The following is a 72089-nucleotide window of genomic DNA, read 5'->3' on the forward strand; positions in this document are numbered from 1 at the left end:
AAATGACTGGTGGTCCTTTGCATTATTGCAGAAGATTTTTGCCAGTATCCAAAACCTGTTTTTTCATTTCAGAAAAAATGTCCTGTGACACCGGCAGCAGCGGAGGTTGTCTGCCCGCATCGTACAGACCTCCACCGGCTGCTGGAGAGGAGGATCCAGGTCCCCTGCAGCGCTGCGGGGGATCTGGATCTTAGTCTTGTAGTCAGACCTCTATTTGAGGTCTGATTAGAAGACAACCTCGAATATAACACGATATATCAATATGATAAATATATATATACACACACACACACACACACACACCTTAACAGTGCCAACTTTGTCCATGGTCACACACTTTCATACATGCTCACATGCAAACACTTATACACTAACGTACATACAGTCATACATGCATACTCCTTCCCCTCGCACGCCTTCCCTCAATCACCCCTGGTAAGAAATTATTACCTTCTTACCAGTTTATTCTTTAGGGAAAGCACAAGTGACAAGTGTATAGAAAAAGGTATATTGATATTGAATTAGGTCACTGTTACAGGTTATAAGACATATATCATACACCAAACATGAATCAATACAAACCACAAGGAATTAAGCATTAAAATGATGATGCAGCTATTTTAATTTCTCCTTCATCCTTGGGAAGCCTCTTTCTGCTGACAGCATTCTCCTGGACACCACCTTGCGCAGCTTCGTTCTGAGTCTACTGACCCAAAACACTTCTGTTCACGGCCCTCTCCTTTCCCTGACTGACTCTTACAGCCCCTAATTAGTTATCCCAGAATCTTTTGTAGCTCCCAAGAGAGTTCCTGTGGAAGCCTCAATAAAACACACACTGATCTATGTGAAAATACAGCACCTTTTGCTTCAGGCGTCTGACCCTTCCTGTGAGAGGCACTCGGGGCAGACTGCCCCCCTCAAGTTCATCAATGTTCCCAGTGTTCCCAATGTTCCCAGTGCATTTCCCAAAAGGGCAGGGCTTCCAGGCACACCTTCTGCCCCTGATTTGAGGAACAGGGGAAAAGCTGTCCCCATGAACTGCACCAAATGGCCAGTAATGCAGATAGATTCATGGAGAAAGATGCAGAAACACTTCTTTTTCCACAAATCTATCTGGAATGAAACCCCAGGACCCATATAAGGGCCAGGTCTGGGTTGTGTGGCTTTTTATACTGCCCCCTGTGAAGTGCCATCCTAGCACTGGGCCAAGATTTAGCTCTGATACACACTATATGGACAAGTATTGGGACACCTGACCATTACACCAACTTTGATGACATTGACATTTAGATATATTTTCTCCCCCCCTTTGCAGTTTTAACAACTTCCTCTTTTCTGGGATGGCTTTCCACAAGAGTTTGGAGTGTTTCTTTGGGAAATTTGCCCATTCATCTAGTAGAGCATTTTTTTAGGTCATGCACTGATGTTGACCGACAAGGCCTGGCCCGCAATATCCGTTCCAGTTCATCCCAAAGGTGTTCCACGGGGTTAGGGTCAGGGTATGGGTTGGTATGTTGAAGCATTTAGATTCCCCTTCACTGGAAGTAATGGGCCTAGTCCAACCCATGAAAAGCAGCCCCATACCATTATCCCTCCTCCACCAAACTTTACAGTTGGCACAATACAGTCAAAGCAGTCCTGATCTCCTCCAAACCCAGACTCACCCATCAGACTGCAAAACAGAGAAGCGTGATTCATCACTTTACAGAACATGCTCATGGGCGTAGGAACCAGGGGGGGTGGGGGGAGGCAATAATAAAGAAATCCCCCCCAGGGCCGTAGGAATCCCCCAATCGAAACGCCAAGTGCCAAGCTGTCGCTCATGCAAGAGTTTTTGGCAACTGTTCGGCGCCCCTCTGTCTCCTCTGCTCCAGCCGCCACCTGCCTCAGCGCTGCCCTGACTGCAGTGGTGGGAGAACGAAGCATCTGTCTCGGTGCCGGCGCTTCACGCTGAGCGCCGGAATATGACGTCATATGCCTGCGCTCAGCAGTGAAGCTGCGAGCATCGCGGCAGAGTAGCGAGACAGAGGCATAGCCCTCCCACCACATGACTTCAGCGCGGTAAGTGAACTACAAAGGGGGGTTGGGAGAGGGTAGATAGTGTTAGAAGGGTGGAAGAAAGGGTAGATAGTGTGAGAAGGGGGGAGAGGGGGTAGGTGGTGTGGGAAGGGGGGAGAGGGGGTAGGTGGTGTGGGAAGGGGGGAGAGAGGGTAGATAGTGTGAGAAGGGGGGAGAGGGGGTAGGTAGTGTTGGAAGGGGGGAGAGAGAGGATAGATAATGTGAGAAGGGGGGAGGCGGTGTGAGAAGGGGTAGGTAGTGTGAGAAGGGGGAGAAGGGGTAGGTAGTGAGAAAGGGGGGATAGAAAGTAAGAAAGTGGGGTAGTAAGAATATTAAAATAAAGAGTGTGAATTAGAGAGAATGAATACATTAATATGTGGATGAATTGTGTGAATGAGTAAGAGAATTAATTAATTTATGTGTGGATGAATTATGTGAATGAGTGAGAGAATTAATTAACATGTGGATAAATTGCTTGAATGATTTGTGAGAATGCATTAATGGATATGTGTATTATGGATGTGGTTTAGGGAAAGGCAAAGATGACTCAAGCAGGGTGTTTGAGCCTTGGGGACCAAGATGGCACAGACAGTGTGTTATGAGACAAAGATGGCAGAGGGCGGGCTGTTTGGTGAAAAAAATTGTCTCACTCTGGGTTCTGGTCAGGTTCTGTGTGGGGAATGTGGACGCCAGGGCTGGCCTTTGGGGTGTGCGACCTTTAATCTATGCCTGTAATTTATGGGGGCTTTATCTATACCTTTAATGCTGAGTTTTTATGTGCAAAGCTGGTGATTGCATTCTAGGGAGTGTGGCCCAAGGAAATGCCTAGGGTCCAATTTTTCAATATTTAAAAAAATGTTTTTGTTATACATATATATATATATATATATATATATATATATATATTATTGTACGTGTTTGCAAAAAAAGAGATGAGGAGAAAGTGGGGTAGGGGATAGTGAGGAAAGAGGTATCTGATTTTTAGGGGTTCCTACGCCCATGAACAGAGCCGGCCTTAGGTGTTCTGGCGCCCCCCATCCCCAAAAAGGAAAAAAAATCTTGTCACAAAACTCCCCTTTCTCACTATCTATCCCCTCTCCCCTTTTTATCACTATCTACCACCTCTGCCCCTTCTCACTGCCTTCCCCCACTCTGCCCCTTCTCACTATCTACCACCTCTGCCTCTTCTCACTGCCCCCCCCCTCTGCCCCTTCTCACGCCCCCCCTCCCCCCCCTCCCCCTACTTCTCATTATCCTCACTTACCTTCTTGAGTCCTGCAGTGGGAGCGGGAGGCGTCCGTCTTCCCGCTCTGCCGCGGTGCACGCTTCACAGCTGAGAGCCGGAATATGACAGTGTTCAGCATGAACCGCTCGGCGCCCCTGCCCGGTACTTAAGTTAAAACATTGATTTTTTTTTGTTTTAACTTTATTTAACATCCTCCATGTTAAATAAAGTTAAAAAAAACCTTTATTTAACATGGAGGATGTTAAATAAAAAGTTAAAAAAAAACAACAAAAAAACCCCGATGTTTTAATTTAAGTCCCAGGCAGGCGCCCCTGTTGCCATGGCGCCCTGCGCCGCACAGGTCGCACACCCCTAAGGCCGGCCCTGCCCATGAACGTGCTTCCATTGCTTCAGAGTCCAGTGGTGGCATGGTTTATACCACCCGATCCAACGCTTGCCATTGTACTTGGTGATGTGAGGCTTACTTGGTGATGTGAGGCTTACTTGGTGATGTGAGGCTTGTATGCAGCTGCTCTGCCATGAAAACCCATTCCATGAAGCTCCTGCTGAACAACTGTTGAACAACTCAGTGACCTCACTCTGTGACTTTACATGGTCTTCAGCTTCGTGGCTGCCGTTCCTAAACACTTTGACTTTCCAATAATACCACTTACAGTTCACCGTGGGATATCTAGCAGGGATGAAATTTCACAAACTGATTTATTGCAAAGGTGGGATCCTATCACAGAACCACTCTTCAAATCGCTGACATCTTCAGAACAACCAATTTTTTTCACAAATGTTTGTAAACAAAGATTGCATTGCTAGGTGCTTGATTTTATACACCTGTGGCAATGAGTCTGCTTAAAACACCTGAAATCAATAATTAAGAGGTGTGTCCCAATACTTTTGTCCATAGAGTGTGTGTGTCTATCTATCTACTGTTGTTCTGTAAGTCAGATTATTATTGTAAATACGCCTTGTTATATCCTGTCTACCCATTGTACAGCACTGCAGACTATGATGGCGCTATAAAAGAAAAGATCTATGAGTGCACTCATTTTGTGGATATATAATATATATATATAAACGTGTGCATACAAGTGTGTGTATGTTTATATATATATATATATATATATATATATATACATATACAAGCTGATGTGTATGCGTGTATTCATCACAATTGTATAGAAAGACGTTTAAGAAATGAGTATGCCTCAATATTTCTGAACAGTAAGCATTCTAGTATCAGAATGATGTACAGCCTGCCAACAGCTGAGACAGGCAGACGCAAACAGTTAATGGCATGAAAAGGGGCATCAGCACAATAATATTAGGCTTATGAGCCAATAGCAAAAGCTTTTACTTTGACAGGGCCAGCTAAAGCTAACCAATTACAGTCTAGTTTACATCTAACCTGTGAAACTAGCTTATATTAGAGAGGGGGTGAAATCTGCCTCATTAGTCTGAATCCCAGCATACAAAAGCACTTTAAAGCATGTTTGCTCATCTGTAATCTACCGAGATACCGATTTGCCATTTTTTTTCTTAGATTTTTTTTTCTGGCTAACATTGCTTTTTCTACACACACAGCAAAGACGTGTTTTTTTAAATTGAGGAGACAGATAAAGCATCTGTGTGGGGGAGCTGGCAGCTGGCTAGATTTTTTAACCATAACTCTGTGTTTTGTAATCATGAATGTAGGTGATTATGCATCACGGGATTAAATTGTCTATTTGGAATATAAATGAAAGATTTTTTATTTTTTTTATGAAGTCCACAAAATGATTCAATTTTTTTCTTTCTTTAATGAGGCATGAATTCCGTTTTTGCAGAGGCAATAAAATGTAAGGTAGGTGATTTTTTATAATTTAATTGGAGGGAATAAACTGAAATTTTTATTTAATTATTTTTTTTTTCCATTTCTTTTTTACATTCTATTTCAGTGTTTTTGCCCAGGAGTCATAAATCAGATGCGTTCGCTAAGGACTTGTCCATGGTGCTGAAAATAATTATCTGTACATCTCGATATTGCAGTTTAAGGCAAGAATGGAGTCAAAGGATAACAGTTATCAGTGCAGCATTCTAGATCTAGGGAGTGCTTTGATTCCCTCTTTTTAATATTTATTTGTGTTATTCTTACAGAGTCTTAGAACTGTTTAATTGATCGGACTGCCTTTAACATAATGAATGTTTTTTTTTTCTCTCATTCATTTACACACACTCTTTAGTTCTTACTGAAAGGAGCCTTTACTTTTGTGGTATGATGTAATGTTTACAGGAAAGAGTTAACTGTAAACTGTGGAAAGGTATATTATTATTAGATTATTAGATAGTAAATAAATATTAATAATAGTTAAAATACATCTTTGATTGTGGCCTTAATTCACAGATTTCATTTCGAACGTTGCTTGGGAAAAAAAAAATAGAATCATTTTTGCATTTTAGCAAACCGTAAGTATTTACTACATATAGCTATTGATCCAGAAATGGAATATGTGGTAATTGTATGACTCTGGGGAGAAAATGTCCATGCCAAATCCAGTAAATCACAGTTGGTTCCTTCCCTTTCGGTCAATATTCTCTCTGGCTGTGATTGATCTTGATGAATCCGACGTGTTCCTGGACCAATAAACTGCTAGTCTTTGTTTACCTGATCAATTAGAATGTTCCCAGTATTAGGAAATTGACCACACTTCTATGTACAACAATCCTTTGTAAAGATAACAGGTCTGCCATTACAGTCCAATGCTGATGAATTCTCCAGCATTACCTACCTTGAGGTAGAGGATTTTTTTTTCTTGCTAAACCCTGCAGTCAACTAAAACCACTACTGACCAAATATGCTTGAATTTAATTATTTAGTCGCTCAGTATAATTTATTATATTATTTAGGGTGAACAGAAAGACTTCTTTATAAAGACTTCCTTCCAGAAATCACAATTTTAAAAGTAACCCCACATTTTGTCCACAATTGTCTCATTATGTTAGAATTTCTTCACGGATGTGTTGCACATGAATTATATAAATAACTTTTGATGGGCAATCTCATGTTTCACAATGGGTCCTCAGACAGAACCTTACAATTATTGTGGTCTGTTATATCAGATATCATCGGCACAAAGCAGACTGGAAACTGACACACACAGTCCAAATGAGGTTCAATAAAACGAACCATTCATCAGCAATTGGGATGTGTGAATGATCGTAATAATGTAATGAGTTGTTGTTCCATTCCTGTATGAGGTTTAACAAATGTCAATATTGTTGATGGAAGCTCAGGCTCATCTGAATGGCTGCACAACCTAGGATGAGCAGAATGAATTAGATTGCTTTCTATAAAAGCAGGTAGAGTTGCATTGCATCAAGATCTCAGATGTCTGTTTCGCAGAAGTGGTGATAGCTGTGCTACTTTTCTATTTACGTGAGCTTAGCTCCACAAAACAGGAAAAAATTTGAACAGCACAAACTTATTTTCCATGCATTTGATACGACTGACCCCTCATGCTCAATCATTCTGTAATGTGTAACCCAACATCACACCCAACAGTAATAATATGCAGTGCTTGGAATTGGAAAAGCAGAAATGACACACTATATTAAAAATTAACACTGTCGTATTTATAGTCTAAACCATAGACAGAAAGAAGTACATATTTCAAAGGAACAATTTTGGAGCAATTAGTTAAATGTGGAGCAATCATAAGAAATCGTTCTGTTGGTTGCCATGGTGACTGCTCTTATTTTGGCACTATGTCTTTCTATTAATATGACTCCTACAGTCATGAAGCACTAACAGACCAGATTCCAGCGCGACTCCTGTCTTAGCACAGGTGATCATTAAATAAAATGACTTTAGTGAGACGATCAAGAGCTGCTTGTCCTAGTTAGCCTAGTGCTTTTTTTCCACCTAGACACCATTTGATCTTTCTCTCAAAATATTCAAGATGTATCCATAGACTTCTCATAAGCCTTTACACCTCCTCCCCCCAGCCTTTCACATTGATCTGCATTCTGCTCTTCCTCAATTTTCCAGTTAATATAACCCAAGCCAGTGTAAAGACAGGCCAAGAACTACATTTATCTCACGGTTACAAAACAGATGATGTTTTGGGATCAGTGTAGGATGTTTAAGCATGACACATTGATGCAGTTGACAGTAATCCTGCATTACAGTGTGTTTTGCAGTCATGCAGAATTACAACATCTCTGTTTCTCTTTCGTAGTCTGTCTTGTTGTGTGGCATTTTATTACATGGCTCAAGGAACACAATCCTGTGTATGAGTATATTATAAAATCAAACATCAGAATTTGTGCCGTAAAATATTTCAGAAACCATTCCTCCTAGGAGCAAATCATCTTGGCAATAATATGTTTGAGTGGCTCCTTTGCTCTTACAATTAAAACAAGTGACAGAGACGTGTTTAATGGGTTAGTGCATCACATGATGCCAATGGTATGTTTAATGGTGCCTGGTACAGCTAAAATCTACTAATCACAGAGCTAATGGAGCAGTACATAATAATGACTGTAACATATTGAATATGTCAGGCCCTCCCATCACCAAAGTGTACAAATGACAGTTCCAAGGTTCCTGCTATGATCAAAGCGACAATTCATTGTTCAATGGGTCATTGTCTTCTAAGTGCACCATCTAATTTTTAATGAGCTTTGATATCTGGAATAGATATATATTATTATATCCTATTAAAAAATAATCATTTAGTATGATTCATAGAACTAAATGCATAGGCTAAATACAACTTTTTTTATTTTGTTGTTTTCTTTGTTTAATCATGTCTTTAAATATACAAAAATCACATTCCTATTCTATTTTGTAGTTCTAAGAGTTCATCACATTATTTAACATAAAGGAAAGAACTAAATTAATCTGATATTACAAAATAATACTGCTGGAGGATATCAGCTATATTTTATTTAATTTTTAAAAAATCTGATACTTTTTTTTTTATGTTATTGATTATATTAAACAATTGATATAATAACCAATAGAATATTAGGCTACTGGAATATTTAAAATTGTACCAATATAGGCCATTATTCTGCCAGTAATTAATCTATATGGTTTTCTTGATTAATGGGGAAGACTGCCTATAAATACAAACAAAATTTTTTTTAAATAAAAAATACACTTATCTTTATACTAGAAATACAGTTTGCTATACTTCTTAGAAGGCATTAACTATAATTGAAATGGTCTTTTGGTTAACGCTGAGACCTTTTTTTTAAGGCAACATACAAAAAGATTTGGTGCAGTCTTCCAGTGATTTCTTCCTATTACTATCTGTTAATATAAAATTAATATAACATTTCCTTTTTGTGTCTTACAGCTGGACAACCATAAAGGAAGGCTTTATTGAAAACAGAAGCTACATTTCTATGCAATGGAAACGCATTTCTTAATTAATAAACTCATCAGATTTCAATTGAATCACTAAAATCAACCTAAAAATAATGTTTCTAAGGAAAATATCTGGGATATTCCCAGCTGGCTTTGGACTTCGACTTTCTCAAAAATTTATATTTCTTTTGTTTTTATCTGGCTTCATTACGCTTTGCTTTGGGACTTTGTTCCTCTTACCAGATACATCAAAATTTAGGAGGATATTTTTATCTAGTACGCAGAACCAGAATGTAGAAAAATTACATAGTTACGCTGGGAAGAAAATAAACAAGAAAACAGTGGAAGACCAAAAGTCTGTACTAAAGAGTACAAACCATGGAAAATCCAAAGATAAATTTGAAGCAGGGGAGAAACCCCTTGGATTTATAGCCAATCGTGATAAACTGGGTGAAAACCAAGATGTTTTCCTGAACAATGAGCATGTGGTGATTAATGTAAAAAGCAAAGAAAGTGTGATTCCTACAGATCAAAGGAAACCATCTCAATTTCAGTTTGATTATAAAGCTTTTCAAAAAACTCTTAAATATCCACCACTGGGTTACAGGCGTGAACCAGATGGTTCTGAAATACAGGAAAAAAGGAACAAGGTCAAAGAGGTAAATTTTTTACATTTACTACTGTCGTATTTGTATAGTATAGTTCATTAAAAGTTGTCGATTGGCTGGCTTTGATTGACTCTACATAAGACTTTTATGTCTCCAGCTGTTTTTAGATGCACTTCTGTTCAGCTTGCTAGCATTGTAGTCTGACAGTAGTACTGATGTGAAGCCCTGATTTAGAAATATATGGTTGATGTACGGAACATGTTCCAACTTAATTCTACATTGTATTCAGAGTGGGAAGAGACCAGAGTAATGGGAGGAAGAATTGCCAAAAATTGCCAAAGGGATGGGATCAGTCAGAGATATACCCTGTGCAACCTGTTAAGAGAAACACTCAGTTCCCACCAGGAGTTTGGCAGCAAACAATGCACAGAAAGTTTCTGGGCTAGGCCTGAAAGAAAATAATTTGAATGAAAGGAAAGCATGACTGTGGGCAGGAATGGGCATACTTCCCATGATTCCCGTGGGCCATGATTATCTCTTCGGAGGAGTTTTGTGATGGGAGGGTTGGCTGAGGCCAGAAGGAACACTTTCTCTTCTGAAGTTGCTCCCTGGATCATGAGCTCAGGTAGGGTATTTGGCACCCAGGACGGATCCTATATCCCTACTATACTCCCACACTTTAAAATGCAAAAACACTCTCACTCACTCTTACACTTTCTCACTCGTTCTCACTCTCACATTGTAACTCACTGTGCCAGATGGAGGATGCTAGTGGGAGCAGCAAAACACTTATACCATTTTTCGGAGGAATCATTTGAAAGTGAGTTAATTGTAAGCTTTGTTAGCAGTTTTGAAATGTTGTTTAATTATGCTAATATGTCACAGTGTGCAGAAATAAGAGACATCATAGAGTGGCCATTTAGTAACCACATCAAATGTAAACTGAAGTTTTAAATTTATATAGGATCAGTGTCTTTATTTCCTAACCAAAGGATGCAAAGGATTGAGAGTACCACAGTCAAGTTCCTAGGTATGAGGTAATTACCTGCCTTGTTTTAGTTAATTAGAAATCATGATGACCTTTCCATATGGAAATCTGTAAAAATCATTAAGAGATATGCTGTTTTGTAGAACGTGTTAATGTGCAGGCAGTAAAAAATGTAAATTTGGATTTTAGATGTTGTAGATTTCTGGAACTCATGACAACATGACTTCAGCCAGGCAGAAATTGGCAGAGGGCATCACAAAGGCTCTACTCTTAGCAGTATCTATGCTGACATTTGCTGACGGGCCACTTCTGCTAAGCACATAGCCTATATGTGAGCGCTGGCTTCAGTTGGCAGTATAGGATTTTACATAGAATACAACCAAGTAAGGTTTAAGTTCTTAATGACTAGATGAGCCAAATAGCTCTATTGCACTGCCAGATTATGTGTTTCATTATTTAAAATGTAGTAGCTGTACATTTCTACAAAGATAGATTCTCCAATTGGTAAACTGCAGAAATGTTCATCTTATATAGGTAAAATTCCATAAACAAATATTTGTAGATACCAGTTTACTTAAATTCCAATTATAAAACCTCCAACAATACTCCATGTTACTAGTCCTGTTCCATAAACTCTAATGCAAATACAAACAGATAAGATTATTTGTTACCATCCAACAATTATTCTTTTTAGCAAATTATAGTATGCTGAATTTAACAGACTATATATATAATGATTATCCTTTTTTAGTGTTGAACATAAGTATGTACTTAGATACATTCATGCACGTTTAAATCATCATATGGTTCAGTATAAGCAGTGAGAAGCAGACATCATACATCAAGCATACCAGGGGCATACCTACAGTAGAGTATTAGGGACCCAGGACGGATCCTATATCCCTACTTTAAAATGCAAAAACACTCTCACTCACTCTTACACTTTCTCACTCGCTCTTACACTTTCTCACTCTCACATTGTAACTCACTCTCTCACCCACTCTCCCACGCTCTCTCTCTCTCTCCCACCCTCTCTCTCTCTCAATGTCTTATTTTCCACAACTCTGCTTCTCTTATTTCTGCAAAAGGGCTAAACTTCCGGCCACACCCTCTCCTCCGATTGGTGGAATGGATGATAGGTTGTCTTCGTGGCTCCTCCCTTTAGCAGAAGTACTCCAAGAGGCCAGAATAATAAAGGCAAATTGGCAGAATAAGAGAAGCGTTTCTGTACCTTTCTTTCCTTGTAAATCTGTTTGCATTACTCTGGCCTCTAAACTCAAACCTTAGAAAGACCTTTTTCTCTTCTCAGATATAGCATAACCATATCCTTATCCCTCAATATGTATGCCTCTACGAATCCTGCTGGGAGGCTGTTCAACTTATCTACCACCCTCTGAATAAAGTAAATATTCCTTACGTTACATCTAAGCCTCTAGTTTTAGATTATAGCCTCTTGTTCTAACAATGTTTCTTCTCCTTTGGAAAAATCCTTTATTTATCAATGTATTTAGCTGTAAGGGTATCTGACTTATTTGGCTGATCAACAGTAATTTCATGTGTAGGTTAAATTGTCATTTCAGTGCCAATTTGATGGTGCAAAAAGCAGCTGAATAGGCATTAATGATTATCCAAATTGCAAATGGCTGATCTGGCAGGCAGAATTTAATATATACTTTTATAGTTATAGCATATGCCCAGGGGCGTAACTAGAAGCCTCAGGGCCCCGGTGCGAGAATCTGTTAAGAGCCCCCCCACCCCCAACCCATCTACCCCCTTCTCAGGCTATCTACCCTCTCCCTACCCCCCCTTCTCACTATCTACCCTCTCCCTACCCCCCCCTTCTCATTATCTACCCTCTCCCTACACCCCTTTGTAGGTCACTTACCGGCCTCTGTCTCGCAGCTCTGCCGCGGTGTGCACGGCTTCACTGCTGAGCGCCAGCATATGACGTCATATGCCGGCGCTCAGCGTGAAGCGCCGGCACCCGAGACAGACGCCTCACACTCCCACCACTGAAGTCAGGGGAGGGCTGGCAGCCTAAGGCCTGGGGGGCAAGTCTAGTCAAGTGGCCCGTTGCGCCACCGAATCAGCACACCATCCATGCCCATCTTTTCCTGATTTTCTAACGCATATTGATGTAATGTGATGGGACTGGGAGTAAAAAAAAAATATGTTTAATACATTAAAAACAGCTAATCTTTGTAAAAAAATTAAAATTTAAATATGGAAAAATTGGACCCTAGGCATTTCCTTGGGCCCCTGCCTGTAATCATCCCTAGAGTCCCTTTGTCCCTCATTCACTAAGCCACACCTCTGTTTTACTTACTCCCTGTAGTTCAGGTATAGATCAAATAAACAACACATGTAAACAGCACATGCATGTATAGATCAACTGAATAAGAAATACAAACCCTGTATTTGCAGGTATACATAAATAATGTATGGAAACATAGCACAGCAGATACAGATCAACAGAATAACACACAAATCCAGCATTGCAGGTACAGATCAACTGGAAATCACATAACAACTAAGCATTAAAGGTATAGATAAAACCCCCTAAATTACAGGCATAGATCACAGGATGCACACCCCCAAAGCCAGCCCTGGTGTCCACAATGCCTACATAGAACCCGACCAGCACCGAGATAATATTAACAAATTACAGTCCAGAGTGAGACAACTTTGTCCCCAAACAGCCCAGCGTGAGCCAATTTTGTCCCCAAACAGCCCACCCTGACACCAGGACAGGCTCTGCCACACCGACACCCAGACACACACACCAGGACAGGCTCTGCCACACAAACAGTCAAACACACACACCAGAACAGGCCCTGTCACACAGACAGCCAAACACACAGACACCAGGACAGGCTCTGCCACATCAACACCCAAACACACACCAGGACAGACTCTGCCACACCAACACCCAAACACATATATATATATATATATATATATATATATATATATATATATATATATATATATATATATATATATATATACACACACACACACCAGGACAGGATCTGCCACACAGACAGCCAAACACACAGACACCAGGACAGGCTCTGCCACACTGACATCCAAACACACACACAAACCAGGACAGGCTCTGCCACAGCTACACCCAAACACACACACACACCAGGACAGGCTCTGCGACACTGACACCCACATCCAAAATGCTTTCCACACTGGATTGCTGTTTGGGGCAGCGCTGAGGCAAGCGGCAGCGAGCAGAGGAGACAGAAGGGCCCTGGAGTTCTGTCAGTCAGGAGGCCCAAGGGGTGCCGAGTGGTCGTTTTCAGCAACCGCTCGGCACCCCTTGGGCCCCCCTGACTGGCAGAACTCCAGGGCCCGGTCGCAGTCGCGACCCCTGCGACCCCAGTAGTTCCGCCACTGCATATGCCATGATCAGCAAGAGTTTGATGACCTGAAAAATATTTTTAGGATGTCATCAAAATGCAGTCATAGACAGGACTTTTATGTTGCTTTCCAGGTCAATATGTCTTAAAACATTAGGGAAGAAAATCCTTTACTGTTTGTAGTTAAATGCAATCACTCATTTGGCATGTGTTTTACATAGTATGTGTGCACATGCAACAAATATTAGCTACTTCCTAAATACTGTTGTGTATTGATGGATAATCCATAAGGCAATAGACCTTTTACTGCATCCATCCAGGGCATCTGCCAAGTAGGGGGCACTGCCAAGGGCCATAGCAAACCTTCCAAAGCTGTGGATGGAACCCTCATCTGTGACAATAAACCCTAGCCATCGTCGCTGTCTTCCCTCTCGGAAGGTTCCGGGGAAGCTCTGCTACTGCCCGCTGCTATGTGGACGTTGTATCCCACCAAAAAACAGGAGATTCAGGGGATAACAAGAGAAACTATTTATTAAAGGAATATTCAACCTTTTATCCAGTACAGATCAAATGAGGACAATAAAACAAGTAGATAACAATTCAAATGGGGAATTGAGACACGACAACCAGTAAAGAATGAAGGTTGACACAGAGGGCAAAGACAGTCAATAAGGAAGAGTCACTTCTTTAGAGCGGCCCTATGTTATGCTATGGGGAATGGCGATGTCAGGTACCAATTTTTCGCTGCCTGAACCATGGCTTTTTCATACCTGTGCCATTTACATCTGCTACCACTAGTGGCCACCCTCCGCCCTCTGGAGCACTCAGAACTCAGGTGTGCCTTGTTACCTGGGTTAAGCCCTAGTCAATACATCCAGCTGGGCCTTGTTACCTGGATTACCCTGCCTTTATGAACCTGCCCTGCCCTTGAGTCAGGGCCTTTGTATTGAAGTCTATGGACCTTCCTGCTGTGGCTCTGCACCTGTACTGTTCCTGGTTCCCTGCTATTGTGTCCTTCCAAGTGGACTCCCTGCTATTGTGTCCTTCCAAGTGGACTCCCTGCTATTGTGTCCTTCCAAGTGGACTCCCTGCTATTGTGTCCTTCCAAGTGGACTCCCTGCTATTGTGTCCTTCCAAGTGGACTCCCTGCTATTGTGTCCTTCCAAGTGGACTCCCTGCTATTGTGTCCTTCCAAGTGGACTCCCTGCTATTGTGTCCTTCCAAGTGGACTCCCTGCTATTGTGTCCTTCCAAGTGGACTCCCTGCTATTGTGTCCTTCCAAGTGGACTCCCTGCTATTGTGTCCTTCCAAGTGGACTCCCTGCTATTGTGTCCTTCCAAGTGGACTCCCTGCTTTGTGTCCTTCCAAGTGGACTCCCTGCTTTGTGTCCTTCCAAGCGGGCTGTGTGCCTTTCGTACCCTTCCAAGCGGGCTGTGTGCCTTTCGTACCCTTCCAAGCGGGCTGTGTGCCTTTTGTACCCTTCCAAGCGGGCTCTCTGTCTGTCGTGCCCTTCCAAGCGGGCTCTCTGTCTGTCGTGCCCTTCCAAGCGGGCTCTCTGTCTGTCGTGCCCTTCCAAGCGGGCTCTCTGTCTGTCGTGCCCTTCCAAGCGGGCTCTCTGTCTGTTGCGCCCTTCCAAGCGGGCTCTCTGTCTGTTGCGCCCTTCCAAGCGGGCTCCCTGCCAAAAGACTTATTACCTGTATTTTATTTTGCCATACGTCCGGTTACTTGCTTAGACTATATTACCCTTATTTGCTGGCCCTGTTATATACATGAAATACACTGCATTACCTGGATTTCTGTTTGTGGTGTCTTTGTTTGCATAATCATGCACCGTGGGTTACATACTGAACCCCAAGTATCCCCTGCGCATGGGCTCCTACCCGACCTGATCACCCGAGTCCTGACAGGCGAGTCTTTGCAGGAGGGCGACCAATCGGAGTAGCACCTACTTTCTCCATATAACTCCTAGGGGATCAACATAGGCAGCCCGCATTAACTATTACTGTATGCGGCCACCTGATGACAAGCCCAGGGATACACTTACAAGTACTCCTGCTCCCATCTTGCCCATTTTGTCAAAGAATCTTTGTGTGAAAACCTACCCAACCTTTTCTGGGGCCTTAGTCTGCCTCTATTGCTGTTTTAGGTCACTGCCATTTCTATTTTTTCAAGAGATGTTAATCAGAGTTGTCTGCTGTAGCCAAGCTGTGTTGCAATCTCTGCTGTTCCACAGGGTCCATTAGAGCAATGCATACAGAAAGTGCATGATAAGCATAATTCTGCAAATCACACTTGCAGCATAATATGTATAAATGGAATTAGCAGCCAGATGTCACGTTTAATTTTGTTGGGTTTTTTATGTGCAAAGAAAAATTAACAAATATTCACATAATTTGCCACTTGTATGGCTTGTTTCTTCACTTAAAGTTATTTGTTCCTACATTTTCTCACGCTTTGAGTACTTGCCACACAGAAATTACCCTTATTATGCCCAATTACAGTTCACCCTTGAAAAGAAACTTGACATTTATTAACACAGTAGAGCAGAAAGCAGTAAAGTGGGAGGTAGATTAGATGAGTGGCCAAGACACAAAGATATTTCCATAAGGCAGGCTGAAATCTTTTATTAGTAATATTTCAACCATTAGCATATGCCATGTTGTCAATACACATCGTGCTGCCTGTGTCCCTGAGAAAGGGGTCCTTAATAACCTGTACACAAGTGCTTCATTTTTACCTACAAAATTTTCATTTTATTAAAGCTTTGAGGCAATAGAGCCGTGTAAAAAAAGCCACCTTATGAAGAGATGGATTTAAACTACCCCATCCAGAAGACATGCAGGGAAAGCGAGAACTTTACAAAATGACCGTAAATTTACAAAATTACATCTGTAGTTATTTAGACATGCTGCTTAGTTTACATTTAACAGTCACTTTAATTTGAGTGCATATCAGTAGCTCGTATCGATTGTCTTGTCATTGTTGCAGATGTGCACACTCCTTTCACAAATTTACTGCCAACTCGTTTACGCCCGTGAAACAGTAACAGGCAAAGGCAGCTTCTGGCATTCCAGATGTTGTTAAGTCCAATAATACTACACAGCAAAACTATAATCGCAGTCACTTCTAATCCTCCCAGAACAAGTCCTGTAAACATCAGATTTAGTATGTACTCGGCTGTGATCATTTCGTTATAAATGAAATAAGTTACAATACCCCAGCTGTACCGTAAAAAGGCCACTAGTTATTTCAAACTATCATATTATTACTATTCATCTCAAGTCATTTCATTTTTTTCTGTTCACGTCTAGCGCTGCACGCGTAAAATTGTTTGCACAAATCTGAGGTAACTAGCCAGCTTGTATTGCATTGGGCTGAGCTTCCCACCCCCCCTTCCCCCAAATTAAAAAAAAAATAAAAATGATTATTGACTTGTCGTGGTTTTCATTGAGGGTATGGGTCACCTGCCAATTAGAGGGGGGTGGACAGCTTTTCAATTTTGGTTGTAAGTCTGGCTAGTAGGGCTGACTTAATGGTTAAATTATTATGTATGAAGTTATGGTTAATAAACGGTTAATTTTAATTGTGGTTTTATTAAAGCCTCAATAAAATACCACGGCCTTTTTATATCCAAGTTCGTTTGTCTGTGTGTTTATTTAAGGTTATTCGCACATACACCACTCATGACTTTAGGAGGGATGGCACATCCAAAGTGTATCTCTTTCCTATCCCAAATACCTGTCTCTTTTGAGATCCCAGAATAACCATATTATTTGTCTTATAAAAACCTCACCCTGTAATATAAATAATTATTTAAAGGTCCTAGTAAAGTCCTGCCTGCTAGTCACACATCTCACACATGCCCTATCTGAATGGCCATAGCATACAAGTGAAAGTGGCAGGGCTGGCACTATTTAGTATAGTCAAGGCATGCCCATATAATTGGCAAGTAATACAGTGTATCAAGCAAAATGTGTACGACAATATGCTGAATGTGCACTAGACTCCACCCTATATAACCAAATGGAGAGACATTTACTTTACATTTATTTATAAAGTGCCGGCAGATTCCGCACCCCTGTTACAGTCAGAAGAACAATTAACAAACAAATACAAAAACACATACAATAACAAACTGGTGCAAAGGAGAAGAGGGCCCTGCTCTTGTGAGCTTACAATCTAGTCACCATAAGAACCATAGAAAAGGACCACAGGAAGGACCCTGTCTGGGTGTGAACACTTTCCATAAGTTACATGTTGCCATCATGTGGTATTTCAAAGTAGTCTAGGGGACAGTTGCACCCCCGCCACCCTTGCCAGGTTTCCTCTAGGCAGGAGTATCATAAATATATACAGTATCATGAACCATTTAACTAAACACCTCCGAAAGAATTATGCTGATTGGCAACAAACTGCACAACCTATAAGCAGTTTTCATAAATTGATATAGTTATAGTAAAATAGCAAATGGTTATAATTCTCCTTTAAAAGTGTCTGAGATGCATTTATTGAAAAAAGCAAATAGTTGACAACCAGGAAAATGTTTTCATCAGTATTTGCTATTTCTTTTCACCCGCAGATGATGAGATTTGCATGGTACAGTTACAAACAATATGCTTGGGGTGAAAATGAACTGCGCCCAGTGACCAAGGATGGACACTTTGGAAGTCTGTTTGGTAAGTTCTGTTCTCCTTCCTGTAAACTGAACAGAAATGTACAACCCAAGCAAAATGACATTAACCAGTTGCGCATAGAAATATATTTATTTTATTACAGTATAATGATAGATTCCAACCTAATTGCCATGGAAATCTTATATCATGCCTATTCTGAGAGCACATGAACTCCTTTTCCTATTTTAAGGGTAAAGAACAGCCGTTGCTAAGATACAAATTCTACAAGGCAGGTACAAATGTGTCATTAAAAATATCTTTAAAATTGCAATAACAAAGCAAAAAATTGGTTTGACTTAATATGTAATACAAAGTTTGGTTTCAAATAAAACTGTGGTGTCACTGCTTGTTCTAATATATAATGTTGGGATTGGATGTCATGTTGAAATTATTGAAGCAAAGAATCAAAGCTTAAAACTGTCCATTCTGTTAAACTGGAGATATGGATGAAGTATGATTAACAAAGTATGAAATTACACAAGGGCTTTCAACAAAAAAAATCTATGACTGCATTTTCTATGACTTGTGTTTTTCCATATTACTTTTTTTATGGCAAAAAAATGTGTTACTTTGCACTTGCAGTGTGTTTGACATACCTGCAAATTAATAGTAATGTAAAATGGTTTTACCCCAGTGATGCAATTTTATGTGTATATTGCGTTTACAAAAAAGAGTAGGAAAAAGGCTTGTAAAGGTACTGATCAAGTCAATATGAAATAGCATATCTATTATAATTCATCATTTGTAAGTTTCTACTTAAGGAAGGAATGCTCCTACTGCCGATTTATTAAATTTATTAAAAAGTAACTCTTGTGTAGGGTTCTGACTACCATATTGTCAGGTGAACCAGCTCCTTTTCTCCTTTTATGATCTCACCACCAACTCTTCACAAGTTGTTCTGTCCACTTCCACTCCATGAATGCATTAATGCACCACTTTTATCCCCATAGGTAGAGGAAAGGGATGGAATCCATGTGAAGATGATATTTTACTTGCGAGGATGTTTCTTCATATCCCCCTTTTTTGAGTTTTTAATATATAAACATCTAAGCTTTCGTTGTTATCAATACCAGTGTATACAATATAAAGTTTTCATCCACTGTAGAATAGATTTGCAAATAAAGGTAGTCATGCATTTCACTCATGCCTTATTGTTTGATATAAATGATATAAATGAGCAAGCCTTTGGAACAGATGACATGATGCCATCAGTAATCATTTTGTTCAGAATGCCACCGGGGATCTCATCAAAATCATATCTTTTTTGTTTTTAGTTTGGTTTTAATTAATTCTATTTTAGGCATATCACACAACTGAAAGAAACTAAGTGTGATACTGTGGGGCAAGCCTTAAAAAGAAGGGGGGATTATGACAGAGAGAATCATGTGTGCACGGTCGGCAGACCTGCAACACAATAATGTTAAATGTTAATTGTTTTTTGATAGTTAACATTTTTGTGTTCATATTAATTATCTTTTGATAATGAATATAAAAATGCTTAGAAAATGGCTCGCGTATCCTTTTCAAAGTAAATGTGTTTCTGCTGTTTCCTTTAAAATGTCAGACACTGAGACTGACACAATTAAACATGCAAATACTTTTGGGATTTCTGTGTAATAGTAACATGGGTATTGCTTTGAGGAAGATGCCAGTAGTCTTGTTTGAGAAAATGAGATTCAATGCACACAATTGTTATAGTTTTCAAATTAGACACTTTGAAACAATACTGTGCTATAGCATAATACATAAGGGACTTGGCATTGTGTTTTAGATAAAAAAGAACAAAAAAAACCCACGAACTCTCCTTCCCTTCCTGCTGTTTATTATTATACCTCATTTGCCCTTGTAGTCTTAGATCAAATATAATGGTGTAAAACATCTCCTGATGCATGGGAGTCCCCCCACACACCCTGGAGAGTTTTTTTTAAATTCTGTGCACTGTTGTCAGAGTAGTTTGGTCTGCTCTTTCCCTCTAGCTGGTCTCCTCCCCTTCACCCCGGCAGCTGCTCCTTCACAGGCACAGACTCCTCAGAGAACCAGTGTTCATAGTGCAGACACAAGGTAGTTTGAAACATGTATTGTAGCTAGGATTGGTTAATACTTCAGCTGTTGAGACTACAGTTCCCATGACTCTCAGCCAGCCTGGTATGTTAAGCATCATCGGAAAGTGAGTACTCAACAGCTGAAGTGCCAAAGGTTAGCTTTTTTTTTATCATTATGGATTGGTACTGCAGCTGCTGGGGAATGCATATCTTATGATTCTCAGCCATCCATTTGGTTGGATGAAATGAGTTCCAATTTTAGCTATAACTGCTGCAAAACTATCAAGTGTCCTATTTGGTTCCAAGCCTTTATGTCCCTTGTTTCTCCCCATCTTTTGTAATACCTTAGAATGATTGCTGCGCATCACAGAACTACACTACACAACATTAACTTTTTTTGACTGCAACTCCCATGATGATGAGCAGCAATATTGCTAGTTATGGGATTAGTAGCTGATAACCTTAGAATTGTACAAACACTAACTTTTGTTGACTGCATCTACAAATAATATTCAGCCAGCCATAGTGCTATCTGAACTTCATGGGAATTGTAGTTATAGACTGTGGTTGTGGCGGCCTACACCACACGCTAACTATTTTTGTTGTTGACCGCAGCTCCCACTATATACAGTCAGACGTTACTGGCTCACCACCATAGGAATTGCAAACTGGGGTAGTTGTGGTTTACTACCATTGCATACTAAATTTCTCATGTTGCTCAGGTACATGCTGGTCTGTAGCTACTATCACCATTGTCATATAATTTACCTATTGTTAGAATATTCTTTGTCTTGAATATCTAAGCTTCTCCAGTGATCAAACAGCAATCAAGACCACAGCTTCTATGTCTTATTAATAAGGTTTATTCGATAACAAATTATCAATTCATACAATACCAATGCTGGAACAAATGTTGATAAAAGGTACTGTAGGCTAAGTATCTTGGTGAGATGAAGATGAGAGCGTGGAAAGAGCGTGGAAAGAGACCTTGTCCTTGTAGTCATGCCAATTTATACCCCTTTACATTTGGTTAGGGTATACGTAAAGGAATCCTATTGGAACAGTAATATGATACACCGGCATTCCACAGAAGACCCTCTAAACTACGTCACTTAATTGATACCATATGTTCCTAGCACTCAAGTTGCATTCAGGCCTAAAATGTGCAGAACAAAATAAAAGTATAAAAATGATTTCTTACACTTCCCCCTGTTTATGGTTATGTACCATAAATAAATGTTTGCTGTCCATTCATACAACATTCGTATCACATTCATATCACATTCAGTGAGTGCAGGAAGATATGTAAACGATAATATTATAAAAAAAGAATCTGTGGAAGACTGATGCATCCTACGTCTTAAAGTTTCCCTTAATATCATCTCTCCTTGCTTTATCTTTTCTCGAATAGTTAAATATGATTTTCTTATTCTACATAATAAACATATTTGAAAAATAATACATATAAAAGACACAAATAAAACAATAATAAATGGATGTAACAAAACATTGGTGATAGCGGAGCCAACAGATGATTTTGCCATAATTTCTGTTGACTTAGCAAAGTTTTTCCACCAAGATGTACCTGAGACTATTGACCATTCATGTTCTATGTTTTTGAGTTTACCTTGCTCATGTTGAAATACAATCTGTGCTTCTTTTAATTGTTTTTGCAAGACATTTAAAAATCCTACATCTTTCCTTATCTCATTTGCCCACTTTTGCCATGGAAATTCACTTACTTGTGATAAATTAAACTGTAATGGCAAAACATTTAATTTTTGAGAATTAATTTGAGAAACATTAATCTGAGTTCCATATATATATATTGCTATTGGATCGCCATCAATACAATACAGACCTTTCGATAATATTTCTGTATGCGTACATTTAGAAAACATTGCTTTAATCAATTCCCCATTAGACATTACCTGTACACATACTCTACCTTTCTCTATAGGCGTTACAAGATCGTTAGATGTTTTCACACTTTGAATTGTACCTGAACATGAGCTCTGGTTATGAAAACATGAATGATATACAGTTTCAGCTTGATAAGACAAACAAATAATTTTGGACACAAAATGTAAACATGCAGACAAATCTAACTGTTCCGGTTCTGACATATCTGTGGAAAAAACAAAATCAGGATACTCTAATTTATAAAATAATAATTGTGTACTACTGACAGGTACTCCAAATACTCTCATAGGAAACAATGTTTCTTCATTATCTGCCATAGGTATTAAACATGTACCTTCACATACATTATTACTGCATCCTATTACTATACTCAATAAAGCTACTTTGTTTATGATATGATCCCAAGACCCAAATTTTTCATCATCTTGTGTGTAGGTCCCTTTAGTCCAACTAAATAAATGTTTAGGCCCTATCGTAACATTTAACCTCACATTACTTTGTCTAGTGACGTTAATTCTAATGTTACAAACTAATAAGTACCCTTTCCTTACACCAAAACACACATGACCATTGAAATCATCAATTTCTCTTTTCTTCTTAATTATGTCTGGGAACCCTTGAGTATTGTTAAATTGTCTATAAATTGGTTGTCAAATCTGTATATCTTCTTGACTCTGTAGATCTTTCTTAGAACCATCAATCATCAGTATGGTCGCCGTCAGAACTGCGAGAAACAAAAAGGGTTGTCTCTTGTTGAATGTCAGATGTCTTTGCCATGATAGACTTTTTAATAATTTGCATTGTCCATTCGATTCTTACATACAACCTAAAAAACACAACAGATATGCAGCATCAAAATCTTAGCTGATACAAAACCTTTATTATTGTAGCACCTCACTATAAAACATGATGTAATGTTCTAATATGATTCTTAAGAAATTGTTTAAAATGATTAACATTAAAGACCGCATCATTTTATCAAATAACCAAATAGCAAATTATAACACATGAATTTGGATCATGAGATGAATTTAAGAATATGGACAATAGTAAATAATTAATACTTCAATTGATTACGGAAAAACATATTTGATCAATACAATACAATACATAGTAATCCTTTTTAGTCATGACGCAAAACCCTGTTCTCATGAACTAAATTAAGGTTTTGAATCAACCTGAGAAGCAAGAAAGGAAATATCCCTAACTTGTACTTCTGCAAATGATGGACACTATGTAGTTGCAGTTTAACATATACAACATATAACATTACAGGATCTTAACTTACAGAATAAAACAAAACACAAAACTTTAACATATAACACATCTGATGTTCATATAGTTTTTCTTATTAATAAATTAACTTATTCAAAACATCTTCATAGAAGACAGAGTGCAGGGATACAGTACGAATTAGAGTTAATTGCTATACTAGCTCCCTATATACTGAATCAACATAGATCTACGTATTATAGCTCTCGCGACACTTACAACAAACATACTCCTGTGTAGTTCCTGTATTAGGTAAATCTTCTTTATTAACTTCAATCTCCCTGATTTGCCTAATCATTGGAGTGTAAAGTAAATCTCTTTGAGGTGTTACAGCCCTGTTAGTATATACATTTGGATCTGAACTGTAAACAAATCCATTTGATTTTCTTTGCTCTTTTAATTTTTTATTATAGAGAAATTTGCGACATTGTCTTTTAAAATGTCCCAGTTTCTTGCAATAGAAACAGTGAAAAGACTCTTTATTCCAAAACCTGTGTCCCCTGGGATTCTGCATCTGGGTATGTTTAAATTCCTGAGGGGGAGAAGGGGGATGAAAGGAATTAACCCTTTCCTTTCTGTGTGTGTAAAAACTTTTGTTAATAGCAGCCACATTCATTTTAACCTTTTCATTTTTGCGTTCCCTTCTGATTTTATCAATAAACGCAGCAGCAGCCTCAAGTGTTTGCATATCCGAAGCAATTGCAATACTAGTAGGATTCAAATATTTAAACTTTTTAACAAACACTTGTATCATAGAAGCAGGACATTCATCATCAGAAATTTTAAAAACTATTCTATATGCCTGCTCAAATCTTAACAAAAAAGAAAATGGATCCTCTGAAATTGTAGGTTTCAGGTTTTCTAGTATGTCAAGTGTTGGATTTTCATTTCCAGTTGTAAACTTAATCAACTGTTGGAGTCTATCCTTATCTGTTCCATGGATGATTTCATCATCCTCCACTATAGGAGTACTTATTGGAGCTACTAATCTTCTACTCATGTATGTAGGCAACCATATTTTAAATAATCTGTTTCGTTGTTCATTAGCCAAATTATGCTTCTCTGTATTCGATTCAAATACATCTGCATTACCAAATGCATCCAAATTAGAATTATACGGCGGTATTTCTTTAAGTAATTTCATTAATTCGCTTTGTATCTGTAATTTTAATTTTGCTGCTTTATTTCTAAGCTTCTTCCTTTGCAGTTCCTGTTCTGAACTGACCTCTGGTTCATCCTCTACATTTTCTGGAATTAAGCTGTGTCTTTGTCTATCTCCCCTTGTAATTACACAAACTTGTTTCAAATCTTTCTGCAATTTTGTAATTAACAAATTCTTAATTTCTAAGCAATCCGACAAATCAGAAATCTCTTCATTTAATAAATCACATTTAGGACATTCCTTTTCTATTGCACACACATTGTGCATCTCATTTTTAACCATGTCACTACTCTGTGAATTACTTTGACTAACATCATTATTAGTCAGATTAACACCACCATCAAGTAATGTATTAAAAATCTTAATCATTTTCATTACGTTTCTCAACTTTTGTTTCTCCTTATTCACAGAAAATATCTTTTTGTCTATCTTCTTATTTGCATCTTCACATTGACGCCATAAATCATGCCACAAAGCTGAATCACTAGCCGTATAAGGAACAAACGTAAATTCAAGTTTACTTCCGGAAGACAAAGTATTAATAAAATCCATACTTACCGTAGATCAGTTGCTTGCTCAATCTGCTCTCACTACGATACACGGTTCTGGAATGCTCTTGCTTCTCACCACGTGGTCTGGTAATGGTCTGGTAGTGTCGAATTACACTTTCTTCTGATCACACTGCTAGGTTTTTTTTTTTTTTAGTCAGAGGATCTCTTTGATCTCTTCAGACAACTGCACACTATCCCCCCTTTGTCGGAAGAGGAAAAGTAAAAAACAAACGTGCAGTAAAGGCTCGCCGTAGAAAACTGACTAAAGACTGGCTGGCTCGTCAATTTGTTAGAATATTCTTTGTCTTGAATATCTAAGCTTCTCCAGTGATCAAACAGCAATCAAGACCACAGCTTCTATGTCTTATTAATAAGGTTTATTCGATAACAAATTATCAATTCATACAATACCAATGCTGGAACAAATGTTGATAAAAGGTACTGTAGGCTAAGTATCTTGGTGAGATGAAGATGAGAGCGTGGAAAGAGCGTGGAAAGAGACCTTGTCCTTGTAGTCATGCCAATTTATACCCCTTTACATTTGGTTAGGGTATACGTAAAGGAATCCTATTGGAACAGTAATATGATACACCGGCATTCCACAGAAGACCCTCTAAACTACGTCACTTAATTGATACCATATGTTCCTAGCACTCAAGTTGCATTCAGGCCTAAAATGTGCAGAACAAAATAAAAGTATAAAAATGATTTCTTACACCTATTAATGGGTAACTAACATTTGCCTCCCACGAGGAAACTCCTCTACTGAATCAACAATGGTAGGCAATGGGGAGAAGGAATGGGGGGGGATAGAGAGGATAGCCCCCCCGGAAAACAATCCCGTGAACGTCCATGTCCTGTTGGGTTTAAGCCTAATATTTTTGATGAGATTGGAAAGCACGTGTTTTATATGTATATTCTGCCAGATAAAATGTGTATTGTTTTTTTTGCCACATTAGAAAGAATATGCACCTTTTGTACTCCTTTGTTGTATAAAAAAAAACTCCACAGCATGAATGAATTAAATTCCACTACACATTCTCACGCTGGCTCCTTAGAATGCATAAATACAGACTATGCTAGTCACAATTTATTCAAACGTAGAAAACGAGAGCAATCCAGTAAAACAATTTTTCCTTTTTCATTGTAGCTGCTGGCACCCAAGTGCCATCAGCAGGAACATTGCCTAATGAGAACTACGGCCCATAATTAATACTCTATGCCTTTTACAGAGAATTACAGTCATTCTTTATACATCCATACAATGGATTTATTTTCACCTGTATTCAGTTTTTCTGGGCTCGTGTGTCAGTCAAGTTCTAGGGGTATAAATTTTAAGATTAATCAGTATATATATATATATATATATATATATATTACACACTAACTGGTCACTGTATTAAGTATACCTTGCTAGTACCAGGTTGGACCCCTTCAAAACTGCCTTCATTCTTCGTGGTGTATATTAGAATGAATTAGGAATTATTAGAATTAATTAGGAGTGGTTCTTTTATTAGCAGTTGTTATGTTGTAAAAAGATATTTAATGGAAGAGAGAGAGTTTTAATGGCTCTTTGCTTGAGCCCTTTTATTTTGTATTCATTATTGCTTGAGTGTTTTGCTATATAATAAAACATTTTTCATTGCATTATACATTTGAATTTAAATATTTGGTCATATTTTACTGATGTGAAGGAATTGGCATTCTACCTGCACCCCACAATTTATATTGATTTGTTTTTTCTTTTATAACTTCTCCCCTTGCTGCTATATTCTATATGTTTTTATGTGCAATCATATGACTTTCTTACTTGAACTTTGTCCAAAAATCCACCTGCAAGGAACTAAACAAAGATTTGAAGAGCACACTGTAGTGACTGAGTTGTACCTCAAAAATCATAAAAATACATTTCTTCTAAATAGGAGGTCTGAAAGGAGCTACAATAGTGGATGCATTGGACACACTTTACATCATGGAGTTGAAGGAAGAATTTGCAGATGCAGAGAACTGGATAGAGAGCAGTCTTGACCTGAATGTGGTAATATTTCTGTGACAGATGGAAGCAATGACCCATGTGCATTTAAGAATAAATTGCCAAAGTACTTACTACAGTGCTGTGGAAAAGCAAATTTATTTTATGTATGCATATTCGTCACCCTTAAATGTTTTAATGTTCAAATTAATTGTAATAGTAGACAAAGAAAACCCGAAAAAAGCCAAATGGTTTTTAAATGATTTCATGTAAAAAGGAAAAAGGCTATACAAACCTACCTGGTCCTATGTGAAAAAGTAATTGCCTCTTAGTTACTAAATCAACCAGTTAACCAAATGTAATTGATAATTGGGTTCAATTTCACTAGATGCGCCCAGGCATGATTCCTGCCAGCCTTGTTGAATCTAAACATCAATTAAATAGAACCTGTCTTGCAAAGTGAAGTAGGCTAAACGTCTCAAAAAGCAGCGGGTGATTCAGCAATCTAAAGAAATTAAAGAGCAGATGAAAAAAAAAAGAATTGACATCTATCAGTCTGAAAAGTGAACCACAGTGGGAGACACTATCTACAAATGGAGAAAACTTGGAACAGTGATGAACCTTCTCAAAGGTCAAAACATTCCTCCAAGAGTGCATCGACGACTCTTCCAGGTCACAGGACTTACATATAAAAAAACTGCAGGCCTTGCTTGCCTCAGTTACGGTGGCACAACCAGTTATTAGGTTTAGGTGGCAATTACTTTTTCACATGGGTTTTGATTAACTCTTTCAATAAATAGAAGACATCAGGAAGGGGCAAATGCTTTTTCACAGCGCTGTATGTTGGCATATAGATTTTAAGACTAACTGATCATTCATTCAGAATAAGTGAGGGTTGTTAAAATTAAATTTATACAGTTTATTGTTCCCATTTCGCTTTGTGTGCAAAGCTACATTCTTCTGATACGTTGCAGCAAGACAATCAACATAAATCTTTTGTGATAAAACAGCCTATAAGCTATAAACTTCATTACCTAAGGAATTGTTTTCTGTTGAGCTTTAATGTAATAGATGTAAGGCGTCATACAACAGAAGGCACTCAAGAAAGCTTATATAGTTTAGAAGAAATAGGTGCAGAATATTACTGTACAATACTCAAAACTGTGTCTCCCAACACAATAAAATAATAGAGATAAATTGATAATGGCGAGCTGTACAACAAATAAACACCTAATTTACTAGTGTATCTTTTATGGAAATAAGTTTGTAATACAAAATATAGTCCAAATATGTTGTATGGAATAATGGACAAAAAGCATAAACCACACGAGATCCACCAATGATTTGGTAGCAATCGGCTAAGGGTTGGATTAGCTGTAAAATATATAATTCACACAGATTCAGAGCTTTAAGGCTCAGCATACCATTCACACACAGCTTTACAGTACTAATAATCTCCATATAATCAATATATAACATTCAATATGCAGTTTTAAGGCTTGGTATGTTATAGAAAACAATAAGAAAAAGTCTCTGGATATTATTCATGCAGTGCATTAGAGTTCCAAAGCTGTGCATGCCATTCCCACAGAGCATTAAGAAGCCAAGGGTCTGCACATCATTCATAAATAGCATTAGAACTCTAAAATTCTGCTTATTATTCCCACTGCATACAACTTTTATGAGACATTAGAGCTCCAATGTTTTGCATATCAACCACACAGAGCATTAGAGCTCTAAAGTTCTGCATATCAATCTCACAGACCATTTGGACTGTAAAGCATCGCATAGCATTCATACACAAGATTAACTCTATAAATATCTGTATATTATTCATACTGAGGGCGTTAAGTCTGTATATCATTAATATTGAGCATTAGAGCTCTAAATCTTCTGATATCAACCACATATCACAGAAGGCCTCTTTATATCATTCATAAAAAAGTATTATGGCCCCATATCTCAGCATATGAGTTAAGGCATTGCATATCAGTCATATATAACACAAGAACAGACACATTTTGTATGCCATTCATACAGAACACGAGACCTAGGAGGCCCTACATTTCATTCTTAAACATATGTTAATTTTATATTGTGGTTTTTTATTTATTATTAGAACGGTGAAGCCTCTTTGTTTGAAGTGAACATCCGGTATATAGGAGGATTGCTCTCAGCCTACTTTCTCTCAGGAAAAGAGGTAAAAGCTAAAATAACATCACAGCGATATAAATGTATAGCTTAATGCAGAAAATACATACACAGGGTATATGACTGATAAAAGATTTTAAAAGGTGTGTAGAATGTGATATTTTATAGGCTTGCTCTGTTGCCAATTTAAGTTGCATATTACATCGTCGTTGACAAATATAGTCGACCACTTTGCAGCATCCATATGCTTGATTAATTACAGTTATATCGTACCCAACACAAATTGGTCAAAACAGGAATGGAACTCCCAATGCGGGATGACACCTATAAACTAATAGCTGATTGAGTTCAATGGGGAGTTAAATGTTATTGCAATGTTTCGTTCTCAAAATAACTAGAAAGGTAACATGCATTATTAAATGACTGTGGATTGAACCCCCCCATAAACTATCTAGAAATGTATTTGGTGCCTTCTTTGCCTTAGTGGAGGTGTTATAGAAACTTTGTTCTCCACCTACTTGATGAGAGCATGCAGAAGCAATTGGACTGAGGTTAAGGTGGTTAAAGAGTTGAAGTTCAAGTTGCTATAACATAACAATTTCATAGGGAAGCCTATAATTTTTAGAGCAAACTCTGAATTGAGTTCAGACCCCAGACCTGACTACATAAGAACTGAGGACAAAGAGTTCAGTCTGAGTATTTGCACAATTAGTTCTTTTGGAGCCAACAATCACCTTTATTTGCTCTAACACGGCAGTAATAACTAGATTATTTGAAAAGCCTTCATATTCTATTTTAATGTATTACTAGACTTATGCATTTACATCAGAATTGTATTTAATGAATTTAAAATAATTACATATATTTTTTTTTTATGTTACCTTTGCCTAGTGTATAAATAATATTTTCATTTGTTTCAGGTCTTCAGAGAAAAGGCTATAAGTCTTGGAAAGAAATTGTTGCCAGCATTTAGCACGCCTACTGGTATCCCACGTGGAATCATCAACCTTGGGAAGTAAGAATGTGACTCCTACTTGTTAAGTTTTAAGTCAAAACAAACCTTACAGTAGAACCTGGCAGTAGACACACACACAGTAGTCTTATATTACTTGAGTATGGAGAGTGAACATTTCTAGGTCAAGTTATAACCTGCTAAAGCAAGCATGATAAATGATGAGCCTCCAGAACAGAAAGGTTATGGGGTATTAATGAATGGCATGGTTTTGTGGGATTCAAAGGGGGACTGACGATCGAAAAAAGGGAGGCTTGGGTGCTCTGCTTGGATATTTAGTGACATTAAAATTCATATACATTAGAGTGTTGAAACCTATTTAAACAGTAATGTTATTAACTCTATGGTTTCCTTAGACAATGTAGATCTATGGTAAAAAACAAAAAGATATCCATTTGAAATAAAGTCTATTACTAAAATATGGACAGCCCAGAAGGGCTAAATCATTAAAGTTGTGCATCTCTTTTCACATGGCCTGTTATGCCATTGTTTTTTCATGTTCACATAAACCCATTGCTGCAATGAACTTTCTCTCCCTAGACAAATATGTCATTTATTTTATATTTTAAGTGGATTGAACTGGAGTTGGGGCTGGGCCTCCGCAGGAAGCAGCATTTTGGCTGAATTTGGCACTTTGCACTTGGAATTCCTGAAGCTCAGTGAACTATCTGGAAACACAGTTTTTACCGAAAAGGCAAGTATTCCACATAATTACTGAAAAAAAAAATACTCAATTGTGTGTCTGACACAACTACCTCAATACGTCCTACATAAAAGCATTCTGGCCCTTCAAAATGTTTCATTGCATCAAACAACTGACCTCATGATCATGAGTGACTGGTACAGAATTGCTATATTCCACCCAGTGTGAGACTGAGTTACTGTTACGTCAGTACAGAATACAGGCATGCAGGTTTGGAGTAACACAGAGAGTTTCAGTCTAAAGACGAGACTAATCTAATGGCGTATATAAACATAACTACCTGCTTATATATATCCTAATGTGACACAGCATCTTAGGATGTAGCAGATGTGATACCGCCACTTACAGAGTCAGTTTAGATTTTATACATAATATGGGTCACATTTTATACCATAGGTACATTCAGACCTAATGTTTGGGGCATGTAGCACAAAGTACTTGAAACTTGTCACAACTGAAAACGTATATGTGGCTTCTTAGAATTTTGCAATTACGACATCTTTACACGTATACCCATCATGTGACATTTAGAATTTACAGGTATTTGAAAACATAAGATAATGAATGTATATACTGTAGACAAATGCCATCAAGGGATAGTCATTGGAGACATCAGTGTGTCTGACTCTGACCATGCTAGCCTTGGAAATGTTATCAGTTTGCTAATTTCATGCAATCCGGTTATTAACATTGTGAGCAATGTCTTATCTATCAGCTGTTGTGTTTGCTACCCTCAAGGCCATGTTGGACAATCCAGGAATATGTACACTTGGTAACACAATTGATATCATTGGGCATACTTTTTAATGCAGGGTTGTCTCTGGATCTTTCAGGTTAATACCATAAGGAAAGTATTAAACAAAATTGAAAAGCCTCATGGACTCTACCCTAATTACTTCAGTCCGGTCAGTGGAAACTGGGTCCAACGTAAGTAGAGTAATATCAGTTACTTGAATGGCGTTTGCACAAATCATTAATACTCCACAGTGAAATAATTACACAGGATTGACAACGTGTTTTTATATGGCAGTTCTAAAGGATTTAGTGTTATGGAGACAGTTTTTATTAAGAAATCTACACAGTTCTTAGAAGGTTCAATTGATTCTGTGCAAAATAGTATCTTTTGACCAAGAGAAAGCAGGCTGTTTGATATATAAAATATATAATGAGAAAAAAAACCAGAAAAATAGTTTGTCAGGTTAATGGGTGTCTGGAATTTTCCTAATGGTCTGCTAATTCTCATATGTAAAGGGACTAATGGCATTTCTCACCCAGTTATACATAGGACTTTGTAAGTACGCCGAACAACCGCTACATGTGTAAACCATCTTAGAGGAGGGCTACTGAAATGGTGAATATTCTGCAGGATTCAATAACGTCTAAGGGAACTCAATATGTATAGCTTGGAGGAGAAAAGATATGCTAAAAATATTTAAATACTTTAAGTACAGGATAGAAAAGCATCCTTGGGTATTTGGATGGTATAAACGGGTGGTGACTCCCAGGGTAGCAAATGGATCCATAAGTGTATAGTTTTAAATGCCAATTGATTTCATAACCGCCATTATCTCCTGGATTGGGTTCTAAACAGTTTTTTCTGTAACATTTGATTGTGAGCCAGCAATGTTATAACGATAATGTTAAAACAAACCAGAATAGAATAGCTATTTATCTTGAACGTATAAAAACAAGATATGCAAGCATGTAAATTAAATGCCAGATTACACTCCTCATCTTCCTTCCCATATAAATGACTTGTCACTTCTCTCTCCACAGACCATGTGTCACTTGGAGGACTTGGTGACAGCTTCTATGAATACTTAATCAAGTCTTGGCTGATGTCAGCGAAACAAGACGATGAAGCCAAGAGCATGTATTATAAAGCCGTGGAGGTAGCAATTACTTATTTTTCTTTTGCAAGTGACTCCCATACATAATCTTCCACTTTAATGTGTGCTGAGTTTTTTTTTTTTTTGCAGGTACTGCCAAATGCCGACTGTCTACAAATGCGTCCAGTCCTGTTCATTTTAGAGTAAAAACACATCAGGAATAGAGAAGGGAGATAATGCAGTTTTTTTTGTTTTTTTAACCCAACAAGTTATGTTGGCTGTATAAACAAATTAAGAGTACATTCACTTAGTTTTTAATGTCTATCAAGCTTTAATGTGGTTGCTATGGCTCTTTATTGCTTTAGATAAAGTTTGATTTCAAACGTAACATTCCTAACGACAAGAAAATATGACACTGCAGTTTGGATGCTGCTGTGTCTTAACCACTTCACGACTACAGAACCATATTATGTTATTTCAGTTTACTGGGCTTTAATGCCTGTAGAGATGGTGTAATATATTTCAGCAAAAAACGCATGCTGCCAAACCCTTGAGCATGCTGTGTGAAAACACGGGGTTTCATATGTTGGGGCAAAGCTATCTCTCGGCTTTCATTCCATAGGTCAGGTATAGAAAAAAAGTACAGCACTGTATTGCACTGACCCTCTAGGACACGAAACAAAGTCATAAATTCCACCTTCACAGAGGAAACGATCTGGACATTTAAGAAGAGGACAATAATGATTTTGACTCCTTGGCTGTCATTACATTTTTATGCTCATGTACCGCGCCGTCAGGCACATCCTCCAAATGGAAAGTTTTGTTTTCTGATCTTGTTTTGGGGTGTTTGCTCATGAGTTTGCCTGCAATATGGACTTGTAGAGCCATACTGGGCTAAAAAGCCATGGTTTAAGATAAAAAAAAAAAAGGCTTGGTGACCCTCAGCTAAAGGGGGGTTGCCATGTATATGTGTGAGTTTTATTTGCAAGTGAACAAGACAAACACCCCAAAAACAAAATCAGAAGATAAAAGCCAAGCTCCTATACCTGATTTACACAACACCTGTCTAACAAAACAGCTATATACACTGATCAGCCATAATATTATGACCACTGAATAACATTGATAACCTTGATATCATGGCACCTGTTGGTGGGATATATTAGGCAGCAAGCAAACATTTTGTCCTCAAATTTAATGTGTTAAAATTGGGCAAGCGTAAGGATCTGAGCAACTTTGACAAAGGCCACATTGTGATGGCTAGAGTCTGAGCATCTCCAAAACTACAGCTCTTATGGGGTGTTTCTGGTCTGGAGTTGTCAATACCTATCAAAAGTGATTCAAGAAAGGAAAAGCAGTGAACCACCTACAGGGTCATGGGCAGCCAAGGCTCATTGATGCACGTGGGGGGCCAAGGCTTTCCCGTGTGGCCTATTCCAACAGGCAAGCTACTGTAGCTCAAATTGATAACGTTAATGCTGGTTCTGATAGAAAGGTGTCAGGACACACAGTGCATCGCAGTATGTTGTGTAGCTGCAGACCAGTCAGGGTCCCCATGACGACCCCTGTCCACTGCTGAAAGAGCCAATGATTGTCATGTGAGCATAAGAACTGGATTACGGAGCAATGGAAGAAGGTGGCCTCGTCTGATGAATCACGTTTTCTTTTACATCACGTGGATGGCCGGGTGTGTCTGCGTTGCTTACCTGGAGAACGTATGGATGCATTCAATGAGGCCCCACCTCACTACTTACAGGACTTAAAGGATCTGCTGCTAACATCTTGGCACCAGATACCATAGATCACCTTCAGTGGTCTAGTGGAGTCCATGCCTCGAAGGGTCACGCCTGTTTTGCCGGTAAAAAGGGTACCTACGCAATATTAGGCAGGTGTTCATAATGTTATGGCTGATTGGTGTGTGTGTGTATATATATATATATATATATATATACATACAGTAACCTGAGTAAACACAAACTGCAGTTTTTAAATGATGCAGGAGGAAAAAAAGCTATATGTGAAAAAGTTATTGCTACTTTACATACTAACCAATTAGCCTAATGTAATTGGTATACCAGTGAACCACGGTTAAAAACATTGTGTGCAAACCTAGAACAATTGGAAGAGTGGTGCAGCTTCCCAGTGGTGGCTGGCCTACCAAAACGCCTCAAAGAGAACATCGACGACTCATCCAGGAGTAGGAGGTTACAAAAAAAGACTACCACGTAAAGACCAGCGGCCCTCACTTGCCTCAGTTAGGGTCAGTGTTCACAATTCCACAATTAAAAAGCTAACACAGCATTCCACAATGAGAACATCGTACCAACAATCAAACCTGATGGTAGTATGATAGTCTCTGCTGCTTTGCAGCTTCGGGACCTGGGTGACTTGCCATAATTAATGGAACCATGTATTGTGTCATCTTCTGAAGGAGAATGTCCGCCCGTCAGTTTGTGACTGGTTATGCAGCCGAACAATCATAAAGCACGCAAGCGAGTCCACCTCTCAATGGCTCAACATAAACAAAATGAAGGTTTGGAAGTGGTCTGGTCAAAGTCCTGACTTGAATCTGATTGGGATCCAATGACATGACCTTAAAAAAGACAGTTCATGCTCAACAAAACTTCAATGTGGCTGAATTAAAACAATTCTGCCAAGAACAGTGGGCCAAAATTCCTGCACAGTGATGTAAAAGACTAATTGGCAGTTATCGCAAATGTTTAATTGCACTTGTTGCTGCCAAGGAATTAGGTTGGGGCAATTATTTTCTCACATGAGTGGTATAAGGTTTAATCATTAAATTAATTGATCATTTAAAAGCTGCACTTTGTTTACTCACATTGCCTTTTGCTTATATTTGTGTGATCTGAAACATTTAAATGTGAGAAATAAGTGACTTTTCTAAATGTTGCAGGCAATAGAAGCACATCTTATCAGAAGGTCTCCTGGGGGTCTCACATATATTGCTGAATGGAGAGGAGGAATTCTGGACCACAAAATGGGACATCTAACCTGCTTTTCTGCAGGAATGCTGGCTCTTGGAGCCAATGATGCACCAGCAGAGAAGAAAGAGCATTACATGGAGGTAGCTGCAGAGATTGCTCACACATGCCATGAATCTTATGTACGTACAGGTATGAAGTAGTCATATCTCATATCAGTATATAGATATGATATTTGCACATATATATTGTAGATGTAGATTTCCCTTAAGAAGCTCTAAATATATTCAATTGTTGCTTCATATTTCGAAAGACTTTGACTTATATACAAGTGCATGAAGCGTTGTAGTCCAGTGGTCTAGTCTTCAACAAGAGTTTTGTGTAGAGTAAAATAAGGAAGGGATATATGATCTTCATGAAAGGGCTCCATATGAGATCAAGGCTTTTATTTTGTTCGGGGTTATTTGTTTTCACTTGTAGAAATGTTGTTCCTCAGCTTTAATGTCTGAAAAAGGGCTGTGCTTTAAAATCCTTGAGGAGTTACTTTAGCGGCCACAAGTTGTATTTATCCTATTGTCTATTTTGTTTTAGAGACCAAGCTTGGGCCTGAGGTTTTCAGGTTTGACTTTGGAGCTGAAGCCACATCTACTCGATTAAGTGAAAGATATTACCTATTGCGTCCAGAAGTGGCGGAGAGTTATCTGTACTTGTGGAGATTGACACATAACTCCAAATACAGGGAGTGGGGTTGGGAGATTGTACAGGTAGGACAATGTGTGGATGATTGAAAAGGCATGCTGTAAGTGGTGTGTAAACATCTTGGATACAATGTTTCATGCAACCTACCCATACTATTCAGTAGAGAATAAGATGTGTTACTTTTTTTGACTGCTTATCAGTAACCTGCTAACTCATTATCTGTTCCATTCTACCCATATGTTTTTCTCTTCCTGCTGCCCATGCTGTTCCAGTGAATAGAACATCCAAGATCTAGTATTTATTTATGCTTGTTGTCAATGCAACCTCTGACTAGCATGCACTACTGCAGATCACTCCAGCAAGATGAATTATTAATTACAGAAGGAAAAGTGGGCTTACTATGTGGGCTGAATGGTTATCATCTGCTGTTAAATATTTTGTGCATTTATGTTTAATCTACATTAGTGAAGCTGTGAGGTTTTATACAGAAGCATTATAGTCTGTTTTTAAAATGTTCATTCTGACTAAATGAGAATATGTCCATAAATGTTTTGTCTTAATATTTATGGTATACATTCCCCAGGCCTTAGAGAAGCATTGCAGAATTGAAAGTGGATTTTCGGGCATTAGAGATGTTTACGCGGCAACTCCAAACTATGACAATGTTCAGCAAAGCTTTTTCATGTCGGAAACATTAAAGTAAGTGTTAGAAATCAAATATATCACTCTACAACATGAAAATAGATACTGTATATTATATATTGATTGTCATTTATAAATTATCAACACAATGTGTCCTTCCTTGTGTTTACTATATTCTCTACAAATATATATTTTTTACTTTTCCTATCTTGTGCTACCCTTGTAGAGAATGTAACCATAATGCATCGTAGGCTACATCCGGTGATGTAACAATAGGAATCTAGGGTGAGATGTAACTCTGATTGGGCCATAAATCCTAGGGGGCTATGCTACTCTGCACCTCCCAGAATCGGTATACCTGATCATCTAACAGGAAAGAAATGACATTGATTGGTCCATCACCTCCTTCTGTCAGTGTGTTGCTCTGGACTTAAGGCGATGGAGTCCTATCCTATGTATACATCAGCAATCTGCAAAAGTCTTCTTCAGTATTGATGTCTGCTCTGTTGATATCGATAGTGATGCCACCAGCCATAGCATCTCATGGTCCCCCACGTCCCATGACACTAGTGCTGGGTCTATATATTTTTTCGGTCACGGATGTTAAATTAGTAAAAGATTATAATAACAATATAGATAAATACAATGCTAAAGAGCCATCTTCATATCACCGATAACTAGTATTTTTCAGTTTCACAAGACATTGTTCAAGATCACTTTTACATATCCTGCTCCCAGTGAAACTAGTAACGACCCCCCCCCTATCATTATGTGACACAAGGTAAGGGCACATAGTAGAACTAGGCTGTGGATCTAAATATTGTTGTTGTGTAAACATCCCAGACACAACATTGGCAACTTCTTATACCACAATTATCACATTAAACATTATGTTCTTAATTTCTTATAAATATATTAAAACAGTATTTCACAATATCTAATAATTTATTAATGTATTTTTAACAGATACCTCTATTTGCTGTTTTCTGAAGATGATTTGCTATCATTAGAAGACTGGGTTTTCAATACAGAAGCACATCCGCTACCAATAATTCATCTAAAATTAGTTTGAAGCACAAACTATACACATCTGTTTAGTGTTTGTATATGAAGTTGAAACTTTCATACAAAAATATATTTTATGAAATACCAGAAATTGAACAAACATACAGCAACAAATTCTCTGATTTGTTAAATTCAGCACTAAAAGAAACAGTGGCCTTTAGCAGACAATTCTGCCATTAGTACAGTTTTATAAATAGTATTCTTACTGTATTCGGATGCATACATGATATATGTTTCTTCTTACATGAAATGTCTGTATTTTCTTCATTATTTGTTGAACGAATGGGACAAAATTATGTTTGCTTACTATAAGTTGTATAGCCTGAGCTCTGCATTTTGTGCAGATTTCCTCATTCCCACCAGAGACAGCATAGCAGCCTATATCGTGAATAACTAAAAAGAACAGATGAACTACAATAGCCAATGTTCTTTCAGATGGTATATGTTTAACACAGTATATACACTATATGGACAAAGAATAGGGACAACTGACCATTACACCAGCAGGGACTTGCATTCTAAATACATATACATTAATATGTAGTTGATTCACGTTTGCAGCTATAACAATTTCCACTGTTCTTGGAAGGCTTTTCACAAGGTTTTGAAGTGTTTCTGTGGGAAAACTGGATTTTCCCATTAATCCAGTAGGGCATTTGTGAGGTCAGGAACTGATGTTTAACTAGAAGGTCTGGCTCGCAATCTCTGTTTCAGTTCATCCCAAAGGTGTTTGATGAGGTTGTGGTCAGGGGTGTGCCTGGGCCAGTCAAGTTCTTCCACACCAAACGTATCCAACCATCATGTCTTTATGGACCTTGCTTTGTGCACTGGGGCACAGTCATACTGGAATAGAAAAGGGCTTTCCCAAACTGGTACCACAAAGTTGCATACAATTGTCAAATTTCTTTGTATGCTGTAGAATTAACATTGCCCTTTACTGGAACTAAGGAGCCTAGTCCAAATCCTGAAAAACAGCCCCAGAGCATTCTCTGTTCGCCACCAAAGTTTGCAGTAGGCACTATGCATTCCATTTGGTAGCATTCTACTGGCATCCCCAAACTCAGATTTGTCCATCAGACTTCAGATGGTGAAACTTGATTGATTACTCCAGAGGACACGTTTTCACTTCTCCAGAGTCTAGTGGTGGTGTGCTTTGCACCAAACCAGATGGCGCTGGGTATTGTGCATAGTGATCTTCGGCTTGTGTGGAGTTGCTCAGCCATGGTAACCCATTTCATGAATCTCCTGACACACAGTGCTTGTGCTGCTGTTGCTTCCAGAGGCAGTTTGGAACCCTGTAGCGAGCACCTGGCAGCCCTGATCTGTGGGGTCTACCACTTTGTGACTGAAACACAAGGTATATAGAAAGAGGAACAGTGTTGTAGCTAAATGTGGGAGTTGAATTAAAAGCAGATCGAATAAGGGATCATTTTCTTATTAGGGCAGACATTTATGAGAGGTCAGCGTGATGGAGGGCTTTGTATGTGGTTAAAAGGTTTTTACATTTAATACTACAGGTAATGGGGAGCCAGTGGAGGTCTTCACTAAGTGGGGAAGCAGAAAGAGAATGTCATGTAAAGAAGATAGATTAAAAGGGAGAAAGTCAAAACTAAGGATTACCAATCAGAAGGCTGTTGCAATGGGCACGTTGAGAGATAGCAAGGGAATCGAGTAGGGTTTTCGTGGCTTCTTGAGTGAGGAAAGGGTGGATGTGAGAAAAGCTTTTGTTTTATGTAAGAGGAAGGATCTGATGCGTGATTGAAAGTTAGTGAAGGAGAGGGCTGAGTCAAAGATGACCCCAAGGCTTCAGGCCTGGTGAAGGGGTAGTCATGTTGTTAATAGAGATTAAGAATTCAGGTATTGGGGCGGAGATGGAAGAGTTATTTTTTTATTAGATTAAGCTTCAGGTAGCATTGTGACATCCAAGAAGAAATAGCAGACAAGCAGTTGGTAATCTGGGACATGAGCGAAGGAAATAAATTGGTGGAGGACAGGTAGATTTCAGTATTATCTGCATATAGGTTATACTGGAAGCCAAATGAGTCTATTAGTTTTCCAAGAGGGTAGAGTGCCAAGGACTGTTCCTTGGGGGATACCAACAGAAAGTGGAAGAGGTGAAGATGTCTCGACAAAGAACAATTAGATATAGCTGTCTCCTGAATCTCTTCACATTTATCTTGGATACATGCACAAGGAAGCAAGTCAAGAAGGTGGTAGTGATCAAAAGCAGCAGAGAGATCCGGGAGTATTAGCAGGGAGAAGTGACCTTTGGCAGAGAGAAAGTCATTTGATTTTTTTGTTAGTGCTGTTTCAGTGTCAAGGAGGGAATTAAAGGAGAAAAGTTAAGCGATTGTTCACAATCCACTCAAGCAACTTAGAGATGTAAGCGAAAGGAGCGACAGAGTGGCAGTAAGTCAGAGAAGTGGGTTTTTTTTTTTTTTTTTTTAGAATGGATGTGATTAGGACATCCTTCTATATGAAGATTTACAGCTACTTGTACAAATACATAGGAACAAGAGATTGTCTCACTTTTTGTTTTGAAACATTAAACAATATTTCAGTTTTTTCGTTCTGTAAATTGGTTTGTATATTGCCGTTCAAAATTGGATCAATTATCTTTACAATTAATGTACTCACTGTACACAAAGAAACCATATTCTTCTACACTGGGACTTCTTTAGTCCAAGCCTTTTTTTCGTTTTGTAGCAAAACAGCATATCTGTCATAGTTTGGAAGAGCCTGTGCAATCCTAAACTGAAGAGATTTTTACAAGGCTTCCTGTCCTGGAAAACAAAACAGTCCAATTGACCTTGAACATTATGTTGGGAAATAAAACAACTTGTCCATGGTCAGAAAAAGATGAGAAGAAAGTCATGGCATGAACTTAGTCACTGTCTGTGTTATTTCAACCCTCCCTTGGGCTTCTCAGCATCCTATATGTATCAGTTACAGCAGACTGAAATTTAATGAGGTAATGTTTTTGGGAGAATTTTTTTTTTGGGGGGGGGGGGGATTAGAGGTGGCTGGTGAGAATAATTTTAGAATAGCTTATATATCAATTCTGACTTTTAGCTTCCCCAATGTTTAATGCTCAATGCCACTCTCCGTGTAATGTTTGCTAATTAAACTTTTTTTTTTAATACACTGTAAGGTCCATGCACATTACAACCTTTATGATTCTAGTAGATGGGGTGAATATTGTGGAAGGAGCAGCATGATCTTTACTGTGAAAGGCAGTACTATCATAACATTAAATGAGAGTGATAACTAAAACACCCAGTTGGAAGTATGTATAAATGGAACAAAATGATTATGTATGTATAAAACAGTGTGAATTAAGAGTGTGTAATGATTGCAAACAAATGTTGTAGCACAATTTGCATTTTCCAAAATTGTTCTAGTTTTTTAGACTATTCTATAGGTCTGAAATATTTTGCTACTTTTATAGTGCTACAACTCAACTCTGACGTTTCTGAAATCACATAATGTAAGTTATGTCAGACACCAATGTACATTCTCAAATGTTGCAGAAAAAATAAGACTAAGAGACTCCTATTTACTCTTACAAATTACCTCTAACTCTCAAAATACCTGTGGTCTAATACTTTATTTATAAATACAGGTTTCCGATAACCTATGATGTCATGAATAAATGTTGTGAGGTCTTTATGGGCCTTTAGAGGTCTAAGCGTATTTTAACATTTTATTTAAGGTGCCTCAGTTACCAAAAAAAGCTTGACATTAACGTCTGCCTAAATGCTGTGTTAACATTTGCTGGTTTTCAAGAAATCCCCATCAATTTGAATTTTCTATACTAGATATAAAAGCGAGCTGGTAAAGGATGACTAAGGAAGGGATGTAGCCCATAGAGTTATATACAATTATAAACAGAAATAAGAAACGGCTCGTGAACTCAAAGGAATATCAGATTCCTCCAGATATGTAGAAAGAGCTTCCGGTCTCCAAGGGCAATTCAAAGTGTCCAGGTACAGAAAAATATAGGCAGAAGTGCCTTATTTGTTGTTTATGATCTTAAATTTATACAATAAGCCAAACACAATGTGAAAGAACCACTTGGGAGCTTAGTGGTTTGGTCCACAGCTGTATTTCATCACATGTTGCTACCACCACTGGATTTCATTCTGTTTTCTGATATTTAGGTATATTTTGGTAGTGTAGCAAGAAACATTTGGTAAATGACAGAGTTACTGGAATCATCTCAGCAGAAGAGGCAGGAAATGTCCGGACAATTATATTATTGCAAAGATCTTTAAAACTGCCGTTGAAATAAGACATGGCGGTTTTAAGTTTTGTTGATTAATGTCTGCTGTTGCTTTGGCAACAGATCTTAAACTGAAGACAAATATTTTAACTAGTTTTTCTTATCTGTCCATGAAAATGTGCCATACTATCATAATTGTGTTATCTGTCATCATGATCATGCTATGCAGAATTTAACGCATTTCATGTACTACTTATTTGCGTTAAAGGGTACAAAATATATATTGTATGAAATATATTGTTATTCAATGCAAATGATTACTTTTTTTAAATGTTATATTGGTAAATACTAGTGTTGTGTTATTTTTATTGTTCTGAAACCCCCCCCCTAAAAAAGAATGCAATGAATCAAAGCCCCTGCTTAGGGAGCATACATTCATTCTGTAGCAAGCTCTAACTATTTTATACGCTCATTACAAACCAGTGTACCTACTAGAAAAATAAAGAAGTTTCATCAATTTTGAGTTGTGTGCTTTTTCTGCAAGACACTTTACGTAGACCGTAGCGCTTGCCATGAACAGACGTGCTCCGTTTTGAAGGCTTACATATCACTAGCATGATGGGCAGTGATTACAAACTAAGGGAAGTACCTTAGCAGCAGTCTTGATGGCAATATAGATAAAAATATATGAATGGAGTAAGTTTACTAGAAGATATTAGTAAAGCTGCAAAGCTTCCCAATGGTTTTTCCTCAAACTAAGCAGGCTTGCCATGAAGCCTAAAATGAGAGATACAAGCAGCTCGGCAACCAGAAGCATTATACAGAGCAAGGAGCAACTTGGATGGTCTGCTATAATTAATCTAATGGTATTGTAAAAATTATATGATTCCTTTAATAACATAATTTCTTTTAATAGTAGTCATCCATTAATATCATCCACATAGCCTTCAAATGGCCACAAAAGACTCTCACAAGTTGCATGCCAAGCGTTTTGCAATAGATAAAGAACAGTGTACAGACTATCACTCACATGCAGTACGGCAGAATGGAAATACCTGAAAAATCAGTCTCGATAATGTCTGTGAGAACTGAAAAGTGCAAGCTGTTGCAGCATCGCGAGCGAGTGCGCATCATTGGTTTAATCAGCGTGTTAGCATCGTGAGACAACTTTATTTTAAATAAATAGCAGCCATTTCGGAGCTTATGTTGCTTACCTCGGCTGACCTGAAGAACCGTTATCCCTGCACGAGTGTCCCACCCTCCTGCCCCTTTTATTTGTCATAGATGTTTGTTAGGGTAAAGGTTGCCTCTGATTTGGGATGGACAGATGCTTTAATTATACAACCTGTCTGAGAAAGGGCAGATTGTATTCAGTTATGATTAATAGGTCGATTTGTTGTAGTGTATGGTTATGTTTAAATCTTGGTTTGATCATAACTGACAGCTGTGACTGTTTCCCATATATTACTATTTGTGTTATTTGTACTTCTTATTTCTTTGAAAATTAATAAAAAACTATTGAAAGTAAATGTGTTATACTTCTTATACCCTTTAATAAAGCTATGGCCATTATTATTATTACATTGTGTCTTGTTTTATGTTCAAATTTGTTAGAGTGGTAAGGTTTCAACGGACAATGGGGTAAGGTTAAGTTATCAGAGTATAAAGGTATGGAGATGCAATGCTACACCCTATGACAAGATGTCCTTCATGCTCACTGTGCAGAGAGAAAGTGCAATGGAAAGCAACACTTGAGGGGGTGGGATGAAACTTACTCTTTTTTTTTTTTTTTTAAACAAAACTCTCCCTGCATTTTCTGTCACTCTAATCACACCCAGGCACTCAAAATAATGAATGGGAAAAGAGGTGGTATGGATGAGCCATTACCCTGTTTTTGCGGAAATAAACTTGGGTAACCTATATTATCCTGGTTTAGCCCGTATCTTAAGTTCCCACTTGCAGGTAGATACTCTTTCCATCACTTGTTGGGGAGATGTGTTCTGCATGGCTGCATACACACATGTTTCCGTAGTCATGTCTTTTTTGCATTTCCCAGGTATGACGCTTTTTGTGCTTAATCTGATGCAACATGTCATACAAGTAGGTCTGTGAAGTTAGTCCTTCTTTGCCTGCTCAATTACCATGTATTTAGAGCTTACGGTGTGTTACACCAGGTCAATACTTTGTCTTAGACTTATGAGTGGACTTTGTTTGCCCTGTTCTATTGTCTAGTCTTCTTAATTCAGGGTAGTCTTCTTAATTCAGAGATGTCTTCTGTACTGTTTCTTAGCTTTCAAGTCTCAGTGGCCACATAAAAACCAGGGGCTGTCTCAGGTGAAGAGATAGGTTTAGTGTGTCCAGCCCACATCCAGCAATTCATTACATCTGAACAGGCCATTAAGTATAGATCCTGAAGGACAAAACACACCTTTGGCTAGACAAAATAAACCAGAGCAAGTGCTATCTGCTCATGCAACTCACCTGCAATTGATAGACCAGAAACTCGATGTTATGATGGAGATGTTTTGCAGCTTGACTTCTCCTTGTCCTGTCCTATGAATGCTCCATTTGTAGGTCCAGACTTACCTGTTTATGTCCCTAATTTCAAGCGGCGCAATGTTCAGCAGGGTCACGTCACCTTGGAGTGTGTCTGGGTATGTTAGTGTGTGTCCAGTTGTGTTCATGTGTCAGGTTGTGTTGTGAGTGTCTGGATGGGTTATCTGGATAAATGTTAGTATGTGTGTGTGTGTCTGGGTGTGCATTTGTGTCTGGGTGTGTTAATATGTGTGCATGTTAGTGTATGTGTCTGGTTGTGTGTTAGTATGTGTGTTTGTGTTGAGTGCCTGGTTGTTTTAGTGTGAGTGTCTGGGTATTTTAGTGTGAGTGGATAAGTGTTAGTATGAGTTTCTGTGTGCGTGTGTGTTAGTGTGAGTTTCTGTGTTATGTTTGGGGGGGGGCAGAGAAACATGAATCAGAGAAAAATTGGAGGAATTTGGGGCTCTTTCCATGCTGTGGGAAATAGGGCCACCTTGTTAGTGAATGTAAAGAAAAATCACAAAAACGCAGAATCACAGAAGCACCATACTTAGAGGATACAACTGTGTATATGAATTCCTATATCACAGTGACGACCAAAGCTTTCACTGATATCAGGACTGCTTTGAACTGCCATTGTGACATATTCATAATTAGTTATATTTGTAATTTATTTTCTTTACACAACCAAATTTATAAACACATTTACTGTTTTTATCGATATGCAATATGCTTAGGGTTATCTATCTAAGAGACGACACAACGATTTGGAGCCAAAAGAGAGACTATTATGGATGCAAGTTAAGTGTATTTATTCAGACACAATTCCTGCTGTTTATATACACATTAGTGTGGTTTTTAGGACTGTAACACTCATACTCATAAAATATTCTGGGCTTCAAGAAAATATGGCAATTAGGACAAAAAAGAGAAACAGAGCTATATTATGATGAAGATTTGAGAAGGGCAGAATTTATGTGACAAAAGATCTTGGTCACCCAGACTAAACCCATAACACTTGTAAGAATATACCCAGTTTAATTAAGGCTGATTGGTACAAGATAGCTAGGTAATTTACATAAACACATTTCAGTACAGACTATTCTCATTTGGCTTTCTTTGTGTGCAATAGCACTATTGATCGGTTAAACTGAAGTTTCGACGTACAGCTCAAGGACAATGTATAATAAAAATACTACGAATACTGTAGTCTCCACTGTGTGTTTGTCTCTGTGGCCGACAGCTTAGAGCCTTGCTGTCTGAACACCCTGCTACAGTTCTGTGCTGATAACGCCTTCAGTCCTGTGTCCCTGAAACCTTAGAAAAGAGAAGAAATCAACCCTCTACACAGCTTTATTGCTAACAGCTCATGGTGAGTTTAATATGTCGCTAGTCTTGACCCTTGCACTGCCCATACCCAGGAGGTTCCCCATTTCCCAAACCCGAAATAAAAGACAGACACCAGCAGGATTGGATTTAGAAAAGGCCGAGACATTTATTTAACAAATGTCTCGACATAACTTTATTTAACATCTTATAAATTGTTGTAAAAACACTTTAATAATAAACTTCTGTATAAATAGTATACAGTCTTCTGTACACCTGTGTACAAACAGCTGAGGGTTCCCAACCTAAACACAAAACAATGGCTTCACACTACCCCTTCCGCCGGATACCACAATCGCCCAAGCGACCGCGGGTCGGATAGGGGAGCTCCACCTTAACGCTTTGGTTAATCCTGTACAGGGAGGGCATTAACTCTAACCTCTAACCAAAACCATCAACTTGCCACTCCCATTATCATTCAAACTTCTCCAGGGAACTCCTCCGCCACAGCAAAGAAAACGGATCCTGCAAAAAGAAAGAGGGAAAGGGGGAAAGAAAAAACACACACAGCTAACACAGAAACACACAGCCAAAAGACAAAAAAAGGGGGAGGGCGGGCGGGAAACTGCTCCTGTGGTGTTCACTAATTGCCCCTTACACGTGTGCTTAGAGGGGTTTTATAGCCCTGTCCCCTTCCCCCTACAGTCACGTTCCTTGTGACTTCCCCCTCGTTCCCTGTGCATTCTCACCTCGTGCTAACCCTTGCTGGGTTAACCCTTTCCTGCCCTAATACCATGTGCACCGTCCTGTAGTGCTGGCAGGGTCATGTTCCCCTTACGCCTATGACTCCAGGGTTTCTTTACAGACCATATAATTTAATAACTGTACATTGTTGGCATCCAAATAGAAAAGATGGCATGAGCAGTCACAGCATTCTGTAGGCTTTACTGTGTTTGCGAGTTAGAGGCGGCATGTAACCAAGGCTCCCTTCTATGGATTTCCTGCCTTTAGCAAGATCTCATTTCCCCTTTTTTCTCTGCTTTTTTTTTTGTATATTGCATTTCTCCACTGTTCTATTCTTTCCTCCCTCTATGGCAATTTTTTTACCTAATATTTTTGTATCATCTTTTCCTTTTCTGTTCTATCTTGTCTGCCTTTTTCATTTTCTCCTCTTTCAAACTTCTATTCTCTCTCGCTCTATACAGTAGATATAAAAAGTCTACACACCCTGTTAAAATGCCAAGGTTCTTGTGATGTTAAAGAATGAGACAAAGATAAATCATGTCAGAACTTTTTCCACCTTTAATGTGACCTATAACGTGAACAATTCAATTCAAAACAAACTGAAATCTTTGAGGGGGGAAAAACCAATTCACAATAACCTGGTTGCATAAGTGTGCACACCCTTAAACTAATACTTGGTTGAAGCACCTTTTGATTTTATTACAGCAATCAGTCTTTTTGGGTAGGAGTCTATTAGCATGGCACATCTTGACATGGCAACATTTACCCACTCTTCTTTGCAAAAGCGCTCCAAATCTGTCATATTACGAGGACATTCAGGTCTGGGCTCTGGCTGGGCCATTCCAAAATGTTAATCTTCTGGTGAAGCCATGCTTTTGTGGATTTGGATATGTGCTTTGGGTCGTTGTCGTGCTGAAAGGTGAACTTCCTCTTCATCTTCCCAACAGACGCCTGAAGGTTTTGTGCCCAAATTGCCTGGTATTTGGAATTGTCCATAATTCCCTCCACCCTGACTAAGGCCCCGGTTCAGCTGAAGAAAAACAGCCCCGAAGCATGATGCTGCCACCACCATGCTTTACTGTGGGTACGGTATTCTTTGGGTGATGTGCAGTGTTGTTTTTGCGCCAAACATACCTTTTGGAATTATGGCCTAACAGTTCAACCTTGGTTTCATCAGACCATAACACATTTTCCCACGTGGTTCAGGGGGACTTGATGTTTGTTTTTCCAAACTTCAGCCAGGCTTGGATGTTTTTCTTTGTAAGAAAAGGCTTCTGTCCGGTAAATCCTACTAGAACAGCTGAACTTTATTTGTGATTAATCAGAGTCACTTTAAATGATGGCAGGTGTGTTAACATGAGTTTGAATGTGATTGGTTAATTCTGAACACAGCCACAGCCCCAGTTATAGGAGGGTGTGCACACTTATGCAACCAAGTTATTGTGAGTTGTTTTTTTTCCCCTCAAAGATTTCAGTTTGTTTTGAAATTGACTTGTTCACGTTATAGGTCACATTAAAGGTGGAAAAAGACACAATTTATCTTTGGCTCATTCTTTAACATCACAAGAACCTGGCATTTTAACAGGAGTGTGTAGACTTTTTATATCCACTGTATATACCAGTATATATATATATATATATATATATATACACAGTATTTATACATACAGATATATATACATATACATTTACACATACATACATATAGACACAAACATATACGCATATACGTATGCACATATACACACACTGTACTTACCCCATCCTCCACTTCCATCCTGTATTTTCCTTGTAGCCTACAGCTCACTTACTGAGCCACAGTCCTATTGGTTCCAGAACGTGCTGCAATCATCCTCCCTTATTGCCACTGTGCACCAAGAAGTGAATGCTTTCCAGGCGCACAGTGTTAGTGAGGCAGGCTGGTTGCTACATGTCACAGGACCTGATCGAATTGATGCTTCATGGTCAAACCCGGAGAGTTCCCAGGTATGTTCATGGGACAAGTGATAGGTATGGACCCATAAGAACTTGCTCCATGTGCTCCACCGTTAATCTGGCCCTGCATGCGTTCAATTGAAAAAAGCTAAATTGTGAGTAAGATAATTTGTATAGTTTTTGAAATCAATGAGAGTTCAATGTGCTTATAGGAGAAACAAGATCAAGTAGATGGAAAATAAGCAGCAAGTCTCACTTTTAAATTTATATGAAAAAGTAATCCATGTTAGAGGACTGCATTGGGAAGTGGGTCCCGCGATGTTTAATAAAAGAATAGGGATTATTTTACATTTTTAAATTGATTTTGGACCACTTGTAATACATGCCTAACATTTGCTACCTATTTACAATGGCATACTTTGCAACAACCCAACTTTTACTGGACAGGACCGGAAAAAAGCAGGACTGTCCACCAAAATCTTGGGTGTGTTGGCAGGTATGCGGATGGAAAAATGAACTAAAAAATAGCTTAGGGTTAATGTACGGTTATGTTTAAGATTAGTAGCAGTGCACTGGTTTGGTTAAAGATGTATTATGTCTTAATAATAATTTAATTTTAATGGGTTTTTTAAAAAAAATTAGGGGTTTATTTAAATGTATTTTAAAGTTAGATTTATTATTTAGTACTTTATTATATTTATTTAATGTTTATACTAGTGCTACCTACCGAGCTATAACTACCTATGTGTATTTACATACCTAGTTTAGCTAAATTAGATGGGACAGGACTGGAAAAAAGCAGGACTGTCCCTGAAAAAGTTGGGTCTGTTGGCAGGTATGTGGATGGAAAAATGTTATAGGATGAAGAGTTATAGCGTTAATGCTAGTGAGTGTAGAAGTGAAGGCCAGGACAAATAACAAGAGGAAAGGTCCTTGTGATTTGTGCATTGTACGTGTGTGTGTTATATGTGTTATGTGTGTTATGTGTTATGTCACTGTGTTATTTGTGTTATTGTGTGTGTTATGTTTGGTTGGTTGTGTATCAGAAGGAAAATAATGAAATGGAAATGGAAATGGAAAAGGAAATGGAAAAGGCAAATGAGTGGGCAATTGGCGACCCACTCACCTGTTTCACCACAGGGCAAAGCACCCAAACACTGTCAGTCTTAGACGTTTGGCAGCAGACTTCCAGAGTTCAGACACTAGGCCCTAGCGTAAGCTGGCCACTCCGGCGGAGGTAGCAGGCATTGCCACACCGCAGACAGAGGCAGCCAGGGGGGAGAAACTACCCTTACCATTAGGGACATTTTGGGCATGACTCTAGCCAGGAAGCGAACTGGCAGAGAAGAGATGCTGGCACCACCACCAGCAGCATTGAAAAATGGAAAAGGCGAATGAATGGGCAACTGGCGACCCACTCACCTGTTCCACCCCAGAGCAAAGCATCCAAACACTGTCAGTCCTTGGCGTTTGGGAGCGGACTTCCAGAACTCAGACACAAGGCCCTAGCATAAGCTGGCTACACCGGCGGAGGTAGCAGCCGTTGCCACACCGCAAACAGACGCAGCCAGGGGGGAGAAACTGCCCTTAACATTAGGGACATTTAAGGCATGACACTAGCCAGGAAGGGAACTGGCATTGAAGAGACGCTGGCACCACCAGCAGCAGCAGCAGCATTGGAAAAGGCGAATGAGTGGGCAATTGGCGACCCACTTTCCATTAGGAACATTTGAGGCATGATTTCAGCCAGGAAGCGAACTGGCAGAAGATGCTGGCACCACCACCAGCAGCAGCGTTGGAAACGGAAAAAGGTGAATGAGTGGGCAATTCACGACCCGCTCACCTGTTTCACCCCAGGGCAAAGCATGAATGTCTGTCAGTCCATGGCGTTTGGGAGCGGACTTCCAGAACTCAGACACTAGGCCCTAGCGTAAATTGGCTACACCGGCGGAGGTAGCAGACGTTGCCACACCACAAACACGTGCAACCAGGGGGAGAAACTACCTTAAACATTAGAGAGAAAAAAAATTAACTTTCCAAGCTAAGAGCTGGGTAACCCAACTTGGGCAGATTGAATTTAAGAAAGGCAATCTGCTCCATCAGATGAGGTGCCATGCGTGAGCGCTGTGGACTGAGTATGTTTCCAGTCATAGAAAACACGCGCTCACTTTGAACAGTGGTTGGCGGACATGATAGAATCTGCTGCGCAACCCATGAGAGTGCAGGCCACACACTCTTCTTTTCATCCCAGTAGCTAAGAGGATCAACATTAGGCACAGAAGGAACTTCACAGAGGTAAAGTTTGACCATTTCAGCAGCACTACTCTCCTTTCTGCTGCTAGCTCTGTCATATGGTCCAACTATACTCCCAAGTGCCTCTTCCCAAAACGCAGCTGCTCCACTCAGCTGTGTTGTGCTGCTTGTGGCACTGCTGCTGATGCTGCTGCTAGGAGTAGCAGACCACATCATCTCTTCCTCCTCCTGCACCTCTCCCTCCTCGGACAGCATTCCCATTTTACGCTGCAAGTCAATTTCAAAGCTAGCTTTCCCTTAATTCTTGGATCGCAAAGGCACGCTAGCATCATTTCGGGACTCTCTTCCATGCGTTTGCGAAGGTGTACTTTTAGCAGATCCTTCAGCTTCCTTACTATGGCTGCTACGTCAGGATGTAGAGTGCCACCTTGAACAGCCTCACGGTTTTCAAGGAACACATCCATCTTGCTGCCTAGATGGGAGAACACTGGGATTACCTGGGCCAGACTGGCAGTGTTTGAGTTTACATTTTCTGTGGCATCCCTGAATGGTTTAAGGACTGCCACTAGCTGGGCTATCACTGTCCAATCCTCCCTATTCAATGGAGATGTAATCCCAATATTGTGCTCTAAGGCAAGATTATGGATTGCCCTCTGCTGCTCCAAAATCCTCTCCAGCATGTCTAACGTGGAGTTCCACCGTGTACTGACATCCTGACGTAGGCAGTGTACGGGAAGACCTGACCTCTCTTGCTCTTCCCTCAAAAGTTGGCTAGCCTTAACACTATGGTGAAAGTGCCCAGCGATCTTTCTGCAGCGGGACAGAACTACTGCTGCCACATTAGTTCCTTCTGACATTGCTGCCTTCACTACAAGATGGATGATGTGGGCTGCACAGCGCACACCAACAATATGACCATCTCGCAGCACTTTCACCATATTGGCACCTCCGTCAGTTACCACAAAACCAACTTCAACATTGGTGCCCGCCTCTGCTCCTACCCAAAGGCTAAACATTTTCCTCATTGCATGCAGAATATTTTGGGAAGTGTGCTTTTCATCCATCACTTCTGCATGGAGAAGGAAAGATCGGTAGCCTGCTGCAGCAGCTTCCTTAGACACACCGGGCTGCCACCAGTGTGCTGTCAAAGAAAGAAAGGCATGCTGGCCGCTAGGTGCACTCCACAAATCTGTAGTGAAATGAACACACTGACCAGCAGCCTTGGAAAGCTCCTCTTTCACTGCTGCAACACAGGACCGATACAATGAGGGGACAATATACGTGACGGAACTGTATATTGTGGAGCCACAGCCGCCATCAATTGTTTGAAAGGCTCCCCTTTGATCATAGAGAAGGATGCCCCTCCAACAGCAATGAACTGACCAATCAGTCGCGTTACTTTATTGGCCTGCTGTTTGGGCACTGACCTTTTGGATTGGAATGCCACAAATTGTTCCAGGGTGGGCTGGACATGCAGTGCTCCAACCTGCCTTGGTCTCTGGCTGCCAGCACTAGCTGCTGCTGCTGCTATTGGCTCAGAAGAAGCAGCTGTTTGGGTTTTTCCACGGCCACCAGCTATGCTGCCTGCACTAAGTTTTACTTCGGCATCTTTCCCCAATAACACAGCGTTGTGTTGAGTGCTGAGGTGATGCTTCATGCTAGCACTGGTAAAATGGCCAGACACTTTCCCTCTGCTTATTAGCTTCCCACAATGTTTGCACTTTCCATAGCGCCCTTCTTCAACATTTTCAAAGTGCTCCCAAATTGGGGCGCGCATAGCCTTGGAGTGTGCCTTGGGTGCTGCTCCTACTGCTCGGGGTGGATGAACAGAGGCAGAACTAGTGGTGGTGGGACTGGTGGTAACTGGTGGTGATGGTGATGATCATAGCGGAGAAGGTGGAGGCTCAGGGGAAAATTGTGCACTAGTCATTTGGACACTGCTCCCTGAGGAATCTGATTCCTGACCACTCATCTCCTCTACTTCCTCTGGCTCATAGTCTAGTTCTTCATTAGTCAGATCGAATGGAATTCCTGCTAGGCTGGAGCTAAGACTGATATCGTCGTGAGACTCGTGACTAGTAGTAGTGCGAGCAGGAAGAACAGACTCTGCACTTGGCCTCTCAGTCTCAGGCTCCTCTGCTACCTCGCTAGGTGGAGTTCCACTATGTGTAACCCTCTCTCTAACTGTCTGTACAAAAATTTTGTAAGGACTTGTTGGCTTGCTAGAGGTACTAGGAGGACATGGCGTGGTGGTACCGGTGGGAACAGTAGGCGCAGCACTAGTGGTGGTAGAGGCGGTAGAGGTGGGGGTGGTGGTGGTTTTCCCTAAAAAGGAATGAGATCGCTTTTGTTTTTGTTTTTGACTCCTCTGAGTCTTGCTGCTAATTTGGCTCTGCTTGGTACCTTGCATGCTGCTCGTGGATGGGGAAGATGCTGCTTGGGGCAAAAGGCACTTCTTTTTACTCACTGGGCTAGTAGAAGTACTAGTTGTGCTACCCTTTAACTTTGAACGTGCTTCTGGTGCTTTAGGCTTTCCGTAAAAAACCATAGAGCTTGTGGGCCTAGCCGCACTACTACTGCCTGCTTTTGGTGCCTTTCCTTTACTTGATGATCCTTCAAACAATGCTTCCCCAAATGATAAGCGAGAGCTTGGCCTACTTGGCCGACTAGACTGACGGAAAGGCTGCATCTTAGAACTGGTGGTGGTGCTGGTGGTGGTGGTAGATGGAGCTTGTCCCTCCTTAGTCCCAAAAGGAGGATCCATTTCAAATTTTGTGTTGTGTGTGTAGTGTAGTGTTTAAAAAAGGGGGGATAAAAAAATTAAAGACTTTGAATTTACACGGGCCTAAGAGCCTATCCTACTACTATGCTAAACCTAAAGCTATATTAGTATTCTAGTCTAACTCTAGGCAGACGCTCTCAAGCCCACTAAGCTAAAGTGAGGCTAAATTATATATAATATTATATTATTAATAGATTAGAATTACTTATATTAGGGATTATAGATAGACTATAGTTTATGAATTAGAAAGAAATACTTATATATATTATAGATTATGAATTAGAATTTATATTATATTATATAATATATTATAGATTAAGAAGATTCAAGATTAGAATTATTTTATTACTACAGCTAGTAGCTTGAAGCTTTGCTTAGTACAGTTGTTGTCGTCACACAGTCAATTTTTCTTGAAAAGAAATTAGAAATAAAATAAAATGTCACAGCAAAACAGCTTCACTGCTTGCTGAAACACACAGCACTTATGCGGATGCACTCACTAGCCCAACAAGTTCACTTCACTGATGGACTGAGGTGAGCAAAACACTAAGGGTACTTTTAAAAAAATTGAAATAAAATGTAAAATAAATGAGAAAATCTTTGCAAAACAGTCACAGTTAACGTCACTGCTTGCTGATCAAAAAAGAACACAGCACTTATGTGGCTGCACTAACTAGCCCAACAAGTTCACTTCACTGATGGACTGAGGTGAGCAAAACAAATGAAATAAAATGAAAGATTATTAATTAAGAAAAATTGACTTGGTCTCTTGCTGTTGCTAAAACAAAGCACAAACTATTGAGCTGCAGCACCAGTACTAATAAGATTAGCTGAACTATACGCTAGTAGTAATTAATTAATATTATTACTTTTATTTATAGCTAATTTAATTAACTATTAAGATAAGAATTATAGAATTATTGATATTAATTAATGATTTTAGATTAGACACTAGTAGATGTCTTGAATGTCTATAGTACACTCTACACTAGTATACTATTACTAACTATAGTATATATAACTGACAAATATATAATTTTATAATGTATTCAATTATTAATTATTAATATTACTAATTTTAGATTAGACACTAGTAGATGTCTTGAATGTCTACAGTACACTCTTCGATTCTTCGTGGTTGTGAGTCTTCGTCTTCTCCTACGTTTTGCCGGCACTGTATTCTCTTTGGCGTGTCTTCGGAACGAACAAAAAAACGGCCTCTTCGTGCTCATTTTCATGTTCGCCCGAAGACGAATGCGCAAGTCTACCTTGTACTATTATATTAGAGCTATGATATTTTCAAAAAAACAACACAATAGGGTCTATTCACTAAAGCTAGAGTTTTCAGGAGAATTTGAATTGCATGTAATATGCAAAAATGTAAAATGACTACAATCAACTACGGGTGAGACAAACAAAATAAAGGACGTAACTGTAAAAAGGGGTGCAAAAGAATATTAATTATAACCGAGGAAACAAAACCCAGTGCAAAAAAAGATATGGCGCCAGATTTGCCCATTCAGCAACACCACTCTTGGAAGAGCGTCAATGAATTAATAGGAATTATGGAACAGAACATTAACAAATGGAGAAAAGGTTAAAAAAAATTTAAGCTAGGAAAAAACAAACTACATGACAAAAGACAAAGATAGGAATGGGACACATCTAGACAGACCAGAAACAATTCATTGCTCAAAATGTCTTCTAATGAATGGTTTTAGATTAATTTAAAAAAACAAACATACAAGCCTATCATCCATGAGTATAAAAAGTCAACAATTCTACAAGACTGGAGATTGAAAACACTCCAACAATGTATGGGCATACACAAATCACAGTATGCCCACAAATAAACCACAAGCCAGTAAACTATATCAACAAATCCAACCACTAGCCACAATTCCAACCACTAGCAAGTGGTAGTATATTTTTGCCCCTCAGGCAACGGTGCCCAGACATACCCCATAAAATTATTGGCTTATGTTGGAAGACACTGTAGTATTCTCATGTGTCTCAAAAACAATTGGAATTTTTTTGAATCCTAGTTCTCATCGGCCTTTGTCACGCAAGTGTCTATAACTAGATTGTTACTAGTGTTGTACTAGTAACAATCTAGTTATAGACATTGCTTATACATTTGTTCTGTTCCATTCATCCATGCTTTCGTGCATGGATACAATGGAGCATAAGAACTGGACCAAAGAGCAATGGAAGAAGGTGGCATGTCTGATGAATCACGGTTTCTTTTACATCATGTGGATGTCCAGGTGCGTGTGTGTCACTTACCTGAAGAACACATGGCACCAGGACACATGCATGGAGGCCCCATTTCGCAACTTACAGGACTTAAAGGATCAGCTGTTAACGTCTTAGTGCCAGATACCACAAGACACCTTCAGAGGTCTATTGAAGTAATGCCTTAATGGGTCAGGGCTGTTTTAGCAGCAAAAGGGAGCTACACAATATTAGGCAGGTGGTCATAATGTTATGGCTGATCGGTGTATGTATCTGGTTACAGGAGCCAATTGGTCAAACCACAGAGAATGTGACCAAATCCAAGCAGCTGGGACAGACGCTTGGAGATCTGCTATAACAATCATATTTGCTTGGCATTTTATTAACCTGTTTTTCTTAAATAAAGGTTACTCGTCGGAGTTTATTCACTAAAGAGACAATGTGCAATAGAGTTTGCAGTAAAGTTGTGGTTTCCACTCCCACGTGTTACTACTTATTATGATGGGCCAACATCGACAAGTTTCTCCAACATAAAGGGCTGAGCTGGCTTTTTATAATGCATAATTCAAGTGTGGAGACTTTGGAGAAATTTGACTATCGATTAAACAGGGCCAACCAATCTCTTCCTGAGGGAGAAATATTGGTTTTGGCTCTTGAATAGAGAAGTGAAAGCGCTGAAACACAACTCTCTAGCCAACTCTTCTTTTTAGTGCTTAGACCCCACTATCCTTTACCAAAATTAAATTGTTCTACTCAGTGTAATTTCCCTTGTAACATTCTAGTTTGAAGAGGTTTAAAGACACACTAATTAGTTATTACTGAAAATACCTGTTTATTTTACAGAAAATAACCAACCCACAGGTATTACAAAGCAAAGGCCAATCCACAAACAACATGGCTGCCTTCGACGGGCGTAAGTCCGCCTATTGTGGGAGGGGCTTGCACTTAGGAGAAGGGGAGGTGTGTACGCGGCCGCGGGTCTCCCTGGTGATGACGTTAGCCTACTGACGCCGAATCACGTGACGCTGATAGTGAGTGTGCGAGTGTGTTGCCTACGCGCGGCAAAGGCAAGAGAAGATGGCGGACGGGAAGGGAGAGTCCCGAGCGGGGCTGGCCAACGGGGGCATGCCGCCGCCTCCTTCCTTTCCTCCGCGATCCCTCCGTTTCGTAGAAAACCTGCGGACGCTGGAGAACCGACTGAAAGAGGACGACGTATCTGTGCTCTCCTCCGCCATGTATTGCGGGAGCTTTTGCGAGGTGAGGGAGGAGGGGAGTAGCAACCGTACACCGCTCACCGAGAGGAGAAAACAAGCGACAGTTTTTTGCGGTAGCATTGGTGGCTGACGTAGCAGGCCTCGGAGTGTCTGGAACCTGACGGATATGTTTTCAGCGTTGTTCTTTTATTTGTAGCATGGGCATACTGCGCTTTATTTTGGTTGCTGACAGTGAGCGATGGGGGCGGGTTATGTGGGAGGGTTATCACTCTTTCCATTCCGCTTCATCGTAGTTCGCTTGGAGACCCGCTGTTCATTGCTGCTTTACTCCTCGCAAGCCTCTCTGACCCGGTCGCTGTGGTCCGAGGACTGGCAGTGGCCGTCGTGGAACCTTGCAAAGGGTAGAGATGCCAGGGCAGGCAATATCGCTCCCATAATGCACGGCGGTGGGTTACCACTTCTGCAATGTAATCTGGCACACGGAGCTTTCATTAAGGTGCTGTGCGTTTAACCCTCTCGGTTGCGGGCTGCACAGTCTTTTTAAGCTAGTGTCGGATCAATAAATCACAAGGGAGTGTAACTGCATCCCGTCCATGCACCGCGTACTCCACGCAGCAAACGTCCGTAAGGGCTCTTTAACATGAGTTCCTGGTGCTGTTGCCATAGGAAGTTACCCGTGATGCACGCATACCATGTGTAATCACACTGCGTGTTCACACTGCATGGGCTTTATTTACTAAGGCTAGAGTTGACATGAGTTTGCAGGACATTTATATTTCTGCCGTCTGACTTCACTCTACGTTACTAAAGGTCTAACCTACAGTTTCTGCTTCAGCAATAGCGTGGCTAGCCCTGTGTAACGTATAGCTGAATCAGGGGAATGTCACCAAAGTCGTTATCTACCTTTCACTTATACATTATTCAGGGCTTAACTGGCCCCTTTTTTTCTGGAGAAACTCGCCAGTGTTGGCCCTTCATACTAAATAGTGAAATCAAGAAGCCGAAGCCTCAGCTTTGCCTTTAGTGAATAGGATCGTGCGTACCGAAATGCAGAACCAGTTGGTGTGTTGAGGCTATTGAACGTTGGTGTCAGCTGGTGTGTACCATGCTTTTACTGATGCGGAAACTCAGGCGTGTGAAGAAGGCAGCTATTGGTATCGTATCAGCATGAGTAGCATCGTTTCTACAGTAAGTGCCGCTTAAAGGAGAAGTGTATATTGTCTTGGGCCCATGAATCAGGATCATCAATGCCTTCAGTTTTGTCACCCTGCCAACTAAGATGTTGTGCTGTTTTTTTTTGGTGCTGGCTTGTTACCTTAGTCACAGACCTCAAGCCCCTGAGACCAGTCCTAGGGGAACGGATCTGTTTTTCAGTTTTATTTACACGCCATTAGCTCCTTACTGCAGGTTCATAGTCTATTTTATTGTATGTCTGTTGCTCATACGGTAAGCTGTGCACATGTTTTTATTTATAGAAGCTTTCTGGCATCACATGCGAAAACTAGTCTTTCCTCAAGGGCTAGTGCTCATACTGACTTGGCATAAGCCACAAGTGAACAACTGGACTAAATTACTCCGATGCGACAGAGTATTACTCCTGGATGTTGTATGCCTAAAATATCAACAACAAAAAAACAGCTTTACATTGATACATTTATTTATAAATTGGGTTTGAAATATTTACAGTTTTGGTATAATATTTACCTTGTTTTTGTCTTCTTGGTGTCATTGTTGCACCTAGATGATTTTTTTCTCTCTTTGGTCTCCATAACTTCGCATATATATCCCTCCTGTGGGTTGATTTCTCTTGACACATCCTATCGTCTTGCGCTCATGTCTCCTACCTCTCATTAACATTAACGCTGGTGATATTGACAGTAGTTTTAAGCATGTTGTGGTACACTAGTACAGAAGAGGGCCCTTCTCTAGTAATATTATAATCTACTGAGGAGGACTTTAGCTGTGGCCTGTTTTTCTCACTGTTAATGTTGCCTTTGTGCCCTTGAATTAAAATTTTAATGCAACATTTTGTAAATTTTTTATTTTTTTATTTTTACTGATAAGCTTTACGTATAAGTTTCAGAGGGAATGCTTAATTCCCAAAATATGTCAAGAGTAAAATCGCTTTTGCTATCGAACCACACGTTATTGAATGTGTTTTTTTTTCATTATACTATAAATTTACGGATGAGGCCATAAGAAAGATTTCATCTCACAGACTTAACTGCGTATTAAGAAAGGTCAATCGCAAGGGCCGAGTATTTCTGCATATAGTGCCTTGTTTTATTGGTGACATTTCTTTAATGTCTTTTTACTGAATCAAAATATCCCTTTTTGCATGGAAAAACTCCATGGCCCATTATAATGTGTGTATGAAGCATTGAGAGAGGGTGTTATCTGAAGTGTGGGGAATATGCAAATGTGAACTTAGATCATTATCAGATCTATGGATACAAAAAAAAAGATCTGAGATCAGTTTTTCTTAATTTTTAAGCTTTGGATGTTAAATCCCGGGTTGCTCAAGAATCTTTTTTTTTTTTTCTTTCAGAACAGTAGTTAAAACAATGCAAAAGGCAAACAAAGATTTAATTGCCGATTCCTTAGTGCACAAACGCCTCAGCTAATGTTCTTGGAGGAGGCGTTGGGTTGTCTATTTTGAGGACACTTTCAACTGTGTATCTTACTTTAACTTGTGTTGTTGTTGTGTGCTGTTTGAACTTTATCCTTATCAGTCTGCCAATACATTATCAGGAAGCTTAGGAAGCATGTTACCCACTAGTTCTACCTCTGACACTGGTCTATGACCAACATTGCTTTCTAATAAGAAATAATCATGAACTGGAAATCTTATGTCTGCATTGCTTTGAAATGATGCACTTTGGATCCAAATTTCTCAGTCACTAATGATACTTGGAAATCCATAAAACAGAAGAACTCTTGATTGAAAGCGCTACAAAAAAAAAGTTTATTGTAGTATACCTTTTTTAATTATATTATAAGTTATATTGGATACCTCAATGTTTGGTCCCATATCCTAAGTGTGTAATATATATATATATATATATATATATATATATATATATATATATATATATATATATATATATATATATATATATATAATAAAATTAAAGCATTCATGCAAGCCAAAATAATGTTAGTAAAATAGTGTCAATGTAAAGGTTTTTGGTTCTCCACAATGGTTCGAGCATAATATGTTGCAAGAAATTATTTCATAAGCCCATAATGAATGCATCAAAGGCAGCGCTACTTGAAAGAAAACTGTGGGTAAGCTGTAATACAGTTTTAAACGACGCAACTTTGTATATGAATTTATGTGATGTTTTAGAAGAATAAAAAAGGAAACCCTTCACATGTGTGGATCTATAGTGATATTTTACTCTGTTTATAGAGCAGCAGTCTTTAGCCTTTCCTTTAATGACAATTACCTTTACTGAGGGTGTACTGAAAAAATAACTCCCAAGGAGTATGTTTTCACTTATTTTCATGTTTTTAACTTTCATTTTGGGCATTGAAATTGACCTGGTAAATTTTTTGGGGGGACAAACTTTGCTTTGAGCTCATTTTACCTTTTCTTCTTTTAGGTTTTAATGCAGCACACTGAAGAAGATTTAGTACCTGAAAACCTCATGCTTTGTACAGAGGTGTATGGAACTGCCCTGAGAAGCTTTGCTAGCGCACGACCATATCTCACCACTGAATGTGAAGATGTTTTACTTCTTCTTGGAAGGCTTGTACTGTAAGTGGCATTATAATAAACGTCATTTCAGGGAAGCGTGTTGAACTACCTGCACCAACTTTTACAACATTCTTGTTGCATAGAGCCTGGTCGGAGGTCTAGCTTATCCCACTAATGCAACCAATAGGTTGCAGGTTTTGGTTACAAGAAAAACCAGTAACAGTGGATACAAGAAAGGAAAACAATCTTATCACAGTGTATATCTGACTAGTTTTTTTCTTTTAAGAGCTGATGTTGTTCAGGTGCTATTTAAAATGGGACTGGACAAATGCAGAGAGCCTACAACCCATGGCTTCTAGGTTTTTACATCCCTCTTAAATTTTTGTCAGTTTGTTTTGATTCCTATTGATGTACCGGCCTGCTCGCAAGTTCAGCGCGGTTTGGGCCAGGCATGTTTTAGGTTAGATTGGTCTCAAAATATTTCTGGGTACATTAGATGAGCATGTGTTGGTGATTTTAGTGGAAAATGATATGTATTTAGTGAAAAAATAGGATGAATGGTTTAGGAATTACAGCAATTTTCATACTTGGGCCCCCCATTTCATTGGCTCAAAATCAATTGGACAAACTAACTTAATTGTAAACAAAATTATTGTTAATACTTGAAAATCCTTTGCAGTGAATTCTAGAAACCAGGGATGACCTCAAATTCTGGGTATCCTCCCTAGTGATTTTTTTCCCCAGGCCTTTAATGCAGCTGCCTTAAGTTGCTGCTTGTTTGTGGGTGTTTGTCTTCATCGGGTGACATGCATGCATGCTCGATTGGGTTGATGCTCAGTGACCGACTCGGTGAATATTCTACTTCTTTACCTTAAAAATAATCTTTTGTTGTTTTCATTGTCCACCTGCACTGTGATGCACTGTCCTTTCGGTTTTGCAACGTTTTGCCCTATACACTACAGAATTCTTGCTGCTGCTTCAATAAACACTAGTGACCCAGTTCTGTTGACAGCCATACATGCCCTTTACCCCACAACACTGCCCCTACCATCTTTCACAGATAATGCATGCTTTGAATTATGAGCTGTCCCTTCACCATACTCTTTTCTTCGCATCATTCTGTATAGGTTGATCTCCGTTTTATCTCTCCAAAGAATAGTTCCCGGTCTGGGCACGCATTTTTATAGGCTCTGTAGCAAAATCTAATCTGCGCTTCCTAGTTTTGAGGCATACCAGTTTGCACCTTGTGGTAAACCCTCTGTATTGAATTTAATGAAGTCTTCTCTTGATTATAGACTTTGACTATCATATGTCTACCTCCTGGAGAGTGTTCTTGTCAACCAGGCTTTTTGGTGTGGATGAGCTCACCAGTGTTTTATTTTTCCAGAATGTTCCAAATTGTTAATTTAGCCACTCCTAATATTTCTGCTCTCTGATGGGTATGTTTTTGTTTTCAGTTTAATGATTTCATACTTTACTTCCATTGGCTCCTTGGACTTCATGTTGACCGTTCATGGCAACATCTTCCAAATGCAAGTTTTCCCCACTTGGAGTCAACTCCAGACCTTTTAACTGCTTAATTGTTAAATAATGAAGAAACAGAGACCACACCTGGGCATGGAACAGTCCAATTACATTTGAGCTCCTAAAAATGTTCAGGCTATGTATGAAAATTTACCAATCACCTTTACTTAAATTATGAATTGCTGTAATTTCTAAACCATTTGCTAAATTTGTATGTGACTACCCTTACTGCGCTTCAATCTTGATTTCTTCATTTCAAATCCATTGTGGTGGTATACAGAGCTATAATTACTGAAATTGTTTTGCTGTCCAAATATTATTTGGCCTGGTACGTACGTACTTACATACATACGTTTGTGTGTGTGTAAGTAAAACTACCTTGGTGTTAATGGTTTCATTTCCATTTCTTTCAAGCATTTACACAAACCAAATGTTGATACATAAATATGTGAAGGATTCTATTTACCATCATAGGAACCACAAATGTTTACTTCTGCTTAGTGAAATGTCAGCTATTTAAGCAACCATATATACACCATTCTGAAACAGCTTTTCAACATTGTTCTAATATGCCTTCATCTTGTAGGAGTTGTTTTGAAGTGATGCTTTCAATGACAGAAGATGATTTTTCAAGTGAGCGCTGTGTAAGATTAAAACAGTCTGTGATGGTGAGTAATATCTGTATGTTTTAAACACCTGTCCATGATGCTTTCTTTGCGAGATGAGAGCCAAGCGAAAAGAACAGGAAAAAAAAAAAGTATTTAAGTTTCATCAGCAACTACCTTGTCCATCTGCATTATCTGGTCCTTTGTGCCTTTCTGTTTTAGGCACATGTGACTTCCTTTACATTGTATGGTTTCATTGTGCCAGAGCTACATATTGATTTGGTCCACACAGAGCATTAGCATTGGGCATTATGAACAAGAAATGTAAATGCAGTGATGCCTACATGATTCTTACATGTTTTTTTTTGTCTAAACAAGTACATTTAAAAAAAAATCTAATTTTCAACACGGTAAGCAAAAACCAGATTATGCAAAATATTCGTACAGTGCTATGAAAAGTTAGTTGCCCCCTTTCTGATTTTGGTTTCTGCATATTTCACATTTAAATGTTACATGTAATCCAACCACTCTTACTATAAGACAACCCTTGGTGGCAACAACTGCAATCAAACATTTGCAATAATATTTTTGCAACATTCTTCCCTGTGGAGGTGTTTGGCCCACTCTTTTGGGCAGAATTGTATTAATTCAACCATGAACAGCTTTTTTTAAGGTCATGCCACAGTTTCTCAATCTGAGTCGAGTCAGGACTTTGATTAGATCAAACCAAAACCTTTCTTTTGCGCCATTCAAAAGGTAGACTTGCTTGTGTGCTTCAAATCATTGTCCTGCATAACCCAACTACATTTGAGCTTTAGGTCACAAACTGATGGTCAGACATTCTGCTTCAGGATTTTTTGGTAGCAAGCAGAATTCATGGTTTCATCAATTATGGCAAGTCACCCAATTCCTGAAGTTGCAAAGCAGCCCCAGACCATCACACTAGCAGTGTTTGAATGTTGGTATGATGTTCTCATTGTGGAATGCTATATTAGCTTATTCTAGGTGTAACGTGACAGATGTCTTCCACAAATTTCCAATTTTGACTCATCAGTCCACAGAACAGGCCACCAAGATGTTTTTTTGGCAAATGAGCCTTTGTGCTTTTTCTGGTAGGTAAAGTTTTTCACCTTGCAACTCTCCCATGGATGCCATTTTTGCTCTTTTTTTATTTTATTGTGGAATTGTGAACACTTAGCTTACGCAAGTAAGGCCTGTAGGTTTTTGCCTGTTAGTCTGGGTTCTTTTGTGGCATTCTGGAAGAGTTGCCGATGCGCTCTTGTAGGAATTTTGGTAGGCCAGCCACTCCATGTGTACATTTTTTCCATTTGTACCATTGGTCACTGGCAACTCAGGGCTTTCATAACGCTTTCCGGACTGATAGATATCAATGACTTTTTCTCATCTGTTCCTGAATCTCTACATCATATCATTATGTGCTGCTTTTTGAGGCCTTTTAGCCTACTTCACTTTGCAAGATAGGTTCAATTACATTTGGTTGATTTATGAACCAGGGGAGGCACTTACTTTTCCACCTAGGGCCAGGTAGGGTTGGACAGCTTTTTTGCCTTCTATATATGAAATCGTCATTTAAAAGCTGCATCTTGTGTTTATTCAAGTTCATTGTCTAATATTAAAATTAGTTACATCTGAAACATTTAAGTTTGACGATTAAGCAAAAGTAGAAGAACTCATGAATGGGACAAGTCCTCCTTTTCACAGCACTGTAATAGCATGCTTTTTAAGTTTGTCCTATTGTTTTAACATAGTAAAATGTTTACCATGTATAACATTTACATGCTTTGCGGTTAGCTGGTATGGTTATTGGTTAAAGTGATTTATCTTGCTTCTATGTGTTCTGGGTTGAAAATGATTAAATGCTATTTCACTAATCACCTTTACTTATAAATTATTCTGCCAACATTTTGGAAATATTTTATTAGTGATTTAAACTAGTCTCAGTTTTCCTAGAGATTCATGTAGCCTAATGGGAAAACTGATGTTTATGTGGTAATAAGGCGATCTCTTCAGAACTGTGTTAACATTTTAGTGGTAGTATTGTTTAAATGAGATTCATATTATAAACTTCTATGTCTTAACAGGAGTCCCATGACATCTTGGTTGAGTTTGGAAACAATAATTTGCAGTTGTTAGTTGATGTTGTTAAGAATGGCGGAGCATGGAAAAACCCTGTGCTTGTTAAAATACTGTCTCAGCAGTTGGTACAACCAGAAGAAGGTGAGAAAGGAGACATGGTCATGTTTTTTTGTGCCTTCAAATATTCCATATAAACATGCTAGTACTTCAGCATTATAATATGTAGCTGTCAGAAATTGGCTTCCTTAAACACAGTCAATAATAAAACGCCCTTCTGCAGTCAGATCACTAGTGAGAAAATATGGGCTTTTCAGTCCTATTTGGTTCGTTATACCATATTTTGCCAAAGTATTTTTGGAATTGTCATTTGTTAACTGGTTGACTATATATTCTTAACATGGTAGCAAAAATAGCCAATTTTACAGTGTAAATTCGTTTTTTCTCTTTTTCTTCTGCTTATGGATCTCCAGTTCAGAAATGGATTTCACAAGAGGGGTCCTGTTTTCTACAGATGCGTGTTAAACATTTGATGAAGGCAAACTGTGTACCGCAAGCAATGATGTTGTCAAAGCTGTGTGCCGAGTCTGCAGGCATTTCAAATGATTTCTTTTTCCGCCAGTCATTTGTTACGTGTTTGTGTACAATGTTGCCCAATGAAGATGCTTTTAAAGAGGTATGTAAATAATGCCAAGGAGACGTGAATGTTGACACCCTTAACCCCTTCAGGACCGGCGTTTGCGTACTTCCCTTGAAGACCGCAGTTTTTTTTTGAAAAATTTTAATTCCGTGCTTGTGATTTGCTTCAAAGTGATCACATGCATGGAATTGAGGAGGAGTGGCTGCTACGGATCGCTGGGGATACCCAGCGGTCAGTAGCAGCCGCCCCTTGTGATCCCAGCGTTCATACCAACGCTGGATCGCGCATCATCGATTACGTACCTGGTACGTCTCGTTCTGGCGGTGACCTTTGACCAGGAAGTACCAGGTACGTCCCGATCTTGAAGGGGTGAACAGACTCCAGACAAACTAGTGGTACATCTCCCTTTGCGTAACAGTGGCAGTCCTAGTAAATAATCCAGCTATTACTGACCTAAACTTTCATTCATTACATTGAACTTTCCATTGTGCTTAAGCAACACACCTCTTGCTTAAGCACACTCTGCACACCTGTTAATTGAATTTGACAACAGGACCTGATTGATAACTGAAATTGTGCTTAACTGTTGGCATTTCATAACAAACATTTTTCTGTTGGCAGTTATCCCTGAATTTATGAAAATAAAAACTTATTTTAGGAAAATACAGTGGCCTCCCTTTAAATAGCTATTAAACGTTTGAAACCTTTACTTTTTCAAATTAGGACATTTTATACTAGAGATTTATTTATGACCCATATTCAGAGAAATACAAACTTTGCTTCAAAGTGTAAATGTGTTACTTGAAGAACTGGTAAACCTAAATTAGTGTAATTACTTGAATGCGCACTGAGAAATTGTGTTAAAATCTTTTCATTTTACAGCCTTGTACAGTTTTGTATGGCTAGATAGGGTAGAACCTCGTGTGGATTTACTACATTGGGTATATAGCATCTTTTTTGGCATACATTTAAGTGCACACACATACACATACATATACATACATATATGTGTGTGTTTTTTTTGCCTATCTTACGCTGTGACCTAATTTGGTTCTTTACTTAGGGGCACCCCCTTCTCCTGGGGTAAGATCAATAGACTAAGGTTTAGTTTTGTTCATTTTATAGATTTCAAAAATGGATGGGAAGGATGTTTTGGATACCATATGTAATTTGGAATCTGAAGGGCAAGACAACACAGCATTTATTCTATGTACGACATATCTCACCCAGCAACTCCAAAACGAAATAACATCTTGTTCTTGGTAAGTGATGTTTATCTTGTATTCTCAGTCCTTTAACTAAAACCACCAAAGGCAAAACGTATTGTGTAGTGAGATACTTGTGCAGGGAAAGTAGTAGTATATTTCAAACTCAGTATCTTTTATGCTTTTGAATGCTTATTTTATAAGAAATGAGTTCTGAACCAAATTGGTTTCATCTTTGATTTGTTTAAGGGAGCTGACTCTGTTTTGGAGCAAGCTGCAACGCAGAATTGATCCATCATTGAATACCTTTCTGGAAAGATGTAGGCAATTTGGCTTAATTGCTAAAACACTTCAGCATCTTTTCTTCCTTATTAAAGTTGTGCATACAGAAGTAAGTGGCTAATGAACTATACTTTTAACCCCAAAGAAACATAAACATAGATATCATGTTGATGTGAGTTTTAGTGGGTCAGTTTAGGGAAATGGCACATAGAGCTATAAAAACATCCATTATCACATCATAAAATGTGGTGCATGCTATGTATGCATTAGAAACCCTGCATAAATGAATGGCTACGTATGAGGTGACCATAATGCATTAACAAGTTTACAAAAGTATTAAATTTAGGCGGGCAAACCATATGTATAGGGGTGCAAGCGCTACTGGATGCCTTCTGTCATTTCCTTGTGGTACTTTTTGAGTTGCCCTCAATGCTTATATTGAAACAAAGCAATATGTAACATTTTTTTAAGTGACTTAACATAGAAGTTATCTAAAGTCTTAGAAGTGATTAACTGCAATGTTTTAACATATCATTATTTAATACATTAGCATCCCTTTTGACATTTTAGTTTAACCTTTTAGTGCTTAATTTTGTTTGCAAAGCTCAAAATTGCATTTCATTTTTCTTTCAGGCTGGAGATGCTGGTGTTCCAGTTTCAGTTATGTTATGCATACGAGCACTTCAGATCCAGCCAAATGAAACAGATGCAACAAAGATCTCTGTCTGCAAAACGGTGGCATGCCTCTTACCTCAAGACTTGGAGGTGAGAAGAGCCTGCCAACTCACAGAATTTTTATTTGAACCAACCTTGGAAGGACTGCAAAGATTGGAGGAGCTTTTCCAGCAACCTGATCAAAAGAATGAAGAAGAATCCAGTGTTATTTCAAATTCCCTTCGCTGTGAGCTTTTGCTAGCTCTTAAAAGCCACTGGGTGTTTGATCCAGAATTCTGGGACTGGAAAACCTTAAAACGGCATTGTTTTAAGCTTTTAGGGAAAGATCTTTCAGAAACCGAGGAAGAGGAGACCCATGAAGAACCTTCTACTAATGAACCTGATGTTTTATCTGCCTCTTTGGGGAACCATGATGACAATGCTGAGCAAATACAGGCATCCTCTGAATGTGTTACCGGTGAAACTGAGAATGTTAAAGTGAGAAAGCCCGTTGGGTCTTCCGAAAGATATAAGCGATGGCTTCAGTATAAATTTTTCTGCATTATTTGCAAACGAGAAGTAATTGAAGCAAGAATTTTGCATCATGCTAAAATGCATCTAGCTGATGGAATATACACCTGTCCTGTTTGTATAAAAAAATTTAGGAAGAAAGAAATCTTTGTCCCTCATGTCATGGAGCACATGAAAATGCCCATGAGACACCGGCCCAGAAAGAAGAATGAAATTCTTGATTTCAGACCAGACCTAAGAGTTGCTAAAGACGAATTGGATAATGAAAAGGCTTATATCTCATTTAGATCTTTGCAAGACAAAAATCTACAAGACAGAGATGTTTATCCATGTCCTGGCACTGGCTGCACCAGAGTATTTAAACAGTTTAAATATTTAAGTATCCACCTGAAGGCAGAACACCAAAACAATGATGAAAATGCAAAGCACTATCTAGATATGAAAAACATGCGGGAAAAATGTGCATTTTGTCGGCGGCATTTTATAAGTAGCTTCCATCTAAAACAGCACATGAGAGTCCATTTTGGGCCTCTACCTTTTATGTGTGTGTCAATTGACTGCAACTCCAAGTTCAAAAGTATTAATGAACTACTTATCCACAAACAAACACATCTCGAGCTGCAGTACAAGTGTGAACTGAAAGGATGCAATTTGGTTTTTAGTGATTTGGGACTTCTGTATCATCACGAAGCTCAGCATTTCAGGGATGCTTCGTATGTATGCAGTTTTCCTGGTTGCAAAAAGTTTTTTTACTGCATCCCAGATCTGGATGAACACATTGCCACACACAGAATACAGTCAAAAGAAAGCCAAGACAGCAAGCCACTTGTATTTCAAGACCTCAAAGTTGAAAATGAAAGCCAGCTGTCATGTTATCCCTGTGATCCACAGCCGTCTATAAGTATGAAGACTGTTTGTGTTAACAGCCCCACTCTTTCAAATGCAAGCCTGATGGCTGATAAGATGCAGTCTGTACCTGGAGATTCCAACGGCCAACAATTGGATTTCAGTACTGAAGCTCAAAACCATAGTGAACAGTTGCCTCACTCAGAAGCTTGTTTACATCATGGAACTTGCAAAAATACAGACACGGGGCAAGTCCATTTTCATGGGGCTTGCTTACCGCCGTGCAAGGATGGAGATGGTACAAACTGTATAAGTTTGGAATCCTCTAGAGGGTCTGCTTTTGTTTCAGGTTCAGACAAAACATGTAGTGTACAGGATAATCCTTCTAGTGGCTGTCAGAGGCCCTCTTGCTTAGAGGACACTTTAAATGAACTTCTAACAAGCTTGAAACATTTGAACCTGAGAAACTCTAACACCTGTATAGCATACCCTGAACCACAAGCTCAGGAAGCTGGAGGCAGCTCTTCAGATAGCGTTGCACTTAATAAAATTCCACCCTCGCACAAAGAAAAGGTATTAAGTCAGTATCTGGCTCGGTTGGCATATAAACCTTATTTTTGTGAGCTTAAAGGTTGTAAGTACGCTTTTGTTACCAGAGACGCTCTTCTATTACATTATGTAAAAAAACACCATTACACAAAGGAAAAGGCCCTCAAACTGCACATGTTTCAGAATAAATTTTCTCCATTTGAGTGCCACATCTGCCAAAGAACGTTCACAAGGAGAACTCACCTTCGCATTCATTACAGAAATAAGCATCACATAACTAAAGAGAGAGTACACTGCAGGCCAGCACGTGGAAAACTTGACAATATGATACAGTCATGCGTTATGCCTGCAAGATACACAAACTGCTTGAAGAATTTTGAGTCTGATGAACAAAGTAGAGGGGACCATGTGCAGACGTCTCCTGTTCTGGACGACTTTCATTCTGAAATATATGCAGATTCACTGTCTGATGAAACGGATACTGGTCAAGCTGTTGGTGAATCTGAAAGTCAAGATGATGACTATGAAGCTAAAAAGGGCAGAGGAAGCAGACGTGTAGTAGCCCAAGGAAAATTGTGTTACATACTTGATAAGTATCACAAACCGTTTCACTGCATCCATAAAAATTGTAACTCTTCGTTTATAAGCCAAAGGGGCTTAGTTCGCCATTATAGACTAGTACATCAGTATAGCAAAGAGTCATTGTGTTTAGAAGAAGTTAAAGAGAAGACAAAGAGAGAAAATGGTAAATGTAGGAGAATATTTACCTGTAAATATCAAGAATGTGGTAAGAGCTTTATTTGTGCAAGAGCACTTTCCAAGCATTACAAAGAGTTTCATGATCATGGTGAAAATGAAGATAGAGAACTGGAAGTTTTCTTTAGCGAAAATGGCTCAAAACCACAGACAGATGATGAAAAACTTAGTGAGGAGACAGAAAGCGACGAGTCAGAAATCTCTTGTGATGTAGAAGGCTGTGGTGCTGTATTCACAAATCAATTAAGCTATTCTAAACACATTTTGTCCCGTCACCGGAAATATAAGCTTTTTGATGGCAGAAGAAAGAGGGGGAGGCCTGTGACTCTGCGAGCTGTCCAAAATAATTACGGTGAGCCAAAACCTAACAATCCTGTTTACCGCAGAAAGCGAATGCGAGTGAAAAATAAAGCAATAAAAGAGATTATAGCGTTCAAATCGAAAGAGGACGCATTACAAATGTGTGCTCGGAATGTACGTATAACGCAGTATCCTTGCATGGTTCATGGCTGCGCATCAGTAGTAAAATTAGAAAGTAGTATTGTTCGTCATTACAAGCTAACGCATCACCTTAGCCCTGGCTATGTTGCCGAGCATACAGAAGAGCTTGTTTATTGTGTTAAGAACTTTACTGGTTGTGACCGAGAACAATCTAGTTCAGAAGTACAGAGTCCCAAAAAGCGTGATAGTTCTCCAGAAAGCAAAGTACCCAAACTGAGTTTGCATGGTGATATCCATAATACAGATCAAAAGGATGATTTTGAGAGAAGCCCAAGAAAAGGGCTTAATACAATGGATAAAGACTCGCTATATTGCAGTAGCTCACAGAGACAGAATACAGTTTCACAAAGTTGTTTAAGAAAATCTCCTGTCTATAAAAATGAAAGCAGCTTTTCCAAAACCAGTGAAAAAGAAAACATGTCTTTCACAAATTTTCAGGCAGCTTATAAAAAAGACAAAAAGCAGGTAAAATATCCAAAACATCCACTGGATTCTAAGAGAGAAAAAGAGGAGACGCAGATGGCATTGGATTTAAAGACCTTCAAACCTATGGGATTTGAGTCTTCCTTCTTAAAGTTTCTGCAGGAAAGTAGGGAAACTGATGATGAGTGTGAGGAACCCTTGGAACAATGCAATCAGCACAACTCCTTCAGAAATAAAGTGCTGCCATGTAAAGGTAGAAAGTCTAGTCAGACATGTTTAT

The 72089-nt window shown here is 39.1% G+C and overlaps 2 protein-coding genes across 2 annotated transcripts in view; both read left to right on the forward strand.

Moving 5' to 3' along the window:
- The first annotated feature begins 9202 nt into the window (after window positions 1-9202).
- Window positions 9203-38260, forward strand: LOC149281412 (mannosyl-oligosaccharide 1,2-alpha-mannosidase IC-like). Its single transcript, XM_089499354.1, has 12 exons — window positions 9203-9307; window positions 18195-18291; window positions 27161-27276; window positions 29330-29410; window positions 30282-30376; window positions 30944-31067; window positions 31910-32003; window positions 32853-32968; window positions 35820-36039; window positions 36439-36611; window positions 37130-37245; window positions 38155-38260. The coding sequence occupies exons 2-12, from the start codon at window positions 18195-18197 to the stop codon at window positions 38258-38260; spliced, it is 1338 nt and encodes a 445-aa protein (XP_089355480.1). The 5' UTR covers window positions 9203-9307.
- Window positions 38261-57362: 19102 nt separating this feature from the next.
- LOC149281413 (zinc finger protein Rlf-like) overlaps window positions 57363-72089 on the forward strand; it is a 14993-nt gene continuing 266 nt past the window's right edge. Inside the window, exons 1-9 of the mRNA XM_089499355.1 lie at window positions 57363-57542; window positions 61105-61259; window positions 63310-63391; window positions 65431-65566; window positions 65896-66098; window positions 67188-67324; window positions 67517-67658; window positions 68183-69635; window positions 69930-72089. The exon at window positions 69930-72089 is cut by the window's right edge and continues 266 nt beyond it. Of these exons, the coding sequence (XP_089355481.1) occupies window positions 57363-57542; window positions 61105-61259; window positions 63310-63391; window positions 65431-65566; window positions 65896-66098; window positions 67188-67324; window positions 67517-67658; window positions 68183-69635; window positions 69930-72089 (4648 nt within the window). The remainder of the gene's footprint in view (window positions 57543-61104; window positions 61260-63309; window positions 63392-65430; window positions 65567-65895; window positions 66099-67187; window positions 67325-67516; window positions 67659-68182; window positions 69636-69929) is intronic.

This window comes from Sceloporus occidentalis, unplaced genomic scaffold, assembly GCF_023333645.1.
Source record: "Sceloporus occidentalis isolate IW3139 unplaced genomic scaffold, rSceOcc1.0.p SCAF_133, whole genome shotgun sequence".
Lineage (NCBI taxonomy): Eukaryota > Metazoa > Chordata > Lepidosauria > Squamata > Phrynosomatidae > Sceloporus > Sceloporus occidentalis.

What these genes read in the sequence shown, in the direction of transcription:
- LOC149281412 (XM_089499354.1), top strand. Translation starts at nt 18,195, where the DNA reads ATGATGAGATTTGCATGGTACAGTTACAAACAATATGCTTGGGGTGAA. An exon ending in ACACAGTTTTTACCGAAAAG is followed by an intron (nt 31,068 to 31,909) that starts GCAAGTATTCCA and finishes TGGATCTTTCAG; the next exon opens with GTTAATACCATAAGGAAAGT. An exon ending in TGTATTATAAAGCCGTGGAG is followed by an intron (nt 32,969 to 35,819) that starts GTAGCAATTACT and finishes TAAATGTTGCAG; the next exon opens with GCAATAGAAGCACATCTTAT.